Source organism: Salvia splendens, chromosome 3 (assembly GCF_004379255.2).
Source record: "Salvia splendens isolate huo1 chromosome 3, SspV2, whole genome shotgun sequence".
NCBI lineage: Eukaryota > Viridiplantae > Streptophyta > Magnoliopsida > Lamiales > Lamiaceae > Salvia > Salvia splendens.
In genome coordinates, this window is record NC_056034.1 from 22,434,912 (window position 1) to 22,507,000 (window position 72,089).

General features: G+C 38.7%; 3 protein-coding genes across 8 annotated transcripts; 1 reads left to right on the plus strand and 2 right to left on the minus strand.

Moving 5' to 3' along the window:
• Window positions 1–10,131: 10,131 nt before the first annotated feature.
• On the minus strand, window positions 10,132–11,847 carry LOC121793756. Its single transcript, XM_042191789.1, has 6 exons — window positions 11,514–11,847; window positions 10,917–11,014; window positions 10,760–10,831; window positions 10,555–10,679; window positions 10,418–10,490; window positions 10,132–10,344 (listed from the first exon to the last, which is right to left on the minus strand). Exons 1-6 carry the CDS (start codon window positions 11,788–11,790, stop codon window positions 10,240–10,242), a joined length of 750 nt encoding a protein of 249 aa, XP_042047723.1. The 5' UTR covers window positions 11,791–11,847; the 3' UTR covers window positions 10,132–10,239.
• A 3,487-nt stretch (window positions 11,848–15,334) lies between these two features.
• Window positions 15,335–21,278, minus strand: LOC121795485 (protein PTST homolog 3, chloroplastic-like). Of its 6 annotated transcripts, none has more exons than XM_042194024.1 (12): window positions 20,937–21,277; window positions 20,734–20,853; window positions 19,759–19,889; window positions 19,434–19,583; window positions 18,577–18,739; window positions 18,303–18,363; window positions 18,158–18,208; window positions 17,999–18,052; window positions 17,064–17,183; window positions 16,420–16,547; window positions 16,124–16,175; window positions 15,335–15,946 (listed from the first exon to the last, which is right to left on the minus strand). In XM_042194024.1, the coding sequence occupies exons 1-12, from the start codon at window positions 21,095–21,097 to the stop codon at window positions 15,827–15,829; spliced, it is 1,311 nt and encodes a 436-aa protein (XP_042049958.1). In that variant the 5' UTR covers window positions 21,098–21,277; the 3' UTR covers window positions 15,335–15,826. The 6 variants fall into 6 exon arrangements, with proteins under 6 accessions (XP_042049958.1, XP_042049957.1, XP_042049956.1 ...); XM_042194023.1 differs by having other exon boundaries at window positions 19,434–19,628; XM_042194022.1 differs by having other exon boundaries at window positions 18,158–18,202; window positions 19,434–19,611; window positions 19,724–19,889.
• A 4,476-nt stretch (window positions 21,279–25,754) lies between these two features.
• On the plus strand, window positions 25,755–27,168 carry LOC121796752 (zinc finger MYM-type protein 1-like). The gene is made up of 2 exons (XM_042195539.1): window positions 25,755–26,199; window positions 26,912–27,168. The coding sequence occupies exons 1-2, from the start codon at window positions 25,755–25,757 to the stop codon at window positions 27,166–27,168; spliced, it is 702 nt and encodes a 233-aa protein (XP_042051473.1).
• The last annotated feature ends 44,921 nt before the right edge of the window (window positions 27,169–72,089 follow it).

Consider the following 72,089-nt stretch of genomic DNA (forward strand, 5'->3'; position numbering starts at 1 on the left):
CTACTTTTCATATGAATTCAAATTGTGGAATTGGAGGATTTGGAATTGGAATTCAATTCCAAACACTAGATTTGGAATTGAAGCCTTCAATTTCAATTCCACACCTCCAATTCCATGTACTAAACATTTAACAATGTTTAAAATGGAATCAGATGAATTGGTTCGGCTGTAAACTAGTAAGCAGTCTTACCCAACCCATTTTTATCAAAACTACATGTTAAGACGTTTTGAATTGGAAATATCGGATGGTCCGACTAGGAACCATAAACCAGTTCAATTGATTTTTACATTATTATGTTTTTATAAAAATTAATTTATTATGTACTCTATTTAATTACTTTTGTTTTGTGACGGGAGCTACTGACTACTTCATCTACGCCTAATCCATCCTGCAATCTTCCCTTCTCCACTCACCACTGGACCTCTCCTATTTTATTTTAGTTTAATTAAGTTTGACGAGAATAATACTCTACGACTAGCAATTCATTTATTTTTAAACCGACCCATTTACTATCTATTATTTGATTAACCAGTCCTTTATATTGGACTGGGTGAAGAGTCAAATGGTTTGGCACTTCCGCCTGAGGGGAAGAGTTTAGAGAATTTTGAATCAGAGTTCTGGATTTTTCTTCATCCTTCGCCATAATAATATCACAAGAAATGATACCTTGGAAGAATCGGTTGGGTCTTCCAATATCAATAGGTTGATTGTTTCGCTCCTGTATCTTCCAAAAGGAAAAAAGATCTCTGAGAGTTGTTTCCTGAATCCGAAAGAGAGTACTTGGGTTCTCCCAATAACTAAAAAGTGTAGCATGCCTGAATCTAATTGGGGTTCGCAGTGGTGGAGGAACTGGATCGGAAAAAAAAGGGAAATCAGTTGTAAGATATCTAATCAAACCGTCGTTGGAATTGAGATCTTATTCAAGGAGAAAGATATCAAATATTTGGACTCTTCACAGCCTTCGATGCCCTTTGCTTTTGATGGAATTTTAGCGGATGACTAGCAAATTAAATAAATTCAGAGTAAAGAATCTATCTAGGTGATTATATGATTAATTCGTTTGTGCATAGGCTTATATATTATTTGTTGAGAAATGATAGAAAAAGTGTAAAAAAATGTCGAATTTAGGAAACGAACCCACTAGAGGAAGTTAACGGTCCACAGAGCCAAAGCCAGTGGTATTTGAGATGGTCAGCAAGACAAAGAAGCCTCAACAGTATGCTTCGGAACGTGCATGGCCAAAGACCTCTCGCCCAGTGGCCGAGTTTCGTGCCAAGAGATCAGCCTACAGCCAATGGTCTGCTGTCTTCGACTCAGTAGTCCACTAAGATTGGTGAGCGAGCCATCTTGATCAAATTCGAAGCGGAAATTGTTACCAAATCAGAGCAAGTTCCTCGAAGTCTATAAATACTCCTGAACATTTATCATGGAAATGAATTCACCTGCTGATACGCTCGGATTTTTCACTATTTTAAGGCCTTTATTTGGTCTGTTTTCAGTGTCAAAATCACAATTCATGTCCATATTTTGCATATTTTCTCTATTTTGGTATTTTGTGAGATTTGTGCATATTTGAGCCTAAAAAGTTAGGAAAAAGTCGAAGTTAGAAATCTGGAGCATTCGAGATGCCCAGCGGTCCGCTGCAACGTGCCCAGCGACCGCCAAACCAGTAGCGGTCCGCTCCGGAGAAAGTTGTGCTGAAAAAAAGAACACGTCCAGCGACCACTGGGGAGTGCGCAACGACCGCTCGAAGAGTTTTCGAAGCTATGGGATTATTCACACCGACCGCTGCAACAAAGTGTAGCGACCGCTATCAAAGAGGCAGAGGCTGCGGATCAATGTGCAGCGACCGCTGGCCAAAGTGCAGTGGCCCGCTGCGAAAACGCGGCCCACGAATTTGACCTACTTTCTTCCCAAGATTTACCAAACTTAGCCACCTTTTACCTTATTTCATGCTGCTCGATTCTTCCTCTATAAATACCCCCTCAAACCTCTTCATTAGTATCTTCTTTTTGACATATAATTCTAGAGCATAAAATTGAGAGAGTTCTTCATTTTGCAAGAGGTTGAAGAAGAAATCAAGAGAAGATCAAGGCTACAAGGATTCAACCTTTTGGTTTTATTACTTTAGTTCTTATGTTCACTTTATTTTCCCTTCATTCTATGTTTTTATCTTATTCAATTATGTGTAACTAAATTCATAGGATTTTAGGGATGTGTTAGTAATGACTTTGGTTATACAATTCCGTTTTGCTAATTAATATCCGTTTTGTTTTTACTTCGTTTCTTCCCTAAGTTGTTCCATAATACTTCACGTTTGAGTGACACATTCGGTGATGATTTAATACAACTTGCTACATAATCGTGAGAGGAGGTTGGCGAGTTAGATCCACTTAGTAGACACTACAATTAGTTTCCCTTAAAACAGCACTGTTAATTGAGAGTGAAGACTTTTTAAGGGTCTTAGGAACTTTTAGGAGTTACAAATCTAGGATTGACAACTCTAGTATTAGTAATCTACGCTTGTACCGCATGGGCAAAACTTATGTGACTCATTCTATCGAACTATATAAACTGTGCTATGGTATTGTAGTTGGAATTTGTATAACCATAACTGTGAACGCACATCCCTGGAATTCTCTTATCTCTCATACTTTTACCTCTTTAATTATTTGCATTAGTTGTTACTTGCTTTCAAACTGTTTTTAGTTTTCAAAATCTCCAAAACTTTCGGTTTTCCAAATAGTGAAAGAAGCTTAGTAGAGGATAGCCAATTTGTGTTTGTTTTCTCTGTGTTCGATATCCGGTACTGACCTTTAGCTATACTATATATACTCTGTATACTTGCAGGTTTATTTAGTGTTAATAAAAAGTGCATCACCTGCTCCACAATCTTAGTCCAATCCATAGTTCTAAAATTCCTTGGCATCCAGCGTCCATATAGAAGTTGCGATCCTAGCAAGAGAAGATTGGGGACTTCAAGATTTAACATTGAGTTTTATCTCATTCATTTATGTCCTGTACTTTAGTTTACTGTTTTTACTACTTGTCTATCAGTAGCTAACGGTAAGAATTCTAGGCTAACGGTAAGAATTCTAGGGATTTGAATGTAATACTTATAATTATTTAACAATGTTATCATCCAAACGGATAATTTACTTTGTTCAATTATATGGGATAATGCTTCTAGTTGCTTGACAAACAACAAATGTACTTCCTCTGTTCCAATCTAAGTGACACATTTTTCTTTTTGGAGTGTCCCACTCTAAATGACACATTTCTTAAAATAGATACATCACTCTTTCTACTTCTGCTCTCTCTTACTTTATTCACTCTCCACTTAACTCACAAAACAAAATTGTATAAAATTTTGTGCAGAATAAGAAATGTTCCACTTCAAAAGGAAAAGAGGGAGTATGATTTAATGGTATGTGGAGGAATCGAGAGAGAATCTATATGCCAGATTAAAATTAATAACACTATAGTCAATATCCCTAAAAGGATAAACTTGAGAGTGATGACTTTTTAACAATATAGTCATTTTTAAGTGAGTTAGGAATTATTCGGAGTCACATGCTTTTGATTGACGACCTTAAGGTATGTAATCTACTTTCCCCAAAATTGGGAATAATCGTGTGGCTCGCTCTAGTAACACTTTTTTTCGTGAGATTGGATGGCAGTTGTTAATCGATAACTAAGTTGTGAAATTAATATGCCTGGAATTTCATTCTTCGCATGTTTTTGTGCTAATATAATGTGCATCAATATAGTATAATTTCATTATACAATTGCTTTCGACTTTTAGTGCTAATAATAAGTACATCAGTTAACAAAGATCAAATATGATCCATCATAATAGAAATTGAACATTAAAAGATTAGATTATTTGAATGTCATTAGAGAGTTATGATCAATGTCGAACCCTTCTTAAAGACCGAACTAGAGACCAAATTTGAGCCATTCATTTTTCTTAATCTTGTGGTTAGGATTAATTTACAATTAATTTAATATTTTATTCAACAAATACTTTTTTTAATTTTAGTTTTTTTAATTTTTTTAAATTCTAATTTTTTAATTTGTTTTTAAAAAAATTTTAAAAAAATTTTAAGTTTTTTTTATTTAATACAAACTTTCCGGAGTAAATAATGAACTATATTCACTAAATAATGAACTAAATGAAGTATGTTATGAAGTAATTTTGACATGTTATTGAAATACATTAATGATACAACAAATTTTAGTGTTAAACGTTAAGCGGTAGTAATGAACTATATTCAATAAATAATGAACCAAATGAACGTTAGTAATGAAGTAAATATGACATTTTATTGAAATACAATGTTAACTGTGTTAAACGTCCAGTAGTAGTAATGAACTTATTACTTCATCCAGTCATGCTATTACTTCATTCCATTAGTTTATTACTTCATTCAATCATGCTATTACTTCATTCCATTAGTTTATTACTTCTTAATGTGTTATGACATAATTATCTTTCAGTTGAAGTAAATTCGGTATGTAATGAATGCGAAAAATTACTTCATAATATACGTTCATTTAGTTCATTATGTAGTTAATATAGTTCATTATTTACTCAAGCAAGTTTTTATTGAATAAAAAAATAAAAAATTTTGAAAATTTAAAATTAAAATAAAAAAGTTTTTATTGAATAAAATATTAAATTAATTGTAAATTAATCCTAACTAAAAGATTAAGAAAAATGAATGGCTCAAATTTGGTCTCTAGTTCGGTCTTTAAGACTGGATTTGTGGATAATGAGACTCTATCATTAGATAATATTTAGGGCAATGAGGGGTAGATTAGTCATTTACGTTTTGAACTTAGTGGTTATATACCACAAATCTAAAAATTAAGGATATTTATAGTATGGATAAGACTTTTTTCTCCAAAATTGCTCTTTCTTCAAAATAAATAATTTTGCAAATTTGAAATACACTTAATTTTAACATTGACTTACTTTACGGTAATATTCAATATACCTTATCACATTGCAAATATATTAATCTCTTGATGATTAAGGAGGTTGACATTTGTAGCATTACAAAATTTGAGAACAATGTTCTTCATAACAATGAATTATTTCATCATATATTAAATTTTTGTCATTATAATATTGAATTTAATTTTTTTCAGTAGATCAAAATACATACAAACATTTTTTTAATGCAAATCTCTTTATTTAAAAATATGTGATTGAACTTTTTTAATAAATTCCATAAAAATAAATTTAGTTAATATAATTTAAAACGTGATAGTTGTACTGAATTGAAAGTTTTTGAAACATTTTAGGTTTGACAATTATAACGGAAAAATAAGTGTCATATAAATTAAAAATTATAACATCATTATAAGTTATAACAATGAATTGCCATAATACTAGGACCTATAAATATTCGACTCTAATATAGTACTCCACAGTTAGCGATTTTTTATTTTGTTTTTTTGAAAATTATCTCCTATTACGCGGCAATTTGTTAACCTTTTGAGTTTTGATTAGAAGATTTTGTGAATTAAATTTTGTTCTAGTTATACAATTTAATTTGGTTCAATTTTGATAACTATACTATGTTTTGGGGAGTGATCAATTACTAACTTTCTTAAGTTGTTAACTCTGGTAACTCATTAACGCAGTGTATTAAAAATGTCAACACACAATTTTGTTGATATTTCAATATATTTGTTGGCATTCTGTGTTGACATTTTAATGTCATCGTAATGACATTTTTAATACACTGCGTTGATCAGTTAGCATCTTCAAAAGTTATCAATATAACGTACCCGCTATGTTTATATACATCTCTCGCTTTCTCTCTCAATTCTTCTGGAAACATGAAAATTACATGTTCGTGTGCATGCTCTATATTGAATTTCATTTAATATAAGTATCTAGATATAAGTCATGCATATAACATCATGTTTCTTAATTAAGCAACATTTTTATAGGCACAATAATATATACGAATAATAGTATGATTATGGCTGTTTTAGGCGTTGCACAAAATTACTTGTAAATAAGGCCACCTGCAATGCGTCACGCGGGTGGCCCGTAATCCGTCACTAAGAGACGAGACGTCGGCGTGACGCGTTGCAGCGCCCCGTCTCGTCCCCAGCCCGCCACACGTTCCATCCCGCCGTGACGGATGGCGAGACGTCTCGCCACGCGCCAGGGCGACGTGGCGCGCTCCGACGCCATGCGTGACGTCCACTCGCCGACCCGCGAGTGGGCATCGTCACGCTGGCGCAATAAATCATTTTTTTTTAAATCCGAATTATAAAAAAAATAATAAAAAACGGTAATATTACCGTTATATTACCATTTTTTCTTATTTATTTATTTATTTATTTACTCTATAAATACTCCTAATTCATCCTCATTTCACACACAAATACACATCTATTCTTCCCAAATCATCTCCTTTTCTTCTCCAATTTTCATCTAACCTCTCATCACAAAATTTCCCGCGACGGAAACTCTGGCGGTGGCGGCTCCGGCGGGTTCGACATCAACGCATTCGGCGACTGGAGGGCATGTACAATGTCCTGGGTGGTGGATCCGGTTCGTCGACGCCGGGGGGTACCAACCACCCCATTTTGATGTGGATGCATACGCCCGTCCCTCCACCCCGAGGTATTCGCAGGGATTATCCCAGATTCGGGAGGATTATTCCGTTGAACCCACTCCGGAAGAAGGCCGAGGAGGAAGCTGAGGCGGTGGAGGAGGCCGAGGCGGGGGAGGAGTCCGAGGCGGTGGAAGCTCCAGGGCGGAGGCGGAGGCGGACGAGGAGGAGGAGGAGGATCTAGGCCGGCATCCGTATAGCCCCAAAAAAACGATGGTGTGTACAACGCCTGGATCAGCGTCTCGTACGATCCCATCATCGGGAATCAACAACCCCGGAAGTGCTTCTGGAAAAAGGTCACCGAGGCCTACCACGAGATTAAGCCGAAGGGGTCCCGCCGCCGCACATATAAGATGCTCCGCGCTCACTTTGACCGAGTCGACAGAGAGGTCAAAAAATTCTGCGCCATCTACAAGAGTGAAGCGGCTCATTACCAAAGCAGAACCACGGGAGCCGACATTCTGAGGTCGGCTTTTCGAGTCTACTACGACGACACCGCCAAACAATTCAAATATGTCGATGTTTGGGAGGTCGTCAAAGACGAGGAAAGGTGGGTCGGCGGTGTCCGGTCCAGCTCGGGCTCGACCTCGAAGCGCACGAAGCACACGGTGGGTGGCCAATACTCGTCTAGTGAGGGCGGTTCGGGCAGCGCCGCACAAGAGTTTGCCTCGCAGGAGGTTGAGGGCACGGCAGACGTGAAGGGGTTGGCAGCGGAAGCGTGTGTTTCTAACGGATCACATAATACTGATCTATTTAGCAGATTATTTAGATAAATTCTATTCACGTAATTATCACATGTATCATGCTCATAACTTGAATTTTAAACATGCTTTAGCACAAACAATTCCTAAAACATGCTTACTACGGACTTAGCCAATTTATCTTTGTTGATTCACTTAAGAATCGAAGATGGCTTGCGTCTTCTCCACGTGAAGATCTTGAGAACTCGACCTCGGATCTTCTGACTGGTGTCATGGACTGTAGACTGATATTTGTATGGGCAAATCTCACCAGTGTACTAGGACTTAAATAATGAAGATAGAAATCTGCTCACGGAAGGAGAGCGATTTTCGGTCCTTTCTCTATTATGAGGGGGACGAAAATTATGATGTGGAAAAAGTGTATTTTCTGTCTCCTTTATTCTCCTATTTATATTAAGTCACATATTGGGCCCAGTCAGGGATCTAAGGAAGAATTTGGACATGACCTCACCCAATTAGCTTTTTACTAATTAAATTGAACCCACAATTTAATACAAGCTTATATTGGAATATTACAAGTAGCCACTACAGAAGTAATATTGCACTGTCTTTCCAAATCCGAAATTACAAGTATTCTGGGTTTCCTTTTGTGTGTGTAATTCATTTCCCGTGCTTAACATAGAAACATCCATTAATTAATCAATGTCTGCTATGGACTTAATTAATTAACATATTTTAATCTTCAAGAGTGGACTTAGCAAGAAACTCTTATTTATTATTCATAGAGTAATCAAACTCCAACTAGCTAGGTTCCGAATAATAAAACCTTGTTTCGAGCTCCTCTTGTGGATGTTATCAAACGAGAATCTCCTTGCACACGATTCAACATAATAGTAATCCTAGCACCGCCAGATAATGATCACCACTACCCAATATACCTGGATCGTTGGGTGACGAAAAACCCGCACCTTTGGTAAGTCAAAGTAGTAGATACTCAATATCGTATGCTCAATGCTAACGTACATTGACTAAAAAATTAATTATCAAGACCTCGTCTTTCAGTAGATAGCATAAAGACTCGTCTTGCTGTTAGATCCATTCCATGCTATACCACACCAACGTCATCTTATTTCAATAAGGCTTAGAAATAATTGGACTGACATTGCAACCTTTCACGATAGGTAGTCTAGGCCTATCTGGGTTGTGAAATTATTATTTTTCTTTGTTTAGGACTGACTGCGTATCTTAAATTTAGCGCAGCCCACAACCGGTCTACTAAAACAAAGACTTAGACTTTGTTATGTTCGCTTGTACATATAAATATGCAATAAACATCCATTAAATGTAAAACATAACAACATCATGACAAAATTAATCTGTTGCATTCATTGGAAAATAATAATTAGAGTATTACAGTATTCAATCACTCGAAAGGTGATTTCTAGTATACAAACCCTAACAAGACGATGCCAGGGGGTCCTCCTGTGGGCGCCGTCGACCGCAAGGGAGAATGCGGCGAAGGCGGCTAGAGGGAGGAGGGGCCGAGCCGAATCAAGCCAGGCGGGCTCGGGCTCGGGGGCACCCTCGAACTCCCTAATGTCCATGTACATGACCGCCACAATGGCAGACACTTCCCGCATGACGCTTCCCCAATACCAAACCTATCTTTCCGGAATAGAGTTTATGGCAAGACAACTTGGTATTCCGCCTCCAGGTGGCTTCAGTGCACCTCCACCGCCTTCGGGAGATGATTCGCCGGCGGAGTAGTTTTTTTATTTTCTATAAAATTTTATTTTAAATTATGTAATTTTTATTTTTTTAGGATTTTAATTATGTATTTTTTTTATTTTTTTTGAATTCTAAGTTGTATTTTTATTTTATGTTGTAATTTTATTTTATTTTTAATGAAGTGTGTTTTTATTAATTGAATTTGTTGGAAATAAAAATAAAAAATAAAATTGAATCAATAGTAATTTAAGGGACGGTTAATGGACGGATAAGAGATGGAGGGTTGCAGGTTCCGTCTCTTAGTTAAGAGATTGAGTAAAAAAGGACAGTGAGGCCCATGAATAGTAATTTAAAGGACGATTAATGGACGGATAAGTGACAGTATTGCGGATGGCCTAACTGTGAGCGGTCGACATGTCATGCATACGTGCACCCAATTAGTATGTAACCACATGAAGTATTACGTGTCATTTATTAAATTAGTAACTTCTATTATTGCCATAACAATTAAATAAAATTAAACGAATCGAAAGAGATAAAAAATATATATATATATTATAAAAAGGTTATCAGTATACGGTCTTGGAATCAAAATAAATGACGCATTTATAAAAAAATGATAGGTTGATGGTGGCCAGCACTTTCTTGAAATTTCGTTTTATTTAATATATCTGGCAATGCGTTTGATCAATTATTTTGAATTACGTCCAAAATATTGATATATTTCAAGCGAACTTCAATAAGGATTGGATTTAGAATTCTTTATGCAAGTCAGTTGTTTTGGGCCGAACCCAGTTTTATGCCAATAAGAGATATTACATGACATTTATGGCTTTCAATATTTTTTCGATTTCATATACTACTATTGTCCAAAACAAAAATAATCTTGATAGGTGACGGCATGAGTTTGAATAACTGGTAAAATGAAAGAGAAATAATGATTGTCGGTAGAAAATGAGATAAAAAGTAAGTATTATCAGTAGAGAATATAGTTCACTGAAAGTTTTGAAAGCAAGTTTTTTTTTAAAAAATGGAAACAGCATAAGCGCAAATAGAATGGGAATGAATTAAAGTGGTAAATTGCATAGAATTACCAAGTTTGATAAATGGCATTCATTTACTCACCACATATATCAAGTATCCCATTTCAAAGAATTGCTAGTAGAAGGAATTAGAAACTCAATCCTAGTTGAAGCCCTAGGGCCGCATGAACCACGAACAATGTCATAATCCCGCTGCCCAAGATTCCATGAATGTTTCGCAACCCGGGATTCCCCTACACCCAACAAATATTCCCAGCTTCGTGAAACAAAACAGGTGCACGCGCGTAGAGAAGACAAGAAGCTCACCTCAAACAGCGTTGGCAGCAGCGTTTGAAAGGTTAAAAGAGCAAGACCGATGAAGCCCGTTACAGCATGAGGACTGCAAGAGAAGAAAGAGAATCAAGGCGTGCAGGGCATCATCGTAAACAGAAATGCAGATATACCTCTCGAAGATGGGCCTATCAGAAGTGAGAAGAGATGTGATGCCACCAGTAGCACCAAGAGCAAAAAAGAAGAACATTCCACCAAGAAGCTTTGGGTGCAAATCTTTGGCCTTGGCCTTTTCCTCCTGCCAAGCCACATCAATCAACATTCAAGACAACTTTTTAGATGCAACCTAACTAAGATACTGCTTATATTTGTCCTTACAATATCATCCGAGAAATGAATACGGAAGCCCAAGTAGGTTCCATAACCACCCATAGCAAACAGCACAACAGCCTGCCGCGGAAGTGAGACACCTTTGTTACTAGATGCGATTGCTCATTCTAAAAGTGTGAGAAGATCAAGATATCTACACATATACCATGTTTCCAGGATGGCCCCAATGCACGAGCCAATCGGGGAGGCTCCATGACTTTACTAGCTCGACAAAAGGGCTCATTAGAGATGTCACAGTTGTAGCTGAATCAAGGGATCAAATCACAATTGTTACAATACAGAGGTCCAGAAATCAGAGATGATTATATATCAGTGCACCAGAACATGAGGATACCCTTGAATTTATAGTGTCATACTCCATCCGTCCCATAGAAATAGACTGAATTTCCTTTTTCGCATGTCCCATAGAAATAGTCCATATACATTTATGGAAACTTTTTCACCTTCACTTTTACTTTATCATTTATGGGTCTAACCTCTACTACATTATTTCAACTATTTTTTCTCGTTCTCTCTTACTTTATAGATTACACCTTAAAACCCGTGTCATCCCTTATTAAATTATTTCTATGATATGTTGAATATAGCTTCATCAAGTGACGTTGAATATATGCAATATTTGCTCATAGTTTTTACCTCGAAATGAGCATAGAATCCATAGAAAGATGGTAAATTAATTTCCATTGCAAACATTGTCTAAGCAGAGGACGAAAAAAAGAATGAAGATGAAGGCATTTAGTACCTCCAGGAAGAGCAGCCAAAAGCAGCAAAGGCAAAGGAGAGAAAGAATACAAGAGAGTTTCAGAGGAGTCTTCCAATAGGGAACCGTTTATCTCTTCATCCACATTAGTTTCACAAAGGTTGGTCTTATTGAGAGCAAATGTGGAGGGAGAGAGAGCCCTTTTCTTTGCTGCGGCGAACATTGGTTGAGAAGAAGGAATGGAGCAGGACCGAGAGGGCGAAATTGAAGGAGATGATTGGGCCCTAAAGCAGCAAGGGAAGCCAATCACAACTGCCATTTTCAAATCTCTAAACTTGGAGGTGGATAGAACTAGAAGAGATGGAGATGGGAGGGAAAGGCAAAGAGATGGACACGATTCGATGTTCCTCGCTTTTAAATTTGCCCTTTCTTTCTTTGGCACGTGTCTCAACACTCCCCCAATCACCAACCACCATTTTCCTTATTTTTTATAGGAGTAAATGCCAAAATTGGTCCTGAACATATAGTCATTTTACGATTTTGGTCTTAAACATTATCTTTTGGATTTTTTGGTCCTGCACATATGGCCATTTGATCATTTTGGTCCTAAACATATGGAAATTTGATCATTTTGGTCCTCCGTCAACATTTTCGTTAAAAACTAACGGTCAACATTATCTTTTGGATTTTTTGGTCCTGCACATATGGACATTTGATCATTTTGGTCCTGCACATATGGAATTTTGATCATTTTGGTCCTCCGTCAACATTTTCGTTAAAAACTAACGGTCAACGGCCGATTTTTGACTAAAACAATGGGTTGGGTCGGGTCGTGTTTGGGTCGGGTCGTGTTTGGGTCGGGTTTGGGTTACACTTTAAGAAAAAAAATAATTATTTTTTATTAATTAAAAAATTATAAAACTTTAATTTTTAGTTATTTTTGTTGATTAAAAATATTATAACGACTAAAACATGATGTTATTATACGATTTAAACATGATATTACACGATAAAATAAAAAATTATCAAATTAAAATAATCATTTTTTAGTCAAAATAATAAAATTAAAGTATACTAATATTAAATCTATATAATAAAATTAAATAATTAAAAAATTATTTTTAATAAAATCTAAGCATAATATTTTCTTCAAATTCATGAAAAAATTAATTAAAAAATACTATACTTTAATTTTATTAATTAAAAAATATTAATTAATTTTTTAAGAATATTATGCTTAGATTTTAACGAAAATATTATGCTTAGATTTTAAGAAAATATTATATTTTTCTTAACGTGTAACCCAAACCCGACCCGACCCAACCCATTGTTTTAGTCAAAAATCGGCCGTTGACCGTTAGTTTTTAACGAAAATGTTGACGGAGGACCAAAATGATCAAAATTTCATATGTGCAGGACCAAAATGATCAAATGTCCATATGTGCAGGACCAAAATGATCAAAAAGATAATGTTGACCGTTAGTTTTTAACGGAAATATTGACGGAGGACCAAAATGATCAAATGTCCATATGTGCAGGACCAAAAAATCCAAAAGATAATGTTTATGACCAAAATCGTAAAATGGCTATATGTTCAGGACCAATTTTGGCATTTACTCTTTTTTATAGTGAACTGAGTATTTAGGACCTATCCTTATCACGATGCACGTTTGCGGTCTCTATACATGCAAGATATTATTTGCGATCCCTATATTTATACTTATGCACGTTTTAAGGTTTTTTTTCACTTTTTGACATTTTTTAGGACGAAAATACCCCAAATGAATGAAGGGCAAATTTATATACTATTTTGTGTCCTTTTTCTTTCTTCTTCCTCTTTCCTCTTTGTGTAAATGACTTGTATAATTACAAGAAAATTTGAGATGGGACATATTTTTACAAGGAAATAAAACAAATCAATTGTAACTAAGAAGTTTATTTTACATTATTTTGTTAGAATTGCAAAGAGAAGTTTCTGATATGAGAACCCACATAAGTCGCCGAGCGCCAGGCTCCGCCCACTTGCTAAATACACACAACCAAAATTACCATAATTTCATCCATTTCATTTATCACTTATTATTCCTCACTTTACAATTGATTAGATTCAGATATTCACTTGTTGAAATTCGTCATTCAAATTTTTAATCTTTTATTTACGGAATCATTAATTATAATACTACAATATTCCAAGCATAATCACAAATTCTCTAGTGTGATCAAGGAAAAATACGTGAAAATATAAAATTTATCATCATATGATTAAATTGATAAAAAAATTTAACAGAATACATGGAAATAAGATTAAGAAATCCATAATTTCAGTTCTAATTTTGTTATAGACAATCCATAATTTCAGTTCTAATTTTGTTATAGACAGAGGAAAAAGGAAGGAGTAAAGAGAGAAAATAGCGTACAAATTTGCCCTTTACCCTTTGGGGTATTTTCGTCCAAAAAAGGTCAAAAGTGAAAAGAACCTTAAAACGTGCATAAATACAAGTATAGAGACTGCAAATGATATTTTGCAAGTATAGAGACCGCAAACGTGCGTCGTGATAAGTATAGGTCCTAAAATATGCAGTTCACTCTATTTTTTATTGAGTGAACTAAAAAATTGGTTCCTGGATTATGGGTTTATCTCGCCCATAGTCCCTGGACTTTAAAAATATCATCAGACATCCCTGGACTAAGGGTTTATCTCAAATTTGGTCCTTTTACACTTTTAACATTTTAAATCTGATATTATTTCAGTGATGTACTAAATCTGATATTATTTCAAAATTATCATTCTCCTTCCCTTTTGCCACCCTTCACTTTGTTTCTTTATTTCAATATAAGATTTAATTTTATAAAATTAAATTTAGATTTTTAAATATCAATAAATTTTTTTAATTAAAACTATTAATTCATAGACACTGTAAATATTGATTAAAATTATTAATTCAGCTGAATTGAAGAAGTACAGAAAAATAATATTAATCATGATGGAAAAATAAGATCTATTCTATCTAGCCTTCGTTCGGTTGTTATAATTACTTGTGATTAAATATTATGAAGTTGAGTAAAAATTTGATACTACTAAAAATTTTATATATAAGTATTTTTGTTGAAATTTTCTAGTTAGTTTTATTGTTTTCAAATAAATAAACAAAAATTATATTAGTCTTACATCATATTCATATTTATTTCAGAACAAATCATGTTATATATGATCTATTTATCATTAAAACTATTAAATATTGATTAAAACTAAGTTGGCGTCGGCATACCTTATTGATTAAATATTAGACACTAATCAAATATTGATTAAAAATATTAATTTTTGTTATTTAATAATTTTAATAATTAATAAAAATTTATTGATATTTAAAAATTAAAATTTAAAATTTAATTTTATAAAATTAAATCTAATATTGAAATAAAGAAACAAAGTGAAGGATGACAAAAGGAAAGAAGAATGATAAACTTGGACTAAACTTGGTCATTTAAATAGAACTAATCAATCAATAATTATTCCCTCCATCCGCCATTAGGGGTCTCATTTGAGTTCGGCACGGATTTTATGAAAATAAAAAAAAATAGGTGAGAAAAGATAATGAAATGTTGGACCTATTTTTATATATTAATTTTATAATAGAATGTGAGTGGAATGTGTTAGTAGAAAGTGAGGTGTACCTCCCATTTATAGTAAAAGTAAACCGGGACTCCTAATGGCGGACGGACTAAAACCCATATCGTTTCAAATGTTTCTATTTTTTGAGAGGGAGTACTAGTATTTATTTATTTTTTACCTTTATATATACTACTGTCATTCTGCACTCAATCCAATTAAATTCATTAAAAGGTGACATGTGGAGCTCGAGTTTTACAAAAAAATATAATTACAACTTTGTAACAAAAAATCTGAAGCTAATAAAAACCGTAGCATGGGCAAATTCTGGGAAGAGTACAAAAAAGCTACTACTGACTATGGCCTCAAAATGCAGTATCGGTAAAAAAAAACTGATAAAAAAGCTAGTAGTAATAAATACCCTAAACTTTAGTAAACTTCTAACACCTAAATCCAAATCTAAACTCATTCACGGAACAGATAGCAAAGCAAACACATCCACATTCGCAGAGTAGAAATCAAGAAGTGGAGAGTGTCAAGACTAGGCGCTTCTGTTGCTACTACACACCCCTCTCGTGTGCGAGGCGATATTCTTCCATGTGCAGAGTGCAGTTCAAGGGAATATGATTATACGTAGAGTGATGCTTGTATATGAAAAAAATCATTAACAGATATTCATGAAGGGAAGACATCTCTCCTACCTGCCTACTCATTTTTTTCTCAAGATATGAATATAGTCCCAACTTCACACAGTAGCAGGATCATCTACACTATCTACCCGAAGAATGTTGTTATGTACACCATTACGGCTTACTGTCTCCCTTTCAGGATCAATTTTCCAATCACCATCCACAACAAACTTTATCTGCACGAAAACAAGGTATAAGACCAAATAAGGATGAAGCTGTGGAGCCTATAATTTGACCTCTTAACACTTCGGCTAAATGTCCAAATTTTACCAAGACGAAAAGCTGACATTCATAAAACCAAGATCTGGGTACATTCATAAAACAGGATATGCAATTTATTGTGGTTATCGTACCTCATAAACTCCATGATACAGCCACAACAACACTCGCCAATCTTGAGATGTCCTGACAAATTTTGCAATCTAAGTTTTATTTCTTTTTACTTGCACCAAATATAAAGTATACCCCAAGATGATTTTCCAAGAGTTAATGGATAAGTTGAAGACATTATTAAATATCAGGCCACACAAACAAACCATGATCGTGGATAAAAGCCAAATTGTTACAGAATGCAGCCTCCGACTTGTATTTATTTTCATAATACAAGTAAAATATAAGCTCCAATAAGATATAAAGAGACGCAAAAAACCTGGATTCAGTAGGGTAAGTGACACTTGATGATGTTGATTGCGATTCCATTGGAATTTTTTGATGCCAGCCATTGAAGCTGCCTGCTAGCTCCACAGTCTTAGCTTCCCCTGAATACTGGATCTCAACCTAACAAGGAAAACAACTTCACCTTGTTCAGAAAATGCTAATATAGTCAACACAAAACATGTGTAGACACTGTCATGTTAATATCTTCATTGTCCCCAATGTAAATCATCTCAACCTAACAAGGAAAACAACTTCACTTTGTTCAGAAAATGCTAATATAGTCAACACAAAACATGTGTAGACACTGTCATGTTAATATCTTCATTGTCCCCAATCTAAATCATGGCACACAATTGGAAGCTTAAACTTTAACGAATATATATTGCCAAATAAATGAGATTTTGTTTCCAGCATGTCACATACTTCCCAGATCACTTTGTGTTTGTAATCTAATAATTCATGATTGAAATATTTGAGCTGAGTCTTACACAGTTAAGTATGTCACTTTTCAGCTACAGAAAACAGGGTGTGATAAGAGACTCAATTTCCTTGCGCTGTATCTATAGGCAAATGAGATAAACTGTTCCATTCCAAAGACAAACCTATCACTGAAGAGTAAAAGAATGCATGAAGTACCTCTGTTAGTCCAGAAAATATTTCTTCTGCTTCATGTAATTCATTCTCTTTCTCAGAAATAAGTTCGTGGGCGTTGCTTATTTCCTCTTCTGCTTTACTATGCAAAAGAGATAGAGCAAGCTGCAATGTAGAAATGAAATCAGGAATGTAACTTTATTTTCTAGCTGTATAAAACTCATATTCTCTAATAAGTGAAATGGATTAGGCAGAACTACCCCTATATGATGATCTAGAAATGAGCATGTAAGAGAAAAAACATCACAGAGAAAAATATAGCCAAAACTAAAGCTAATTGTTCAGTGCCCCACATCATCAAAAGCAATAACTTTTGATTGACGGCATAACACCACTAAGAAGCCGATGCCTAAAGACAATACTGCTGACATATATTCGCATTCATTTTGAAAAATGCTTTTCTCAGAACACCAAAGTAAAAAATCCCATGGCTTGAAGATTGTGTTCCTGAGCCTATAAGATTATCTAATATCTACCACTAACCCACTAACCTTTTCTTCACATAATTAAAGAACACAATATGATCTTTACATCATCAACAACTGAAGCAACAGTTCATGTATCTCAATCTCTAAGTTTCATACCTGCATTGTTATCCAAAGTTTCAGACTGTAAGCATATATGATTTTCTGAATGTGAACTTGCCATTAATGTTACATGAAATATTTGATGAGATGTCAGACATCTTGATGTTTAGCTCTCAGTTCATCTCCACAAGGAACTTGAGTAAGTTCCATTGTAAAGCTATTGTACAAGTTGATATTTAGAAAGACATATAGCTACAAACCCATGAGAACAAATGCAGACATGCACACGCACAGATCGCATTGCACCATCATCAGAGAGCAGACAAATGGTTCTTTAAAGTAGTTAGAGAAGATAGCATGTTTCTATCTTGATATAGTGGTTAACATAATTACCTTTTCCTTTTCAATCTGCTCCTTCAATTGGGCCAGTTCCCTTTCTTTTTCATACTAAGCACAGGAAACAACAGTACCATTAGCTATGACTTCAGAAGTACCTGAGGGGCAGAGTCAGACACTGCTCTCAAAGTAGCATGCCAATAAAGTTAGTATTACCAGCAAGAACCTAAGATGGTTGATATATGATTGATTCTCCGCTTTCTGTTTCTTCCATAGGCAGCCAAAAAATACATTTATCAGTCATTGTAAAGAACAGATGAGCCTTGGTAATCTTCAACAAAATATATTAATTTACACTTACCTCATCATCCATATCCTCACCACTAGTATTTGTTTGTTCTTCTGTTGAAATAGAACTATTTCTACATAGAAGAGACGAAAACAATATCAAAGAAAGAGAATTGCCACAACCTTTTGGAAGTTTGTTCGCATTTATATGTAATGCTAATCCCTGGAAGTCAGCAGTATGCTCATGCATAGCCTTTCAGGTTTTGCCCGATAATAAGTACAGTACTGGGAGCAAAAAACAATAATCGACTCACATACCTTCTGGTTAGAAAGGGAACTAAACTGACCTGGAGGTGATAGTTTCTAATGCTGGTTCTTCAACCTTCAATGCCGATGCAGTGGAAATTCCATTTAACATACTCAGTGCAAATTCAGGTTCATTAGAATTTTCAGATTCAATTGTTTTCCCTTCTTCGTCACCCTTTTCTTCACTGGTACTTCCTTCACCATCTGAGGATCAAGAACATATTTCATATCGATATCGTTTAAGTACCATATAAATGAGGATTAATTTCATGCGCTGATGAGCGAAATTGATGCAATATCAATGATAAGAAAATGTATATGGTACGTGAAAGAATACTACTCCCTCTGTCCTATAAAAATAAACAGTCTTTCCATTTTAGACCATCCTATAAAAGTAGTCCATTTCTATTTTTGGTAACTTTTTTTTCCCTCTAGTGAGGTGAGCCTCATTCCCCACTAACAATACTCCAATCATTTTTTTTTCTCTCTCTCTCTCTCTCTCTCTCCTACTTTACAAATTGCGCATTAAATACATGTCATCCCAAAAGTGTCTATTTATGGGACAGAGGGAGTATAATATATTGCACAATTGCCCTAATATTAAGTACTCCCTCCGTCCCACTCTAAGTGACACATTTTCCTTTTTGGATGTTGCACTCAAAATGACACATTTCTAAAAATGAAAACATTACTCTCTCTACTTTTTTCCTCTCTTTTACTTTATTTCTCAACTTAACTCACAAGTCACAAGAAACACTACATAAAATCCCGTGCCGAAAAAGAAACACTCCACTTATAGTGGGACGGAGGGAGTATGTAAACGGGTAAATAGGCTAGAAAACTGAAAAAAACAGTCTCGTTTATAAAATAATTGATTCCTTTGTGCAACTATACTTACCTTCACTAGCATCCAGTTCCCCGAGCTGAATAAACCTGGCCACCTTTTCCTGCAAGGATAAGGAATCAGCAGCAGGAGAGCTTTGATCGTTTATCTGGAGTCCTTCATCTTCCCCTATGAAACTATTAGTGTCTTCCTCTATAGTCAGATCTGACGGTACTCCCACAAACAACACATTCTGCTTGTCATTTTCACCTTTTCAGGTAAAACATAAAACACAAAACAAAAAACAAAAAACAAAAAACTTTCATGTAAAGCTTGAACAGTATATTTGCAAATGAGAAAAGTACACGTTTCCTCAATCCAGGGTTGATCATAGACACACCAAGTATCTCAGGATTCCCAATCTGACTTGTTTCTGTATCTGATCCAATGAAGTTTTCTGTAGATGAAGTCTCTAACAGCTGTCGAATATACTTATATCCTCTACGCCTGACTATGTTTGCAAGATCTTGCCTGCAAAATTCTGAACTTCAAATCACACTAAGTAAAGTAAATGTACAAGGTAGGTTCCTTGAAGGCTTGAAATATATGTACTTCTATGTTATTCTCGCTTCACATTTTGCAAGATGTTTCAATGATCATGAATCAACTTTATACCAAATTATAATATTCTACACATAGAATTAGGTCTTCAGTTAGACAGGCAATTCCCATGTCACATTTAAAATCTCAAATCCAGACACAATAGAGACTATATAACCATAAGTCTGTCCCAGTCTCCACGATTCATAACTAGTTCACTTTTTTAATGCATTTTGGGCAAACAAGAAAACTATGCGCTCTATTTTATTCTTGGATGTACCTAGCTCTGATATGGGAATCCAAAACAACAGTTTTCTATACACCAGGGGCATGTACACATCGAGCGAAGGTCTCAAAATAATCTTTGGCTTCTACATCTTCTCATGTTAGATAAGAGTCAACTCTTGCAGCATACAAATAGCTGCGCCTTGCCTCTTTCTATATTATTATATGCACCTTGGTTGCTAGTCATTAGTGAAGCAGGTAATCCTAGTTAGATTCGAGTCCAAAGACTTACATCCATTGCAATCAATAGCTCGATTGCAACAAATACTCCATGTTAATGATCACAAACTTCAATCCAAATTTCAATATCTAGTAATGTCAATTGGCAAACACTTGCTTATCTTACTACAAAAGATGTACAACTTGGCCAATACTTGCGTTGCATATAAAATTAAAATCACTTTAAACAGATTACACACATCATTAATATGTTCCGATCCGAGGCATTGGCACTTCACCACAACAACAAAAAAATCCATGAGAATCAGACCTTCCATAGAGCGACAGCTCCTTCATCGTAGGCACATGATTTTGAGGAAGTCCAACGCTGGATAAGAAACATTTGATATCATTGCAAAGCTCTTCATCGCTCTTTGGCTTCCTACTAGCTCTGGGAAAACGAAAAGAGAAATAAATTAGCTCCAGCTTTGACAGCACATCCGATATTGAAGAAACGTAAGAGGGGGCAATAACCTGGGGGATTTCTTAACGACGGAAGCGGAAATTGTAGAGTAATGAGAGTTGTGGCGGCGGTTGGGGGCGGAGTAGGATGGCGTAGGATGGAAAGAGGATGTTATTTTAGGAGGGGAAAGAGAGTGAAAAGAGGGTAATAAGTGATGATAAAGGGTGGCCATGGCCGTGAGATAAACCAATGAGAGATGGGCAACGAAGCATTGAAGTTACAGAGCTTCAATTCCCCCTTCTTCCTCTATAAATCTTGCTCTTATTCTGAAACACGGATGCCGATTACTACTTCCTCAATCCACAATCCATACCAATTTTTTCTGTCCATAACTAAATGGGGAATATTTTCCATTTTAATCTATATAAAAAACTAGAACTATTTATTCATTACTCAAGAGTTTTTTTTAATTATTCAGTAGAGTAAACTACTCACTCGTTGCAATTAATATAACAACCTTTTTCTTTTTAATTTATCATAACCAAGATAATAGTCTATTTCTATATTTGACAGCTTTCTATCTCCAATTATTACACTAGCAACTCTTTTTCTCTCTAATTTATATTCAATTCTCTTTCTTGCTCAATTTAATATTTATATTCAATCTTTCTCGCTCCAATTAACTACATTAACCAAATACTCTTAAAATCTCGTGCTGACTAAGAAATATGTCATCTTAACCGAGATGATGTATGGTGGTTTGAACGCTACATACATCTAAGTTTAAAAAATAATATCCTCACAAAAAAATCTATTTATTAATATAATCATACTTTTTCACTAATTGGAGTCTTTTATACCCTTTTGCGCTACTCCATAATGGTTAAAAGAGAAAAACAAAAAGCATAAAATACTCGAAATAGTTTAAAAGTATCTGAAATGTGATTATATGCTTAGTGTAACATCACAAAAAATTGGATTAGACAAATTTACTATGGTAAGAAGAAGAGAGTCATCAAATTGGAATTAATCCAAAAAAAATGGTTTGAAATTGATAATTGATTAATATTTCTATGGAATGCTAAAATTAGTATTAGTACATTTAAGAATAATTAGAGAATTAAATAGATAACTTTTACTAAATTCTGACAACTTTCATGTGCTATTAAGGATTTAAAAAGAGAATGATTTTAAAAACTATTATAGAAAATTCAAAAGAGTTCAATTTCATGTATTTCCTATTTTATAGTGCAATAACTATGTTGAATAAATATTTCTCCCTAATCTGCAGTTGCCGAGAAATATATTGAGTTTGGTGATGGAGATAATTTTATCTCCACAATCATGAAGGGATGGAATACTCTAGATTTAAATAAATAAATATAGAAATTTCTAATGGTGTCATATATTAAAGAAATGGATATTAAAATAAATAGATACAAGCAATACTTTGCTCTGTAAATGGTGGTGACGTGTGAAATTTGAAGTAAAGTAAATGGTAATAGAATAATCTAGAATATTTTAGAAAAGTAATTAACTAATAAAATCAAAACAATGCGGATGATTCTGGAGATTTATTCCTATTTATTCCTCATTTTGGACAACAATTGGGGGAAGATCTACCGTCTTCTTCCAAATTTCACCTTAACCAATTTTCTTCAAGATTTAACACCTTAAATGTCAGATAGTCGACCCAATTCCTAATTTCTGATAACTTGAGGTACTCCTTTATCCTAAACTATTGTGCTTTATTTGAAAATTTATAAATGCCTAGTTTGATAAATCCATGTTGGATCGTGAGAATGAATTAGCATACGATTAATTCTTAATTATTGACTAGTATGTGATTATAGAATAATAATAAGAATGTTTCATAAAGCTCCAAAAATAAAAATGCTATAGTTGAATGACAAAGAAATGATCGAACGTACATTGATGACTGAATCTAAGAAATTTGATGTTTATAGGAAAGGGTTATAGGAAATGGGTGTGTGAGATGGATTAATATGATTTACGTGATAATTGTTTGGAGAATGAAATATGTTGAAAGTTAATGTGATCCAAATATACATGTGGAAGTTTGATGCTATGAATTTTTTAATTGATTGATCGGAATACATGCGTAGTCTTGAAATGATAAAATGCATATTGTAACTGTGGGATGATAATACTATTATAGTGTGAGCTTAATTGTGTCTGTGATTATAGAATTGATTTTATTTGAATATATTTGGCCTACTAAATGATTGTAGTATTGTTTGGGAGTATGTGATGATTAAGCAGCCCTATGTGGGTTACTGGCATTGGCACCCTATATAGGTTATCGTTACCCCGATATGGGTTATTGGCACCCTATATGGGTTATCATCACCCTCTGTGGGTTATCGGCACCCTATATGGGTTATCGTCACCCCTTTGTGGGTTATCAACACCCTATGCGGGTTATCGTCCCCTATGTGGGTTAGTGGCACCGTCATATGGGTTTATCACTACTAGATTGTTTAAGTACTTATGATCTGAGACCGAGCAATATGGTTGTTTATGATAAACATGTGATGGTTCATGATAATGTTGATTATAATAAAATTATTGATGATAAATATTATTAAACTATTGATGTTAGAAACTACTACTGAGGTTACTATGAATATTTGTCAATATTACATGAAAATAATTGAGGCTCTGTGTTGTGTGATATTTCCTATTCGATTGATTGCTGATCTTGGTTGGGGTGTTACACGTAGATCCTTGTGAGGATATTTTAAAAACTTAGGTGCATGGCATTCGAACTACCGTACTAGATCCTTACTTTGTAGTTCAATCATAAATCTGTCCGAAAAAATAATCTTATTTTTAGCAATCCATCAAAATTAGTGTTTTTCTATTTATTATAAATATTTTGTCTATATCAATAAATTTTATTTCCACTAATAATATTTCAATCACTTTTTCTCTATATCTCTCAAACTTTACCAATTTTACATTAAAACTCGTCATTCACGATGAACCCTACTATCATTATTGTTCCTTTGTTTATTATCAGGGGCGTTACAATTAAACCTTAGCAGTATAAAATTTTAAACTTTAGTAATTAACAATGCAAGTAATTTAATTCTGTAAAATGTCAACATTTGCCTTACTTTGTCATAGTGAAGTAGTAATTAACTTAGTCGTAGGATTTGAAAACTATTGCTCCATCAGTTTCAAATTACTTGAGTCCAGTGACGGATCCATGGCGCGGGGGCTTACCCGACACCGGACCTCGAACCCCCTTATACCGCCGTGCTCCGACCGTCTCCGCCCCGGAGCGAGCTGACGAGCCCTAACTCTGTCTCCCCTGTACATGCTGTACTCCAATCGTCCGCCTCAATTTTAATTTCTGAAATTGAAAATTGAGGAAGAAGAAGAAGAAAAGTGAGCTTATTTGTTTGGGGCTATTTAATTCATTATTGGACTGCTTTTTTATTTTGAGCCTTTTAACTTAATAAACTAAGTACCCAACAAACAATGCCAACCCTAAGCCCTCCCAAACCTTCAAAGAAAGAGACTTCACGCCTGGAGTTGGAGGCTGGAGATTTTCGAATTGCTAGATTTTCGCCCGCCGCTGCCGGAGTTCCTCAGCGTGCCTTTCGCGATTTAGATAAGAATTGATGTAAATAGGTGATATATCATACTGGGTATGTAATTTAGGGCTTAGTGCAACACATCCCATTTATCAAATCTCAAGGCTCAATTTCAATTTCTCATGTTTAATGTTTTATTTGCCTCAATGATTTTTAAATTTAATTTGTACAGTATGCTTCAATGTTCAATCTTCATAACTAATTAATTGGCTTGGATTTGATAGTTCGGTAAAAATAGAATTAGTATAAAATCATTTACATTGTCCAAATAGTATGTTTGTAAAGTTGTTATTGTGTGAATGTGTATCATCTAGCACTAAGAAATTTTATTGTTATTGATTGTAGTTATGCATCAGCATTTTTCCAAAATACCAAGGAATGATTCAACTACTACAAGTGCTTCAAATGAAAGTAGCATTCCAATTCTGAATCCGATCATGAACCAAGAAAGAATTAATGTTGCAAGTGTTGAATCTATTGCGGAAAACATAGATTGTGACCCGGGAAAACGGAGACCTATTGTTGAGTATGAAGTCCAAGATAGGGATCGCATTCGAAGAGAATACATCTCGAGGGCACCTTTCCAACCTAAAGGTCATGTGTTTAAGAAAAGCTCATTTGTCAAGGAGAAAAGGAGTTTCCAATATAAATGGTTTGAAAGACATGCTTGGTTAGAGTATAGTGTGGATAAAGATGCAGCATTTTGTTTGTGGTGTTATCTTTTTAGGCCTATTAATGACAATCGGTTTGGTGATGATGTCTTTATGAGTACAGGGTGTAAAAATTGGAAAAGGCTCTTGCTATTTTTAGAGAACATGAGGGTTCAGCTAATAGCATAAATGATCAGGCAAGAATACTTTTTGAAGGATTTAAAAATCAAAGACAAAGTGTTGAATTCAATTTGATGAAATTTGATAAGGAAGACAAAGTCAACTATCGGATTCGTTTGACTGCTTCTTTAAATGTGACTCGATTATTGTTGAAACAAGGGTTGGCTTTTCGGGGAAGTGATGAATCATTGGAGTCTGAAAATAGGGGAAACTTTTTCTAGAGATACTTGATTGGTTGCGTGAGCAAAAACTTGAGGTAGCAGCGGTGACATTGGAGAATGCTCCTCGCAATAATCAGATGGTTAGTCCTTCAGTTCAAAAGGAATTGACAAATTATTGTGCTGTTGAAACTATAAACGTTATTTTGGAAGATATTAAAAATCACAATTTCTCTCTTTTAGTTGATGAAGCGCGCGATGCATCGATAAAAGAACTAATGGCATTGGTTCTGAGGTATGTTAACAATGGTGGAGAGATTGTAGAAATATTCTTGGCTTTGGTTCATGTCACTGATACCACGGCAAAATCTTTGAAAAAAGGGATTGGCTTTGTATTTGCTAAGCATGGTTTATCTTTGTCACGCTTAAGAGGTCAAGGTTATGATGGTGCATCAAATATGCAAGGTGAGTACAATGGTTTGAAATCACTTATATTGAATGAAAATCCATATGCCAAGTACGTTCATTGTTTTGCCCATCAGCTCCAATTAGTTGTGATAAATGTTACAAAAGCACATGGTGCTATAAGTGATTTTTTTACCATTGCCACTATGATTATCAACACATGTGGTTCATCTTGTAAAATAAAGGACAAACTACGGCAGATTGAGCATGAAAAGCTTGTCGAAGCTATAGAAAGTGGAGAAATTGAAAGTGGAAGAGGTTTAAATCAAGAGATGAGTTTAAAGCGACCGGGCGACACTCGATGGGGGTCACACTTTACTACTTTGATACGTTTAAAAAGAATGTGGTCATCGATAATTGAAGTGCTTGAACATGTATTTGAAGATGGTTGTAATCTTGATAATAGAGGTATATCAAAAATATTGGTCATGAGGATGGTGAGCTATGACTTTGTTTTTATTTTACACTTGATGATAGAGTTGCTTGGGACAACGAATGATTTGTCAACAATTCTATAACTTGGATATCAAAATATCGTTCAAGCTACATCTTTGATTGATACAACCAAAAGGACTTTGCGAGATTTGAGAGAGAATAGGTGGAATGAATTCTTGGGACAAGTCGAAGAGTTTTGTGTGGCTAATTCCATTGATGTCATTAGTATGAATGATACCATCAATCATCGTGTGCGTATGAAGCGGGATGGGCGTGTTACTAATTATCATCATTACAAAGTGGAGATTTATTGTCATGTAAGATTCACATTTTATTTCTCAGTTATGATTACAATTAATTATCTATTTAATACTTAACTCACATTTTTATATTGTTAGGTTCTTGATTTACTTACTCAAGAGATGGAGAATCGTTTCCCAGAAGTGAATACGAAATTGCTTACTTGCATGAATTGCTTTAGTACAAAAAAACTCACTTGCTAACTTCAATGTTGACAAGTTGGTTCGTCTTGCAGAACTTTATCCGGATGACTTAAAACTTAAAACTTATATCAATGATATGGTTGATAAAGTTGAGTTCTTCAACATTGAAGATTTGGGAAATTTAGTAAAGATTTTGGTTTCTACCGCAAGAGATAAAGCTTTCCCCTTGGTGTACCATTTGATTGAGTTGACATTGATCCTCCCGGTTGCAATAGCTTCTGTCGAGAGAGTATTTTCTTCCATGAAAATTATTAAGACAGATTTGCGCAATAGAATGAGAGACGAATGAATGAATGATATCTTAGTTGTATACATTGAGAGGGGAATTTTCAAAAAAATTGGAAATGAGACTATTCTTCGGCGATTTCAGGACATGGCGACTCGCCGGAAACAGTTATCATCTAATGTGTCGTAAAAGCTGAGCAGACATGAAAAGCTGCGTTTCCCTTCTCTTCCTTTTCCTCTTTTTGTCATTGTGGATTGCTCAAGTTGGATTGTCAAACTGATCCAGCTGGTCTATTTGTGCCCTTTTTTCTTGCGAATATTGGTGAGTGGGTCCAGTGGAGATTCAGACTGATCAACTCGACTTAATTCAACTTGAGTGAGGTGAAGGGATGGACTCAAGAGTGTTTTCAAAAACTTAACTCACAATACTATTAACTAGTATAGGGAAGTAAGGATCGATCCCACAGAGACGATGTGTTTTACATTTGTTGCGGACACGATTGAGAATGGTTGCGGCCACACTTTCCAGGGGTGGGTTAAGTTAACTACATAACTTGAGAAACTAAACTACTAAACTGATCCACATGCTAAAGCTTAACCAAAATCTACTTGATCAATTCATACTAAAACTTTCCTGAAATAGACAAACAGAATAAAGTGAACAACTGTCAGTCGCCTGCAAAGCGTATGATAAAGTAAAGCTTTTCTAACAACTTCATCTTCTTCACAAAATCAACATGAAAAACAGAGCAAAATCAGATCTGAACAATTACGAACAACGAAATTATCACGACAACTTGTAAATTTAAATCTACCCCTAAGAACTAAACTATACCTACGTGATTTAGAAACTAAACCATACTCATGCAGAAGTCGCAAATTGACCTAGATCTAAACATCCTAAAACAACTTATCTATGATTTTCTTCGCAACTAGACAAAAACATAAGTCGAAAACTCAGATCCAATCAAATCAAACCATAACAAAACAATTTGAGCTACGATATGCATCATAAAACTGAAATCGAAAGTAGATCAGAGAATTTATGCATGGTAAACAGAACATTTCAACTAGAATCGAAATCATGACACTAAATTTACTGAATCAAAACATCCATAGTCTGCAACATCAAGCGTAAATAGAAAATAGACAAAACAAAACAGAAATTGTTTCATCGCCCCTTCTCGAAGCGTAATAGCTAAACAAAATGATTAAAGTGATAAAAACCAACACCAAACTACTTCTAAACTAAACTAAAATAGGAACCAAGTGTTCATGCAATATAATGTAGTAGTTTGGAGTGTTGGGAGCTCTATTTCAGCTCTGGAAGAGAGCTGAAAACTACTGAGCGTCAAGGGTTGGAAGCTAAAGGCGCTACCTCCTTCCTCTTTCTTTATTTCCATTTATAGGAAGGCGTGAGGTCTTGATCCTTAGAGCATCTATTCTCAGAAAAGTCATCCTTACCCTTTGCCCTTGGGGATTTTTCTTGTGTGACGCTCAATCTTTTAATCGGGTACTCCTGGTGCATGCCATTTGACCTGACTTGAACCGTTTGCGCAGCGAGTTGACTCATTTTCCTTGATCCATTTGTCCGCCCAGTTGATCCACTTGTTTTCTGAATATGACGGATTTTTACACACACTTGGCTCAAAATTAGATGTTAGATCACAGATTTGAGTGTAGTTTTACCACAGAGCACATGCATGAAACGAGCCTCATCAAGACATTACATGTAGAATTATACTATTTTAATATTTATATATATATTTTTTAAATTTCAGCCCCAGTTTGCTCAATTTTCTGGATCCGTCACTGCTTGAGTCGTATTCCATTTTGGGTTGTCCTAAGTTACTTGAGTCATTTCTTTTTTTTTTTGGCTAAAAATAAAACATTTAATCTCACCTACTTTATTCTTTCTTTTACTTTTACTTTTACTCTCTTTTTCTTTCTCTTACTTTATTCTCTCCTCTACTTTATTTAACTCACAAAACACAACTTTCTTAAATCCCATGCAGAAAAGAACACCTCAAGTAACATGGGACGAAGGGAGTATGTACTATCTTCGTCTCTGAAAAATAGAAAGTTTTGAAACATCACGGATTTTAATGCACAATTGATAAAATAAGATAAAGGGAAAGAAAATGAGTAAAGTAAGTGAGATGAAAGGAAAATTAGTGAAAATAGAGTTAGTAAATTATGGGGTCCACTTCCTAAAATAGCAAGTTTAGAAAGTTTTCATTTTCAAAGAACGGCCTAAGAAACAAGAAACAGAGGTAGTATCAGCATAAGAACATCTGAATTCATTTTGCCTATAATTTTTTAGAAAATTCAAAATATATTCAAAATAATTTTTATAGTTTACACAATTTTAAAAAAAAAGTAAGGTCGTATTGTGGAATGAAATAAGGAAGAAATGAACGAAAATAAGAATAATGAGATTATTTTTTCTTGATTGATTTTATTTCACATGATTGGTAACTACAAATAATAAATAATATAGGAATGAAATAAAATATGAATAATTAAGTTTAATTAATTGTTAATTACTAGAATCAATTTTTCAGATATATGATATTGTTTGATATAGAATTAGAATTTTATGGAATTGAATTCCAAATTTGTTGTTTGGTAAATAACCGATACTCCATGAAATTGATTTTTAAAAAACTATACTTACACACAATAACTAAATACATACATTGCACACACACACATAACATACACTCACTAGATACACACACTGCGCACACAAACAAACACACACTTACATAACTCAGTTATACATATACATACACATGCACATTTAGTAGCGGACGGAGGATTTTAACGCTGGGGGGTCCAATATATTGGTAACACTTGTAAGGTATTTATTTTAAGTCGGTTTAGCTGAAAATTGCGACAAAAATGCGCATGAGATGAGTAATGAGATAGAAATACTTAGTAAATGATATGAAAACTCGAGTTATATATATAGGGTTATTTTTTTAAGCCAAACAAAACTAGATCTAGATAAAAAAACACAGAACAAAATCATACGAAGAGCATTTTTAGTCATTGTTAGTTCATTTTTAGGTTTAAAGACCTAAAATGATTTCAAAATGACATCAAACCCAGATTTTAAAAAATGACCTAAAACTAATTAATAAGGACCTTCCATGTTTTTGGTTGATTATTGATGCACTTTTTATTAGCACTAAATAAACCTGCAAGTATACAGAGTATATATAGTATAGCTAAATGTCAGTACCGGATATTGAATATGGGGAATAAAGTAACAGACTGGCTACGTTCTACTAAGATTTGTTCACTGTTTGGAAAACCAAGAATTTTGGGGATTTTGAAAACTAAAAACAGTTTGAAAGCAATAAACAACTAAACGCAAATAATTAAAGAGGTAAAACTATGAGAGATAATATAATTGCAGGGATGTGCGTTCACAGTTATGGTTATATAAATTCCAACCACAATACCCTAGCACAGTTTATACTTCGATAGAACGAGTCACATAAGTTTTGCCCATGCGGTACAAGCGTAGATTACTAACACTAGGGTTGTCAATCCTATATCCGTAACTCCTAAAAGCTCCTAAGACCCTTATAAAGTCCTCACTCTCAATTAACAGTGCCGTTTTAAGGGAAGCTAATTGTAGTGTCTACTAAGTGGATCTAACTCGCCAACCTCCTCTCATGATTATGTAGCAAGTTATATTAAATCATCACCGAATGTGTCACTCAAACGTGAAGTATTATAGAACGACTTAGGGAAGAAACGAAGTAAAAACAAAATGGATATTAAATAGCAAAACGGAGTTGTATAACCAAAGTCGTTACTAACACATCCCTAGAATCCTATGAATTTAGTTACACATAATTGAATAAGCTAAAAAACATAGAATGAAGGTAAAACAAAGTGAACATAAGAACTAAAGTAATAAAACCAAAGGTTGAATCCTTATAGCCTTGATCTTCTCTTGATTCCTTCTTCAACCTCTTGCACAATGAAGAACTCTCTCAATTATATGCTCTAGAATTATAAGGCAAAAAGAAGATACTAACGAAGAGGTTTGAGGGGCTATTTATAGAGGGAAAATCGAGCTCCGTCAAATAAGGCAAAAAGTGGCTAAGTTTGGTAAATATTGGGGAGAAAGTAGGTCAATTTCGTGCGCCGCATTTTCGCAGTGGGCCACTGCACCTTGGCCAGCGGTCGCTGCACAATGATCTGTAGCCTCTGCCTCTTGGATAGCGATCGCTACACTGTGTTGCAGCGGTCGCTATGAATATTCCAATAGCTTCGGAAACTCTTCGAGCGGTCGCTGCGCACTCCCCAGCGGTCGCTGGGTGTGTTCTTCGTTTCAGCACAACTTTCTCCGGAGAGAACCGCTACTGGTTCGGTGGTCGCTGTGCATGTTGCAGCGGACTGCTGGGCATCTTGAATGCTCCAGATATCCAACTTCGACCTTTTGCTCTCTTTTAGGCTCAAATATGCATAAATCTCAGAAAACACGTCAAAAATACCAAAATAGAGAAAATATGCAAAATATGGACATGAATTGTGGTTTTGACATTAAAAACGGATCAAATAAAGGCATTAAAACAGTGCAAAATCCGAGCGTATCAATTATTGACCATTTGATCACCAAATCCTAGGGCAATAATTTGGGCTGCATTTCTGAAGTATTATTAATTATGAATAAATTTTGAAATGAATTAATTAATGAATTACTACAAACATAAAATAATTTAATCAATAATAGCTGTAAACATAAAATGTTTTACGAATAATAGTTGCAAGACATCAAAAAAATTGTAGTTTAAAAAATAGAGGAGACTAACTGAGCTTGATGGGACTTAACCACATGCTATGAAGTTGTTAGGCCTACCTGCTTACCACTTGCATAACTGAGTGAATAAGTAATTGGAATTAATGTATAATACTCCCTCCGTCCCATTAAATATGCAACATTTGCTTTTCGGCACGAGATTTTATGTAGTGTTGTTTTGTGAGTTAATGAAGAGAGAGTAAAGTAAGAGAGAAGAAAAGTAGAGAGAGTATTGTTTCCATTTTTAGAAACGTTTCATTTTTAATGGGACAGAACAAAAAGGAAAACGTTTCATTTCTAATGGGACAGAGGGAGTATATAGTGTTATTCGAAAATTTTGGGGTTCCATGGGTCCCCTAAGACCGTTAGTAGGTCCGCCTAAGTTTAATTAATTATTAATTTCTAGAATTAATTTTTTTTTCAGACATATGATATTGTCTAATATTGAATTGGAATTCTATGGAATTGAATCCCAAATTTGTTGTTTGGTAAATAACCGTTACTCCATGAAATTATATACACATTGCGCACACACACATAACATACACTCACTAGATACACACACTGCGCACACAAACACACACATACATACATAACTCGTTATACATTACATACACATGCATATTACACCACGCATAATACACACACTACATGTAGAGAGAGAGAGAGAGAGAGAGAGAATATCTGTGTGTATTCTTGTAACGTGTGTATTGCGAGTGTGCTGTGTGGGAAGTATGTGTATATGTGAGAATCATTGTGTGCAATGTGTGACTGTGTGTGTATTGTATGGAATTTTGTTCAATTATTAAAAATTTTAAAATATTATTTTTTATTATAAAATTTAAAATTATAAAATTGAGATGATATTGAATTGAAATATAAGTATAATATAATATGTTGTGTAATTTTATTGAAAACTAAAATCAGAAGAAAAGAGAATGGAATGGAATGTTCATTCCTTATCTAAATGGATGGAATGGATATTCACATGGGGATGAAATAATGATTCATAATGGCAAAATATATCAAGTAAAGGAATAGAATGAAAGTAGGAATTGTTAGAGTTTGTATACTAGAAATCATCTTTCGAGTGATTGAATACTATAAAAACTCTTATTTTATTTTCCAAGGAATAAAACAAATTATTTTTGTCGTAACGTTGTTATGTTTTACATTTAATGGATGTTTATTGCATATTTAAATGTATAAGCAACTTAACAAAGTCTAAGTCTTTATTTTAGTAAACCGGTTATGGGCGGCGTCCACTTTAAGGTAACACGGTCAGTTCTGAACAAAGAAAAAGAAGAATTTCTCAACCCAGATAGGCCTAGACTGCCTATCGTGAAAGGTTGCAATGTCAGTCCGTATATTTCTAAGCCTTACTGAAATAAGATGACATTGGTGTGGTAGAGCACTGAATGGATCTAACAGCGAGACGAGTCTTTATGCTATCTAATGAAAGATGAGGTCTTGATAAATGTTTACTTCTAAATCAATGTACGTTAGCATTTAGCGTACGGTATTGATTATGCACTACTGTGACTTATCAAATGGCGTGTGTTTTTCGCAATCCAATAATCCTGATATATTGGGTAGTGGTAATTAATATCTAGCGGTGCGAAGATTGCTATTATGTTGAGTCGTGCACGAGGTGAGTCTTGTTTGATAATGTCCTCAAGAGGAGCGCGAAACAATGTTTTATTATTCAGAACGTAGCTAGTTGGAGTTTGATTACTATATGAATAATAAATAAGTGTTCCATGCTAAGTCCACTCTTGGAATTAATAAGATGTTAATTAATTAAGTTCATAGCAAACATTTATTAATTAATGGACATTTATATCTTAAACGTGGGAAATGAACAACAACACGGAAACCCGGATACTTGTAATTTTGGATTTGGATGTGCAGCGCAATATTATTTCTGTAGTGGCTGCTGATACGCTTGGATTTTGCACTGTTTTAAGGCTTTTATTTGGTCTGTTTTTAATGTCAAAACCACAATTCATGTCCATATATTTCATATCATCTCTATTTTGGTATTTTGACGTGTTTTGTGAGATTTGTGCATATTTGAGCCTAAAAGACAGTAAAAGGTCGAAGTTGGAAATCTGGAGCTTTCAAGACGCCCAGCGGCCCGCTGCAACACACAAAGCGACCGTGTAACATCTCAAATTTTGTGACATTTATTTAATATATGTCGATTGGAAATTTCATTTATGAAATTTAAATTGTTGCTACGTGATTGAGTTTGATTATGTGGAATAAATCGTCATGGGGAAATTGGAACGAAGTGCGAGTTATATTTAATATGGGGAATCAATTTAAATAAAGATCATGCATCTTGTTCTAGCCAAATAAAGTGGCTATTGTCGGCCTCTCCAATTATTGGAAATTTTATTCTTTCTTGGATTTAATTAATTGTTTTGGGATATTCATCCAAATTAAATCCAAATCAAATTATCCCTAAATTATGCTACATGAAACTCGAACTCTAACCTATTATTTTTGTGAGTTTCGGATATCCTCTACTTTAATTAAGAGGATGAATTAGTTTCTTTGATAAACTTTGTACCTTGTTGATTCCTTCATTTATTTTAAATCCAATTAAATCTTGCCACATTTTATTCTCTCGCCCCAATTAAATTAAGATTTGCATTATTTCCTTGTGGCTAATTAAGCCAATTTTCGGCCCCCTATTTGTAGAGGAGAATATATTTGTTTCCTATTTTGTGGAATTCCCTTTATTCAATACCAAATTAATACCTAAGCCAAATTAATTGGGGATGTGAATATTTTCCTTCTATTGTGTCTCCATCCCACACTTTTTTTTAGCTTAATTTCCTTGGGGGAAATCTATTTTATTGCTGCCTATTTTATGGGAGTCTTTTCCTATAAAGAAATTACCAAATATAAATCATATTCTATTTAATTGAGGATTTAAATAATTTCCTTGTGCACACCATCAAGATTTTCGTCCCTTCCCTCATTATTTCCTACTTGGAGATTTAATTTATTTTGTTCCCTTGTTTATGGAATATTCATTGACTTATTTCCTAAATTGTGAATCTATTTCTCTCCAAGTAAATACCAAATAAATTCCTTATTGAAATTATTAACCTAATTTTCAAAATTTTGCCTTCTTTTTAATTGTGGAATTATATTTATTGGCCTCTATTTTATTCCTCCACGATTAATTAATTAATTAATTAATTTATGGGATTAAACCTAGGACTATATAATCACCTAAACTAAACCCTAGCCTCCATTCTCCCTCATAATTTTCGTGCCTCACCTCTCCTCCCTCTCTTCAACCTCTCCAAAATTTCTTCCATCCTTGTTCTTGCATCCATTGAAGTTTTATTTTTAAGAGTTCCCGACGAATCGCATCAATCTTTGCTTCTACCGTTTGGTTTTCGATTCAAGAAGGTATAACTAAATATTTTCCCCATCTTCTCCATTGAAACCTTGTTCTTGATTCATTCATGCATATAGTGAGTGTAGGAATCACAGATCGCAAAATTAATCGGTGGGAATTTGTGTTTGTATGAGAAAAACTGTGAATTTGCGATTGTGAATGAATATGTGTAAAGTTTGAATGATTCATTGGTGAATGATGTGTGGTTATATGAGAACATGATTGTGAGAACCTTTTGAAGCATGTTTGTGTGTGGGAAGCATGAAAAATTGTGTTTGGTTGAATGAGGAAGGAACCCTAATTTCGAAATTTTGAGACCTGAAAACTGTGGTGTTCGGACAGTGGATTCCAACGTGTGTTTGACTGACCAAAGGATCTTATTTTGGTTCGAATTTTTAACTGAGTAAACTTCAAGGTGTTTTCTGTGTGGTTTGTAAATTTTAGCCTCTTTTGACGAAAGATGAAATTTTAATAAATTTTTGAAGTCGACTGCGCAATTCTGCCAGAAACTTGTATTCTCGCCCAGAAAGTTTCGTTTTCTATTTGACCGACCAAATTAAATCATTTTGATGTGAATTTTAAACTGGATGCAATTTGAAGTGTCTTCTGTATTTTGTGAAAATTTCAGCCTCATTGGACATCGGATGAAGTTTTGGTAAATTTTTCAATTGAACTGCGCAGTGCTGCCAGAATTTTTGTGTTCCGACCAGAGAGTTTCATTGTTGTTTTGACTGACCAAATGACATGATTTTGGTGTGAAATTTTACATGGATGAACTTGAATGTGTCTACTGTGTTGTGACCAAATTTTAGCTTCATATGAGGTCGGATGGAGTTTTGGTGATTTTTACAAACCAACTGCACAGTTTTGCCAGATTTGTTGATACGTTAAAATATCATATGTTGCCATGTTGGGTGAATTCTATGATGCACGTATGATTAAGGAATGTATCCTATGACGTGATTATGTGTGATACGTTGAGAAATATTATGGCATGTTTTCCTTATGTTGATGAATGTTGGGATGGGTAAATTGAGAGAACGATGAAAGGAACGATAGGACATGCATGGTAATGTAAATTTATGGAAGGCTGATTTGTGTTGTGATGATTGGCAAGGGTTATTGTGTGTACGTGAGCACAAGGAACGAGGGTTGCCTTAAGTGGATATTGAATTGATTAAGCCAACGAGGTGGGCTTTCTTTACAAATCTTTTTATTTTCCGAAAATATGATGTGGTGTTATAAGGGTGGTTTAACTTGTTATGTCATGCCATGGATTGTTTTGATTGAGATTGTGTGCCTGATGCCTAGTTCGTCTGAGTTCACTCCGTTAGGCTATATGGCTGTGTTGTGAAACGAATTCGGGTCTGAGTAGGGCCGCAAACCCTATCAGGCTGTGTACACTGGTGAGATCGGGAGCCGTCCTTGCTAGTCGGCCGGTCTCGTGGGCGAATAGTGTGGCCACACTTTCGTCGCACTGTGGATTGATGATTGTGATTGATGGATTGTTGAGAAAATGGGGAGATTATTTGACTGGCCAGTCTATGAAACGTTTTTGTGTTCTTGATGATATTTCTTTACTACGTATAAAACTCGAGTTCACTGGTATGGATGACATAACTGTATAAATGTTTTCGGCATGAGCCCATTGAGTACAACAAGTACTCAGTTCTGCATATGTTTTTCCCTATGTGCAGGTTGAACGGGATGTTCCGGTGGATGTTGAGTTGGCCTAGGAACTTTGGATGCGTTGTGTCTTCATACATAGACGTCATCCTTGACTCTCTTTAAACCTTATTTCCACTGCTATAGTTTTGAACTATGCCTCAAGACTTTATTTTGTTTCGTACTGTGTTTGAGTAGGTTTGGTTGTGATAGGTTTTAACCGAGTATTTACTTTTGTTATCTGAAAATGGTGTTTTCGTAAATTAAACTAAATGTTTTCTTCTTTAGAAGTTAATTGGGTTTTTTTTTTTTTTTTTAAAGTTTATTTTCTCCGCTATTTCTTTTAAAAGTATTTATCATAAGTCATTTCTAATTAATAGTAAAATTATAACCTTAAACTTCTTTAAACTAAAATGTTTTTCTTCCTTTGAGCTAATTGAGTTTTCGTAAACTGTTATCCTTGTAAGTTGTCATTTTTGTCGTCCCTTGGTCACGATCGCCGCGTTTGTAGTACCCCTAGTATGGGCGGTCGTGACAGACCGCTGGGGCCCAACGACCACTGAACCAGTAGCGGCCCGCTCTGGAGAAAGTTGTGCTGAAAAGAATAAGATGCCCAGCGACCGCTCGCAGAGTTTCCGAAGCTACGGGATTATTCACAACGACCGCTGCAACATAGTGTAGCCACCGCGATCCAAGAGGCAGAAGCTACGGATCAACATGTAGCGACCGCTGGCCAAGGCGCAGCGGCCCACTGGGAAAACGCGGCGCACAAATTTGACCTACTTTCTCTCCAAGATTTATCAAATTTAGCCACCTTTTACCTTATTTGTAGCTGCTCGAAATTTCCTCTATAAATATCCCCTTAAACCTCTTCATTAGGATCTTCTTTTTGCCTTATAATTCTAGAGCATAAAATTTTAGTGAGTTCTTCATTGTGCAAGAGGTTGAAGAAGGAATCAAAAGAAGATCAAGGCTACAAGGATTCAACCTTTGCGTTTTATTGCTTTAGTTCTTATGTTCTTTTTTTCCCCTTCATTGTATGTTTTTAGAGTATTCAATTATGTGTAACTAAATTCATAGGATTCTAGGGATGTGTTAGTAACGACTTTGGTTATACAATTCCGTTTTCTATTTAATATCCGTTTTGTTTTTACTTCGATTCTTCCCTAAGTTGTTCCATAGTACTTCACGTTTGAGTGACACATTCGGTGATGATTTAATATAACTTGCTACATAATCGTGAGAGGCGGTTGGCGAGTTAGATCCACTTAGTAGACATTGCAATTAGCTTCCCTTAAAACGGCATTGCAATTAGCTTCCCTTAAAACGGCACTGTTAATTGAGAGTGAGAACTTTTCAGGGGTCTTAGGGGCTTTTAGGAGTTACGAATCTAGGATTGACAACCCTAGTGTTAGTAATCTACGCTTGTACCGCATGGGCAAAACTTATGTGACTCGTTCTACGGAAGTATAAACTGTGCTAGGGTATTGTAGTTGAAATATGTATAACCATAACTGTGAACGCACATCCCTGGAATTCTCTTATCTCTCATATTTACCTCTTTAATTATATGCAATTAGTTGTTTTCTTGTTTTCAAATTGTTTTTAGTTTTCAAAATTCTCAAAACTTTCGGTTTTCCAAATAATGAATGAAGCTTAGTAGAAGGTAGACAGTCTGTGATTGTTTTCCCGTGATCGATATCCGGTACTGATGTTTAGCTATACTATTCCTACTCTGTGTACATGCATGTATTTATAGGGCTAATAAAAAGTGCATCAAGTTTTTGGCGCCGTTGCCGGGGAAGACATTCACTTTGTGATTGATATCTTCAAACGCACGAATTTGCTAATTTAGATTTTAATTGCTTTATGTTTTTAATTTTAATTTTATTTTTGTCTTTTTCAGGTAGTGTATGCGAACGCGTTTTGGGAAGGACATCTTAGAGTCGCTCGATCTCGAACTTGAAAGGACACGTAGGAGAATAAGAAGTGATCGAAACACAGTGGAGGACGAGACTAGAGTTGAATTCGAAAGGCTACAGAGCCAAGTAAAGCAGTTGATTGATGAAAAGATTGCCTGAGAGGCCCAAGAAAAGAAAAACAGGGAGATAGTTCCTGTTATGCATATATTTAATCACGGGAACATGGTCATATTTCCTGAAGGCCCTCGTGTAGATGCTAATAATTTTGAGCTACCCCTTATACAAAGGGTTGAGCAGCATCCTTTTGCAAGTAGGGCTACAAAAGATGCAAACCGTCACCTCTCAAAGTTCGTGGAGATTGCAAACACTCTGAAACTTAATGGTGCCGACGACGACCCATGACTCTTTCCCTTCTCATTAATTGATTCTTCTAAAGAGTGGTTTTAGTGTCTACCTACAGAGCAAGTCTCCACGTGGAAGGATATAGTGGCAGCATTCTTCGGTAAGTATTATCCGCCGGGCACCATTCTGAAATTGAAGAGCGAGATCTTCCAGTTCATTCAAGGCCCCGACGAGCCTCTTTACGAGGCCGTCGCTCGTTTTAAAGGCCTCCTCCGCAAGTGCCCGAACCACGGTTTCATCGTGGACCATCAGGTATGCATACTTTACAATGGTTTCACTGAACAAATCTGTGCTATGTTGGATTCAGGGGCCAACGGAGGATTTCTGCGGAAGAGTGGACCAGAAGCCATGGCGGTGATCGAGGAGTTTGCCACCAACAGCAGAGGGTGGTCAAAGGAGAGACATAGCTCGTGAAGAGTGGCAGCCATCAACGAAACCGAGGATATCCCTTTAGCTAAGGAATTGGCCAAGCTTAGAGTGAGGGTTGATCAAATAGACACATCGAGGAGAGAGGATTCAGCCCAACCGACTTCCGTCATCGCAGTCACCAAACCCGACGCTCCCCCCGCTCCTTCCGAGGATGTCAACTATGTGCAACAAGGAGGCGGTCCCAATAGGCCCTATAATAACAACAATTAACGCACTGGCCAGGGGGGCGGTAATTTCAATAATTATAATGGGAACCGTCCTCATCCCAACCTTTCCTATTCTAACAACAATTTCTTGCAACCTCCTGCAGATTTAATGTGAGCAAAGGTGGGGTAGTTGGGCCCGTGAAGAAGAAGGAGATGTATGACCAAGGGATCATGAAGATCTTGGAGGTGCTAGTGCAATATAGAAAGACCAATGACACCAAGATCGGGGTCGTTGAAGCAAGGTTGAACAACCTCGAGGCTAGAATTAAGACCATTGTCACCGCCGTCACCAACATCAAGAATCAAGTGGACCAAGTCCAACAAAAGATAGAGGAGGACAAGGCGAAGGCAGCAGCACGAGTGGCCGACATCAACAAAAAGTGTTTGCAAAGCAGAAAACGGGCGAAGTCAGCAACCCCGGGACAAATTCTGGGGTCTACCCGACGCCCAGCGGACCGCTGCACTGGCCGCAGCGGGCAGCTACCGAACAGGCAGAAGCACCTGCGAATGATGGACTAGTGCGACACAATGGGATCATACTCCCTTATCAGCCAAAAAGGAAGTTTAAGCTTGAAGAACAGTTCAAACACTTTTTAAACATGTTTTGTAAGGTCATACTAATATTCCTCTTGTTGAATCGTTGTAGGAAATACCTAGGTATGAATAGCTACTAAGGGAGGCCGTGTTAAAGAAGAAGAAGCCTACAAAAGCTGACCTCATCACTGCAGCAAAATCATTCAAAGGGAGAAGGCCGTAAAGCAAAGGGATCCCGATCAGTTCATCATTAGGTGCTCGATTGGGCAAGGAAAGGTGGACAAGGCTCTTTGCGATCTTGGAGCGAGCATAAACATCATGTCATTGAAGTACTATGAAAAGCTCAACATCGGACCACTCAGAACATCGGATGTGATCATAAGGTTTGCCGATAACTCTGCAATCAATGCGGTGGGCATGATCGAGGATGTGTTGGTAAAGGTAGATGATTTTATTTTCCCTGCCGATTTCATTGTTCTTGATATGAAAGTAGATAAGAATGTACATCTAATCTTAGGTAGAGATTTTCTAGCCGCAAGCAAAGCTCTTATTGAAGTAGCTAGGGGGAGATCACAATTAGTGACAATGTTAGCAAGTCCACCTACAAGATAGAGAGCGTGATGCTTAAGTATGAAGAGGCGCAACGAGCTAAGATAGAGTATGAATGCAGGGTGGTCATGATGACCGACACAACCAAGCTTCGTGGACCACTAGAAGGGGAAGATCTTTCTAACCCTTTTATTTTTGTTGTTAATGCTTTGCCTCAAGCTCCTAAAAAGGGCAAGCCTAAGCTTCCTAAGGTTCCGTCGCAGGAAAAACCAAAGAGGAAGAAGAAGAAAACTCAACCGCAAGTCGACCCCGAAATCTATGTGATCAAGACCGCTAAAGGGAAATACAAATGGTGGAAAAAGTTGGGCACTAAATTGGTCCAATTCGTGGTTTTAAGCACAAGGGTCGTTAATCCGCCCACCTAGTTAGGTCACTTCAAGTCGAGCCAACGACTTAAAAATAAAAGCGCTTTTTGGGAGGTAACCCAATTTGTTCTTTTCTCTAATTTTTGGTTATTTTTGTTTTTTCTGCAATTTTCGTGCATTCTGCACATAAAAAAATGTATATATATTTAACTTGTAGCGGCCGCTGCACAATCCACAGCGGTCGCTACCCTTTTACACGTGTGTAGGTACTGGTCGGGCCCTAGGGCGGCCCGCAGCTGTTGCTATGTGGGCCGCAGCGGCCCGAAAAAGCGCACCATTTTTAGAAGACCTGCAGCGGTCGCTGCGCGAGAGTCAGTGACGCGAAAACTGCCTATAAAGCTATGTTTTCTCATTCCATTCTTCATCTTTTCTCTCCATTCTCTCTTGCACACGACCTTAACCACAAAACATCATAAAATTACACACACCCACACTCTCATTCTTCCATTCCATTCTGAATTTAAAGTTTTCATCGTCCAATTCACTCCAACACAAGGTATGAATCCTACCTTTACTTTCTGAGTTTAGTTTCAATTCTTTCATGGATTTTTCTCTCTATTGTTGAATTGTTCGGATGAAAAGCATGTTTTAGTATGGGAGATGAGTGTGATGATGTTTTTACTTGTTTTTTATGGTTAGATTTTTACGTAGGGTGGTGAATTGTTGGTTTTTGTTGGTGAATTCCCTCTTGTTCTTTATTGTTTATAAATTGCAATCATGTTCATAGCATTGTGAGGCTATTATTACTTCCATGAATTGCAATACATGTGCAGATTATAGAGATTGTTGTTTAGTGATATCTATGTTGATGCGTCTCTGCATGGGGGATTAATTCACGTTGGTGATGGATTGTTATAGTTCTTTTGTGTTGGTAGTGATTTACATGTTCACATGCTAAACTTTAGAACACTTACTTCTACAAACTTGCACTTCTTTGTTGATTTTTGATTTATGTTTGGTTGAATGCAAGTTTGGGGAAACCCTTGTTGTCTATTTGTTTGGTGCTCTTCTAAGAGCTTGATTTTCTTTGTGGATTATTGAAGATACCAACAAGAGGCAAGCCCAAAAACGCGAAGAGCTATGGGATTAGCCTTCCGTTGGATGACCACAAGGTAATGTGGAAGAAGGTCTCGACTAGAGATACGATGCCTTCTCGGTACCCTCACGAGCTTCCCCTCGCCACCTTGGGGATTATTGAAGATTTTTGGGCGTTGTGCAACGTCGAGGACGGGAATGGCTTGAGCCACATGTTCCAAGGGTGGTGGCCGTCCTATAGGAGGCTCACCCTCGAGTTTCTTAGCACCCTCAAGGTGCACAAAAACTGCCGTTCCCGCATCATCGAGATGATAGACTTTCGCCTCGGCAACCGCAACCATTCCTTCTCCATGGAGGCTCTTTGCGAGGTGTTTCAATGCTACAACCTCAACCTTGGCGAAGAAGTGGAGTACGACTACTCCGATGTTTGGGGTGCCATGACTATCGAGGGGGAGGACTTTATCCCGGCTTATTCCAAGTCTTCCTCCATCCGCAACCCCGTCCTTAGGCACCGAGCTACGACTCAATTGATGTTTGCTCGGTCCGACGGTTGAGGCGTCTCCCAAACCGAGTTGGATGTGATGTGGAGTCTCCTTAACAAGAAGGAGATCAACTTTGGAATCCTCTTCACCATTTACGTCGACCGCATCTCGAAGAAGGACGGGAACACTATTTCTTACGGGGGCTTGATCACGGTGATTTCCGAACACCTCGGCATCCCAACCACGGACTTCACTCCGGACATGGGTGAGATGAACATCACCTATGAAGTGCTCTTTGCGGTTGGACTTTTGAAGACCGACATGAGTGGGCAAGCTTTATTTCTTCAAGTGGAGCAAGATCACTTTCCCGTTCCAATCCCATATTTGACTAAGGTCGACACGTGGGACAACAAGGCTAATTGGAAGCTCGACACCACCGCCCACCGGAGAGCCATTGAGGCTAACCCCATTGAAGGGGAGTTTAAGAAGAGAAACATGCCGTTACGCAACCCGTCTTCGACCCCGAATAGGATTCCGCCTTTAACGCCATTAATCAATACCGCTCTCGTAGAATCCAGCATGACCCAAAAATCCCCTTATTTCCTTCTGATTCGTAGGGTACGAAAGTTTTGAGATCACATCCACCTTTGCCTTATCCACTTGAATCCCCTTTTCCGAGACCACGTGTCTCAGAACAATTCCTTCCTGTACTATGAAATGGCACTTTTCGAAATTCAGCACCAGATTTTTCTCTCTGCATCTCTGTAATACTAGGTCCAAATTGGCTAGGCAAGCTTCGAAAGAATTCCCGTAGACCGTGAAGTCATCCATAAAAATCTCGATACACTCCTCCAACAGGTCTGAGAAAATACTCATCATGCACCTCTGAAAAGTGTCTGGCGCATTGCATAATCCAAAGGGCATCCTTCTGTATGCGTATGTCCCACGGCATGTGAAGGTTGTTTTTTCCTAGTCTTCTGGATCAACGTAAATTTGGAAGTATCCACTGTATCCGTCCAGAAAGCAGAAAAACTTCTTGCCTGCCAATCTTTCCAGCATTTGATCTATGAATGGTAACGGAAAATGGTCCTTCCGCGTAGCCTCATTTAGTTTCCGGTAGTCTATGCACATCCGCCACCCGGTCACTAATCTTATGGGTACCAACTCGTTCTTCTCATTTGTAATCACTTGGATGCCTGACTTCTTAGGTACCATATGGACCGGGCTTACCCACTTGCTCTCTGGAATGGAATATATGATACCCAATGAAAGTAGCTTGAGTACTTCCTTTAAAACTTCCTCTCTCATATTCGGGTTCAACTTCCTCTGTGGGTCTCTGTGAGGTTTGGCTCCATCCTCCAGGCGAATATGGTGCATGCAGAGATCGGGACTGATCCCCACCAGGTCTGATAGAGTCCATCCTATGGCTGTCTTATTCCTTCTAAGCACTTCCTGTAACTCTTCGTCCTACTTCTGAGTCAGATTGTTGTTGGCGATTACCGGAAACATCTCGTTCTCTTCCAAATAAGCATATCTGAGGCCTGGGGTAATGTCTTCAGTTCCTTCTTTGTCGCACTTGTCTCCTGGGGTAATGGATTCTTCTTTGGCTCCATGGTAATTAATCCTTCAGGTGCTTGTAAATGTTTCCCATTAGCGACACAGGCTAGTTCCTTAGACCTGGTAACTTCAGGACTTTTGCAAAACCCCAGAATTGCTTCTGCTAACTCTTCATCCGTCATTCCCAGTGTGTTGACTGCCTCACACCAGCTAGCCACTTCCTTGTCAATGGAGTGACTCAATTCTGAATTTTCCACCTGTTCCTGCATCAATTCTGTCTCAAGAAATTATTGGACCAGAGGGTTAATCACATCCACAACATGCATATTCTCTATATCCAATGGTTTTTCATAGCCTCATCAATGTTAAAGGTAAACTTCTCCCCATGGTAATCTAGACAAATGGTTTCATCAAACACATCAATGATTGTCTTGGCGGTGAGTAGAAATGGTCTTCCTAAAAGCACTCTGCTAGACTTAGCAGACTGGTACTCACTCATCTTAATAACATGGAAATCAGCAGGATACAGAAAATCATGCACCTTAACTATCACGTTTTCTAAAACACCTTCAGTACTGATGCATGACCTATCATCTAATTGATTACCACCTTCGTATCAACCATTCTGACTCTCTCCAGTTTCTTATAAAGTGAAAGCGGTAAAACATTTATTGAAGCACCTAGGTCACACATGGCATGCTCAACATTAATGTTCCCAATTGAGATGGGGAGAGTGAACATACCTAGGTCAGTACGCTTAGAAGGCATTCTCCTCTTCTGAATCACTGCAGACATAGTTTCTCCAATCACAATCTTACCGGTGGGTTTGGTCTTCCCAGCGATGAACTCCTTGATAAACTTACTGAAGATGGGCAACTTTAGACCTTGTTGAAACGGTAGGTTAATTTCCAGCTTCCTGAAAATTTCCATGAAGTCCGCTGGATCTTCCCTTTTCTTCCTGGGTTCACCTCTGTGGGGAAAGGGTTTCACTTGCCTCTCACTGTTGCTAACGTTTCCCTTGGAAGATTTTCCCATGTCTCTCCTGATTTCTTCCACTTCCGTCTCTACTCTTAGACCTGGGAGATGTTGATCAGCTGCTCGAGGTATTGCTTTCTCACTGTTCGTACTCTGGTCATCGTCCTCTGTTCTGACCTCCCCTGTTTCAGCTCCCCCTGTTCCGGTCTCATCTGTTCAGGTTTCCTTTTCCAATGGAGTTAGAGTGGACTTCCCATCTTTCTTCATATTTGGACCATCATACTCTCGCCCCGACCTCAGGGTTATCTGGCTGATGTTCGCCCTTTCTGGTGGTTTAACTGAGGCAGGAATTCTTCCTTCGTTCCCACGCATCTCGCTCAAAGATGTCGCGATCTGAGAGAGTTGTTTCGCTAACAAGTCCATGGCTGCTTTCTGCTCAGTCTGTGAATCTTGAAGCTTATGCACCACGTCATTGTTGGACTGCATATTGTTCTGAATGTGTTGTTGTGAGTTCACCAAATCGCTCACCATCTCGTCAATGCTTTTCGGACTGCCTGGAATTCTGCTGGCTGGTGTTTGTCCCTTGAGGGTGGTTTGAGCCTTGTCCCTGATGCGGCTGGAAGTTCCATGGACCTCCCATGTTGTGATATTGATTCTGCCCCTGTTGACCTTGATGGTTGGGCTTAGAGCTCTGAGTGTTACCTTGGTAATTCCTCTGGTGTGGTGGCACATATGAACTTGCTGGATTGTTCTGATTCCTGTTTGCCCAGTTGGGATGGTCATTTTGTTGCCGATTGCTCCAATTGTTTCCCTCCTGATTTCTGTTTACTCAATTCGGTTGTCGCTCTGTTGCTGGGGTGGCAGATTCGGATCATTGTCAGACCATCTGAAGTTTGGGTGATCCCTCCAGGGAGCATCCCTTTGTCTTCCTGGGTTCCAACTTCCGTTAGGATTCCAACTTCCCATGGTGTTTGCTTGAGCTTGGCCATCACCCTCGTTCTGCTGACCATGGCATTGGTACACTTTCTCTGGACCTGGCAGTTGTTTAACCTTCTCTCCTGGTTCTGGGGAATTGTTCTTCCCTAAGGCAATCGGAATTGCTTTCTCCAGCTTATCTATCCTTGCATCTATTCGGTCTTCACCTTCCACGTTCACCGCCTCTTTACTCCTCCTCGTTAGGATGGTGCGAGAAGAGTCGTAAGCCTTCTTAGCATCGATTAGCTAGCCCAAAATCTCTCGGGCCTCACTTACTCATTTCTTGGTAAAATTTCCCCCGCTTGAAGAGTTTAGTAAATCCTTGGACTCCGGATTTGCCCGTTCATAGAAGATGTTGTATACCTCTGCTTCGCACATTCGGTTGTTAGGGCATGAATCGAGCAATACCTTGAAACGCGACCAATACTGACTCAACGCCTCATCATAATCTTGTCGGCATGCCAGAATCTCCTTCTTGATTGCATTCGTCTTGTTCGATGGAAAGAAGTAATCTAAGAACATTAGCCTGAAATCCGCCCACGAGCTTATAGAATTTGCCGTCAACCGCAGTAACCATGTGTTCGCCTCTCCCTTCAGTGTGAAAGGTAGAGCACGTAACCTATAATCCTCCTCAGTCAACTTAGGTGGCCTCTTCTGAATGATACAGAGCTTGCAAAACAAATGTAGAAACTCGTAGGGACATTCTATCTTACGGCCATAGAAGTGTGGCATGACCGCCAGTACGTTGGTCTTGATGTCTATCAATCTCTGAGCTTGGGTGATCACTATTGCCTGTGCCGGCTCGCCGTTCAAATGAGCATTAAGCGAGCCGATCTCTGGATCGTTGTCCGGTTCAGCTGCCATTCTGACGGTTCCTTCGTCTGAGTCTGCAGTTGACTCAGCTTCCTCCTTAACGGGTGAGACTAGATCGTCGTCACTTTCCGAACTCAGCTAGACTGGATCTCCTATTGTCAACCCAGACCGGGTAGTAAAAGGGGAGACTGTCTTCTTAATCTGCCAACTAGGTTGAGCTTCCCTCCAACCAAATGAGTTACTCCAGTGTCCTGACCTTGAGCTCTTGCTCATAAACTGAAAAGAAAATGAAAAAACAACGAATGAAAACTATGTACGCCAAAAATCTCTAGATGCAAACATAAATAACGCCATCCATCCCCAGCAACGGCGCCATTTGAGGAATGCGAAATGATGTTATTCTTTTGTGTTTGTGCTTAATTCTTAGGTCCAAAGGATTCGCTAGAGCACAGGGTTTAGGAGATCGTGAACTTTCCGAATGCAGTCGTTGTTGCAACAATCTCGCCTCAAAACCTCAACCCTCTACACTATTGGTTAGTGTAGTTGTAATAGCCGAGACTTAGATTCTCGAGAGTTATGAAATAAATGCTAGAATTTTATTTAAGAATGAATGAGTATTTTATTTCATGAAAGGGGTACAAATACAATTTCCAGAATTTCAAGCTAAGCTTTAAATTACAAATGTGGACAAAAGAAAAATATTAGAAATAAACTTTCCCTACACTGTTACAGCCGAGAACTACAAATTTCGGGCCTCTCTAACAAGGGGTTTCGGCCCAGATTCTTGATAGTCGTTGTGCCGAATTAGAAGACGTACAACCAGCGGAAATAGGCCTCTCGCGTGCCTGCCGAACACACATAAATGAGACTTAGATTCATGGGATAAAAGATGAACTAATACCAGGTTCTAGAAAAAAAGGGGAAGGGGAAACCTTACCTTTCGAAAAGGGGAGGCTGAGCTAGGCCGAAAGAGGCAAACTCCAGCCAGCACCATTCCACCCCAGAAACTACACTCTGCAAGGCTGAGATTTTTAGATTTGTACCCATTACCCATCCGTTGCTGCCAAGGATATCAACAGCAAGATCCTATTGTAGTGCACCTGCCATAAACTAACAAAAGCAATGAATAAACCCCATATTCCACCAAAATCAGTTAGAAAAGGGCCAAGAGAGCAGTCAACTGCTCAGCCTGAGATTTCCCCCTTTTTCAGCCAAGTACATCAGCCATTGTGCAGCTTTCAGTTACAAGCTGTGCATAAATAGGCCAACCTCCCCCTCGGTTCCACCCTCTATCGCATAACATATTCACTAAACGGAGCAGCAAGTGGAGGAGCAAGGGAGATCAAGACCGAGGAGGGGAGCAGCTTAGCAAGTTCAGTGGAGGTGCAAGGGAAAGGTAACACCCATCAGCTCAAACCTCAAGTCTAATAGCATCATTCGAGCATGATAGAAACAAAGCATGGAAACGATTTATGATAACATGAGAATCTGAGAAAAATCAGTAAGCCTCCCTTTCACATACCTCAGCCTCATTAGAGTGCATGTTTAGAGCAATAGTTTAGCACATTGTTGAGACTGGAGGAAAGAAACCATGGAATGGTGTCTTCCACACAGAATCAGTCACATAGAAGCACAACCACAATGTTGTTAAACATGAACTAAGACTAGACAATGACAAGAGAAAGAAGATAACTAGTAGGAACTTAGCTTCGGCAAGGTGACTGCCTGATTAAACGGCGAACTGCTACGGGGTCTCTGCAGCGGCAGAACCGCCGTCTGCGTGTCACTCCTAAGCCGAGAGATCCAGCGTCGTCGAAGGGAGAAAGATGGAGGCGACGGTAGCGGTGGACCGAGGGACGCCGCTGAAAGACGTAGGATACGACGTCTTCCCTCCGTGGGTGACTCCTCCGCGAACGAAACGTCGTCGAAATTGCACGTACAAGGTTAAGCCTCAAAGGGAGAAAAGACGGTGAGTGGTGGATCGCCGGTTAGACAGCGACGAGTCCTCCACCTCCCCAGGGTTCAAAATTTAGATCCCTATTTGTCGAGCAGAAGACAGAGGGTGGGAGTGGTCGTGCGATGCGGAGGTGAAGGAGATGAACGGAGGAAAAAGGAGCTGACCCCGATTCCTCACACGCCGGCGAGGAGCGCCGAAGATGGTGGGGTGCGCAATCGCCGAGAGGAAGGAGAGAAAGGGGGCTAGGGTTCCTCATTCTCAATTTTTGGGAATTTGGGGGAGAAAGAGAGATCGGTCGATGCAGAAGGGGGAGAAATTGGGCCATGCCTAAATTTATTTTCCATTGCGCCTGATTTAATTAAGAAAGGAGTAAGGAGAAAAGAGCTGGGCCGAAAATCTAATAGTCTGGGCCTAAGAATTTATTTCTTGGATTTATATTCTTTGGTGAGAACTTTTTTTCATTAAATTAGTTCCACAGTATAATGGGATTTATTTTTCTAGCCACGGGAGAAAAGAATTGATTAAGCCGTATTGAAATAGTTTTCGATAAAATAACTAAAGCGGACTTTAATAGTCACAGTTTTAATTAAAGAATTTAGATCTCTAATTTTTGAAAGAAAGAGATAAAATAAAAGAGCACACGCTTAGGCATGCATTCATGCAAGATAAGCATTTTTTTTAAAAGCCTAATTTAAGTATATTAAATTTTGTAAAGGAACGTCGTCGCACGACGTGTAATCTCAAGACAGGAAAGCACCCGTTTGCAAGAGTTTAAACAATTGAGGTGGGCTTTCTCTTCTTTCTTTTAAAGCTTGTTTTATGTGAAAACGTGATTATTTGAATGAGTTGTCATGCCATATTTTGTTTTATGATTGCTTATCTGTTAAATCGAATTCGGGTCCCAGTAGGTCAGTAAATCCTACTCGGACTAGTGTACACATAGGGACCGTGATCTAGCGCCAGGTTGGCCGGTTCGTGGGTCGTGAGCTAGCGCCAGGTTGGCCGGCCCAGTGGTCGTGGAATGTGGCCACATTCCCGATTCACGCAGCTGATATGGCATATCATCAAAAGTTTAAATGACTGCAGTCTATTTCAGAAAGAAGTAACAGATTTTAGTGGCCGGGACTTGTTTTCAGAAAAACCCCGCGTTCACTCAGCTTGGCTGACAACTAAAAGAAAATAGTTTTCGGCATGAGCCCACTGAGTGCATTAAGTACTCAGCCCTGCATATTGTTTTCCTTAATGTGCAGGTTGATCGTTGTCGAAGCCGAGGAGGTGTTGGGACAGAAGACAAAATAAGTAGAAGGATAGCTGGTGTAGTATGTCTTCATACATATTGCATCTGTCTTGGTACTCTTCCGTTGCGCAAATTTAGAACTTTCATTTAGCAAAGACAGTTTCCCATAACTACTCTGATTCAGCATGATTTGTACCCTCAACACATTTCAGACAATGTTTCTTTTGATTTAAGCATCTTATGACGAGTCGAGACAGTTTCAGTATGTTTTAGTCGCGGTAAAGCTACACTTTCTTTGACTAGGGAGATGTGGTCGTGACAATAGTGATAAGGCTCATTTCATGCATCGGTTTAAGGGTAAAATGTACGCTGCTTGATCGGTTTATTGAGCAAAACAAGTGTTAAATGTGCAGGAATGCCGCTTGACCAAGGCAGCAAGGCATAACTAATCAAGCAAGTACAAAAGGCGATAAAAGGCCAAGAATCGGGGGAGTTGATCAAGGGGGAGTGATCAAGCAGTTAGGCGGGGACCGCTGGCTTCTAGAAGAAGAACACGTAAGGAAATGAGCTGGATGTGGCTCACCATTCTGTTATCAAGGACGACGTTCTAGAAGGGGACACGTGCTAGCTCATTGGAGAGTCCAGGAAGCCGGCGTTGTCACCACTCGTTACAGAGCAGCATTAGAAGCCGCAGCAACCGCTGAACAGAACACACAACCACCACCAGAACGAACAGAAGCAGAGATGACCCTTGTCGCTGACGACTCCGGGATGGGCTCTCTGCACGCTCATGATGAGAAAGAGCCCACACATGCCATTGCCGCTACTCCTGGGATGCGGACCATCGCGATCAAATCGGGAGTACTGGCCGTTTTATCCCACTTCTACAGTCTTTCGAAGGAGTGTCCGTACGCCTTCCTAGAGTAGTTCTACCGGTACTGTGATATTCAGCCCGTGCCGGCTGGATCCACATCCGAAGATTACAGGCTCAAAGTTATTCCCTTCGTTTTGAAGGGCGATGCAGGTGTCTGGCTGTCGAGGCTGCCGGAAGGATCCATCAGAACCTGGGCTGAATTCCGCATGAAATTCCTAGATCGCTTTTTCCCAGCATCGAAGACTAGTGCCCTGAAAATGGAGATTACAGAGGCTAGGCAGGAGTACGATGAACCCCTTGGCCAGTACTGGGATAGATTCCAAGGTTTGCTTCAAGCATGCCCCAACCACAAGATGGAGGAGAAGGAAATCTACTCTGTTTTCTACAGTGGACTTACTGTGGATAGCAAGAACGACCTCAACCTCGCAGCTCAAGGGGACTTCTCGAAGACTGCATTTAGTCAAGCCAAAAATATCCTGGAGAGGCTTATTGAGGCCAAGCGGTCATACGAGACATCTCGAGGGCAGTATAGGAGAGGAGCAGTGTTAGGGTTTGTATATTAGAAATCACCTTTCGAGTGATTGAATATTGTAAAACTCTAATAATTATCTTCCAATGAATGCAACAGATTATTTTTGTCATAATGTTGTTATGTTTTACATTTAATGGATGTTTATTACATATTTAAATGTATAAGCGAACATAACATAAGTCTTTGTTCTAGTAGACCGGTTGTGGGCTGCGCTCAATTTAAGGTACGCGGTCAGTTCTGAACAAAGAAAAATAAGAATTTCACAACCCAGATAGACCTAGACTACCTATCGTGAAAGGTTGCAATGTCAGTCCGATTATTTCTAAGCCTTATTGAAATATGATGACGTTGGTGTGGTATAGCACTGAATGGATCTAACAACAAGACGAGTCTTTATGCTATCTATTGAAAGACGAGGTCTTGATAATTAATTTCTTAATCAATGTAAATTAGCATTGAGCATACGATATTGAGTATCTACTACTTTGACTTACCAAAGGTGCGGGTTTTTCGTCACCCAACGATCCAGGTATATTGGGTAGTGGTGATCGTTGTCTAGCAGTGCTAGGATTGCTATTATGTTGAATCGTGCGCGAGGAGAGTCTCGTTTTATAACATCCACAAGAGGAGCTCGAAACGAGGTTTTATTTTTCGGAACCTAGCTAGTTGGAGTTTAATTACTCTATGAATAATAAATAAGAGTTTCTTGCTATGTCCACTCTTGGAGAATAAAATATGTTAATTAATTAAGTCCATAGCAGACATTAATTAATTAATGGATGTTTCTATCTTAAGCGCGAGAAATGAATTAAACAAATAAAAGGAAACCCAGAATACTTGTAATTTCGGATTTGGAAAGGCAGTGCAATATTACTTCTGTAGTGGCTGCTTGTAATATTCCAATATAAGCTTATATTAAATTGTGGGTTCAATTTAATTAGTAAAAAGCTAATTGGGTGAGGCCATGTCCAAATTCTTCATTAGATCCCTGACTGGACCCAATATGTGACTTTATAAATAGGAGAATAAAGGAGACAGAAAAGATAATTATTATTTGCTAGAATTTTCGTCCCCCTCTAGAAAGAGAGAGAATTCAAAAATTGCTCCCTCTGTGAGCTGAGTTCTGTCTTCGTTATTCGAGTCCTAGTATTCTGGTGAGATTTGCCCACACAAATATCAGCATACAGTCCGGGACACCAGTCAGAAGATCAGAGGTCGAGTACTGAAGATCTTCACGTGGAGACGGAGCAAGCCATCATCGATTCTTGATTGAATCAACGAGGTAAATTGGCTAATTCCGTAGTGAGCATATTTTAGGGATTTTATATGCTAAAGCATGTTTTAATTCAAGTTATGAGCATGATACATGTGATAATTACGCGAATAGAATTTGTCTAAATAATCTGCTAAATAGATCAAATTTATGTGATCGGATCGCGTGCACGCTTCCGCTGCCAACCCCTTCAATTGGTATCAGAGCCAGTCTTTGGCTCTGATTATTTGGATTTAAATTTTGTGAAATTCATGTATGCATGTATTATTTGATTCTGAAGCATGTTCTTGGTGTTTTGTTTAATTTATTATGCATGATGAACTCAAAAACTATCGAATCAAAAAACTTGAATTACTCGATCGTACGAGACGTGCGATCCGTCGGCACTCGCACCGAGACGGATTGCACCGCGCGCGATTGTGAAACAGGGTTGTCGATTGAGTGGGAGTCGAGGGATGGCGATCACGGGGCGACGCGCAGTCGAGCGTGGGCTGGAGCACGACGCTTGCCGAGACCACAAACCCCAGGCTGCCCCCGCACCAAGGCCGACGTAAAGGCTGGCACGGAGTGGTTGTTCGTCCGAGAACCACCGAGACACCAGGCGCCGAGAGCTGGAACCCTAGGCGGAAGGAAGAGTGGTCGGAGCTGGCCGAGAGCGGGTGCGCCACCGTGCGCGCCTCTGGCCGTGAGCTCGCGCCATCCCGACGGCTCGAATGGCCGAGACGGGCGTCGAGACGCTGGCCGAATGGCGCGCCGCCGCGTGCGCGCCTGGCCGAGAAGCGTCGACACCCGACGGATCGACACGCCGAGACGGGCGGGGCGCACCTGGCCGAGTGGAGCGACACCGACGTGCGCGCTCCTAGCCGAGAGGATGCGACACCCGATGAGCCAGGCGGCCGAGACACTGGCACGCCACCTGCGCTCCACGGCCGAGACGCTTCATGCGTCGTGATCTGACGACAAACTCTTCGGATTTTGGTCGTTCATCGTTCGTGCGAATCTCGTGCGATGAGATAACGATGAAGGATTATTTTAACTATTATTTAATTATTTTATTAAAAGATATCATTAAAATATTATTATTTAATGGAAATAAAATCTTTTTTTGAAGATTTACCTAGATTTTAGGAATATTTTTATTATTATCTATATCTATGGAAATAAATAATTTTATTTTATTCCAAGATGATATGGATGAGAATAATTTAATAGTTTCCTAATATTTATCTAGATTTTAGGAATATTTTTATTATTATCTATATCTATGGAAATAAATAATATTATTTTATTCCTAGATGATATGGATGAGAATAATTTAATAGTTTTCTAATACTTATATATCTAGAATCCTAATTAGGATAGATATGTATGAATACATTAAATAATAAATCTTCTCTTCCTAATCTTAAACACGGAAATAATTTGAATTTAATTTTTCATGTCTTATTAAGAATTAAATAATTTAATTATTTTAGATATATCTTATAGTAGACATGAATAAGAATTAAATACTTGAACATTATTTTCTTAATGGAAGACGTCAACTATAAATGAAGGATTCAATTATCCATCATATTAAATACCAACAGAATTTAATTAAGCCTTAATCTGCCTCAAGGCTAAGGATAATTGAATAAAAACCATAACCCAAAATATCTAAGCTGTAATTACGAACTCAACGTTTGTATATGGTCTCCACCAATTGGTCTGCAATTTATGAAGCTGTTTCCAATATTATCTCCATCTGCACTGTGAGGACAATAATCCTAGGAAATAGCGAGTTCATAAGGCGGACTTCTCAAATATAAATAGTATGAACTAGAATGTGGTTTCCAATATTATCGCCACCTGCTCTGTGGGGACAATAATCCTAAGAAACTGCGAGATTCAGAAGTTCACACAGGATTTATGGGATAGCTTGATCTTGTTAGCAGCACATAAGCATTGTTATGGGAGTGTGTTGTAGAAATGAGACTCTGTAATGCTAAATAGGTGGTCTTGCTTAGGCATTGTGACCAGTAAAAATTGTGACCAGTAAAAATTGTAAGATTTTAATGCGTATTAACTTCCTCTGGAGGATACAAAATTTTAATTTCACTGTTGTAAGATTTTGAAAAGTTTTATGGTTAATCTAATCAAACTTCTTACATAAGTTTATGACAAATGGTAAATATTCTGTGTTGGAGTGCAAATCAAATCGTCAATATGTTGTTCAATCCTCTTTCTGCAATACTTAAAGAAAACAAACTCGAGGGCCAAAATTACATAGAATGGAAATAAAATTTGGACATCGTTCTCACAGTAGATGAGTACATCTTTGTACTCACAACCCCGCGACCTCCAGTGCCACCAGCTAACTCTGCGGCAGGAGTTGGAGATGCACACAGACGGTGGCATAAGGCAAATGAGATGGCTAAGTGCTATATGTTGGCATCTATGTCATCAGTACTCAAGCATCAGCATTCAGCCATGGAAACTGCCGCCGAGATCATGCAGAATCTCAAGAATCTTTTTGGTACTCAGAATCGAACGGCTAAGTCTCAAGCCTTTCGGAGTATCATGTCGAAGACTATGAAGGAAGGCTCGTCTGTGAGGGACCATGTCCTCGAGATGATGGGCCACCTCAACCAAATTGAGGTCTTGGAAGGGACGATCGATCCCGAGTCCTAGGTGACTATTATCCTTCAAAGTCTTCCCCCTAGCTTCCAGCAGTTCAAGCTCAACTTCGAGATGAACAAAAGGAACTACACCTTGGCAGAGCTGTTGACTGAACTTCAGTCGGCAGAGAACCTTATGGTCCAGGCTAAGGCGGCCATGATGACTTCGGCGCCTCGTTCCTCTGGCTTCAAGCCTAGCGCAAGAAAAAGGTAGGCACCGAACTCAGAACCGGCCAAGATAGCTAAGGGAAAGAAGAAGAAGAGGGCAAACAAGAAGCCCACGGGGAAGTGTTTCAAGTGCGGAGAGAAGGGGCATTGGAAGCCAGATTGTCCTAAAAAGGGCAAGGCTACAGGTATGCACCAAGCTTTAGTAGTCGAGTCATGTTTGGCTTCGAAGTCTACTTGCACTTGGGTTATTGACACTGGAGCCACTGATCATATTTGTTTTGATCCTGACTTAATGCAGGTGACAAGACGGCTACGTGATCGTGAGATCGAGGTCCAGCTGGGCGACGCTACAAAAGTGGCGGCCGTAGCAGTGGGAGACATTTATTTGGGTTTCAGTAGTGATAGATTTTTGATTTTGAAGAATGTTTTGTTGATACCTTCTTTTAGAAGAAATTTAATTTCAGTTTCCAAATTAGTTTTTGATGGATATTCGATTTCTTTTAATGGCAATTGCGTTATTAAGAAAGATGGTTCTTATATCTCTCGTGGTATCATGGAAAAACAATCTGTACACAATCACATCTACATAGTTTAATAATCGCAAATCAGAACTCAATACAACATCGAAAATTTCAAAGAAACGAAAGGAACCTTCAACTTCAATGAACGAAACGTACTTATGGCACCTTAGACTTGGTCATGCCAATGAAAGGAGGATCCATTCTCTTGTTAAACAAGACCTTATTAAAGGTCTAGAGGAGGAAGCTTTTCATAAGTGTGAGTCATGCTTAGAAGGCAAGATGACCAAGAGGCCTTTTCAGGCTAAGGGCAATAGGGCCAAGGAAGTACTTGAGCTCATTCATTCTGATGTATGTGGACCAATGTCTACTGAGGCAAGCGGTGGTTTTCGATACTTCATCACATTTATTGATGACTTCTTGAAAATTGGATACGTTTATTTGATGCGCCACAAGTCAGAGTCTTTTGGTAAGTTCAAGGATTTTAAGACTCTTGTGGAGAAGTATCATGGCAAGAGAATTAAAAGCCTACGATCTGATCGTGGAGGCGAGTACCTTAGTGCTGAGTTTTTGGACTACTTGTCGGAGTCGGGAATTGAATCCCAACTGACTGCGCCGGGCACGCCCCAGCAGAACGGCGTGGCTGAAAGAAGGAACAGGACCTTATTGAACATGGTCCGATCGATGATGAGTTATGCACGGCTACCTACTTCGTTTTGGGGACATGCCTTGCTTTCTGCAAGCCATATTTTAGACAATTTACCATCAAAATCCGTACCTACTACTCCTTATGAGTTGTGGACTGGGCGCAAGCCCAATCTAGCACATCTCAAGATTTGGGGTTGCCCGGCTCATGTATTGGAAAAGGATCCAACTAAGCTAGGATCAAGGACGGAGGTATGTTTGTTTATAGGGTACGCCAGAGGAACGAAAGCTTATAAATTCTTTAGTCTCCGAGATAAGAAAGTTATTGTGAGCACTCACGCCACATTCTTAGAGGAAGACTATGTAATGAATCATAAACCCAGCAGTGAGGTGACTCTTGATGAGCTAACTTCTGTCACAAATTCCATTAACCAAGAACGAGTACCAAGTGTACAAAGAATTCCAGAAACTTCAACTTCTATTCCAAGTATTGTAGTGCCGCGCCGCAGTGGGAGGGTCTCACATGAGCCCGAAAGATACATTGGTTTGGGGGAATCTATGGATCACTCCTCAGACAGCAATGTATTAGATCCCTGGAACTTTGCGAAAGCGCAGGCAGATGTCGATCATTGCGAATGGGTGAAAGCAATGGATTCGGAACTACAATCTATGATAGACAAAGAAGTCTACGATTTGTCCGTCCTACCCGAAGGCTGTACTGCCATTGGGAGCAAGTGGATATATAAACGTAAACGTGGACCCGATGGACGAGTTAAAGTCTTCAAGGCAAGACTAGTGACTAAGGGGTATACCCAAAAGGAAGGTGTCTATTACGACGAGACTTTCTCCCCAGTGGCCATGCTCAAATCGATCCGGATACTATTGTCTATAGCAGCTTATATGGATTGCGATGTATGGCAGATGGACATTAAGACTGCGTTTCTAAATTGTGGTCTTGAGGAGATCATCTACATGGAACAACCCGAAGGTTATGCCATAAAGGGCAAGGAACACATGGTTTGGAAGCTTAAGAAGGTCATTTGTGGCCTTAAGCAAGCATCTAGATCATGGAACCAGTGTTTCAATCAAACTGTTTACAAGTTTGGATTCGAAAAAGCCCAAGTGAAAGTTGTGTGTACAAGAAGGTTGAAAAGGGGAATGTAGTATTCTTAGTTTTATATGTAGATGACATTCTTCTAATTGGAAACAATAAAAAGTTGTTGTCATCAGTACGAACATGGTTGTCAAACCAGTTCGAGATGAAGGATATGGGAGACGCGGGACACATCCTCGGGATCAAGGTTCTTAGGAATCAAGAAAAGAAGATGTTGTGCTTATCTCAAGAACCTTACATCGAAACAGTGCTTAGTCGCTTTAGCATGCAGGACGCCAAGAAAGGTTTCTTACCTTTTAGACAAGACATCCATCTATCTCAAGCGATGTGCCCCAAAACGCCGTCTGAGATACAAGCAATGAGAAGGATTTCATATGCTTTGGCAGTTGGAAGTCTCATGTATGCTATGCTTTGTACGAGGCCTGATATTTGCTTTGCTGTTGGCATGGTTGCAAGATATCAGTCGAATCCGGGCCAAGGACATTGGACTGCCGTAAAGAACATAATCAAGTACCTTAAACGGACTAAGGACTATGCTCTAGTTTACAATGCAGTCGAGCTCTGTCCTTTGGGATATTCTGACTCAGACTTTCAAGCTGATCAGGACTCGAGAAAATCTACTTCAGGATATGTGTTCACCTTCGGAGGTGGAGCCGTAATTTGGAAGAGTGTGAAGCAGAAATGCATCGCGGACTCGACCATAGAAGCCGAGTATGTGGCCGCTTCGGAGGCTGCAAAAGAGGCAGTATGGTTCAAGAACTTCCTTATGTATTTAGGTATGGTTGCGAATCTGCCCAAGAGCATCACGGTTTATTGTGACAATTCTGGTGCTGTGGCAAATTCGAAAGAACCAAGAGCTCCCAAAGCGAGCAAACACATAGAGCGGAAGTATCATATCATAAGGGAAATAGTGCAGAGAGGAGACATACAAGTGGTCAAGATTGCATCAGAGAACAACCTGGCAGATCCTTTTACAAAGGCATTGGCGGTAAAACCGTTCGAGGGCCACATTGAAGGGATGGGAGTTCGACTCATTCAAGACCTCAACTCGCTTTCAGTATAAGTGGGAGAAATTTGACATGTGCAAACTATTTTGTATACTCGAAAGCTGTTTTGAGTATAAGTGGGAGATTGTTAGGGTTTGTATACTAGAAATCACCTTTCGAGTGATTGAATACTGTAAAACTCTAATAATTATCTTCCAATGAATGCAACAGATTATTTTTGTCATAATGTTGTTATGTTTTACATTTAATGGATGTTTACTACATATTTAAATGTATAAGCGAACATAACATAAGTCTAAGTCTTTGTTCTAGTAGACCGTTTGTGGGCTGCGCTCAATTTAAGGTACGCGGTCAGTTCTGAACAAAGAAAAATAAGAATTTCACAACCCAGATAGAAATATGATGACGTTGGTATGGTATAGCACTGAATGGGTCTAACAGCAAGACGAGTCTTTATGCTATCTACTAAAAGACGAGGTCTTGATAATTAATTTCTTAATCAATGTACATTAGCATTGAGCATACGATATTGAGTATCTACTACTTTGACTTACCAAAGGTGCGGGTTTTTCATCGCCCAACGATCCAGGTATATTGGGTAGTGGTGATCATTGTCTAGCGGTGCTAGGATTGCTATTATGTTGAATCGTGCGCGAGGAGAGTCTCGTTTGATAACATTCACAAGAGGAGCTCGAAACGAGGTTTTATTTTTCGGAACCTAGCTAGTTGGAGTTTAATTACTCTATGAATAATAAATAAGAGTTTCTTGCTATGTCCACTCTTGGAGAATAAAATATGTTAATTAATTAAGTCCATAGCAGACATTAATTAATTAATGGATGTTTCTATCTTAAGAGCGTGAAATGAATTAAACAAATAAAAGGAAACCCAGAATACTTGTAATTTTGGATTTAGAAAGACAGTGCAATATTACTTCTGTAGTGGCTGCTTGTAATATTCCAATATAAGCTTATATTAAATTGTGGGTTCAATTTAATTAGTAAAAAGCTAATTGGGTGAGGCCATGTCCAAATTTTTCCTTAGATCCCTGACTGGGCCCAATATGTGACTTTATAAATAGGATAATAAAGGAGACAAAAAAGATAATTATTATTTGCTAGAATTTTCGTCCCCCTCTAGAAAGAGAGAGAATTCTAAAATTGTTCCCTCTGTGAGCTGAGTTCTGTCTTCGTTATTCGAGTCCTAGTATTCTGGTGAGATTTGCCCATACAAATATCAGCATACAGTCCGGGACACCAGTCACAAGATCAGAGGTCGAGTACTGAAGATCTTCATGTGGAGACGGAGCAAGCCATCATCGATTCTTGATTGAATCAACGAGGTAAATTGGCTAATTCCGTAGTAAGCATGTTTTAGGGATTTTATATGCTAAAGCATGTTTTAATTCAAGTTATGAGCATGATAGATGTGATAATTACGCGAATAGAATTTGTCTAAATAATCTGCTAAATAGATCAAATTTATGTGATCGGATCGCGTGCACGCTTCCGCTGCCAACCCCTTCAATTGGTATCAGAGTCAGTCTTTGGCTCTGATTATTTGGATTTAAATTTTGCAAAATTCATGTATGCATGTATTATTTGATTCTGAAGCATGTTCTTGGTGTTTTGTTTAATTTATTATGCATGATTATTTGGATTTAAATTTCGCAAAATTCACGGATTGCACCGTGCGCGATCGTGAAACAGGGTTGTTGATTGAGTGGGAACCGAGGGATCGCGATCACGGGGCGACGCACAGTCGAGCTTGGGCTCGAGCGCGACGCCGGCCGAGACCGCAAACCTCAGGCGACCCCCGCACCAAGGCCGACGTGAAGGCTGGCACGGAGTGGTGGAGAACCACCGAGACACCAGGCGCCGAGAGCTGGATCCCTAGGCGGAAGGAAGGGTGGTCGGAGCTGGCCGAGAGCGGGCGCGCCACCGTGCGCGCCGCTGGCCGAGAGCTCGCGCCACCCCGACATCTCGGATGGCCGAAACGGGCGTCGAGAAGCTGGCCAAGAGGCGCGCGCCGCCGCGTGCGCTCCTGGCCAAGAAGCGTCGACACCCGACGGATCGACGCGCCGAGACGGACGGGGCGTACCTGGCCGAGAGGAGCGGCACCGACGTGCACACTCCTGGCTGAGAGGATGCGACACCCGACGAGCCAGGCGGCCGAGACACTGGCGCGCCCCCTGCGCGCCACGGCCGAGACGCTTCATGCGTCGTGATCCGACGACGAACTCATCGGATTTTCATCGTTCATCGTTCGTGCGAATCTCGTGCGATGAGATAACGATGAAGGATTATTTTAATGATTATTTAATTATTTTATTAAAAGATATCATTAAAATATTATTATTTAATGGAAATAAAATCTGTTTTTTTGAAGATTTACCTAGATTTTAGGAATATTTTTATTATTATCTATATCTATGGAAATAAATAGTTTTATTTTATTCCTAGATGACATGGATGAGAATAATTTAATAGTTTCCTACTCCCTCCGTCCCGCTTTAGGAGTCCCGGTTGAGTCGGGCACATGTTTTAAGAAAATGTTTGAGTGTAATAAATAAATGTTGTAGTGGATTGTGGCCCACTTTTAATTGAGTGTCTAATAAATAAATGTTATAGTGGATGTTGGGACCCACTTTTAACACTTTTTTACTTACTTTGTAGGTTTTTTTTATTAGTTTATCCCAACCGGGACTCCTAAAGTGGGACGCACAAAATTAATCAACCGGGACTCCTAAAGTGGGACGGAGGGAGTAATATTTATCTATGGAAATAAATAATATTATTTTATTTCTAGATGATATGGATGAGAATAATTTAATAGTTTCCTAATACTTATATATCTAGAATCCTAATTAGGATAAATATGTATGAATACATTAAATAATAAATCTTCTCTTCCTAATCTTAAACATGGAAATAATTTGAATTAAATTTTTCGTGTCTTATTAAGAATTAAATAATTTAATTATTTTAGATATATCTTATAGTAGACATGAATAAGAATTAAATACTGGAACATTATTTTCTTAATGGAAGACGCCAACTATAAATAAAGGAAATTATCCAGCATATTAAATACCAACAGAATTTAATTAAGCTTTAATCTGCCTCAAGGCTAAGGATAATTGAATAAAAACCATAACCCAAAATATATAAGCTGTAATTACGAATTCAACGTTTGTATATGGTCTCCACCAATTGGTCTGCAATTTATGAAGTTGTTTCCAATATTATCGCCACCTGCACTGTGGGGACAATAATCCTAGGAAATAGCGAGTTCATAAGGCGGACTTCTCAAATATAAATAGTATGAACTAGAATGTGGACCAATATTATCGCCACCTGCTCTGTGGGGATAATAATCCTAAGAAACTGCGAGATTCAGAAGTTCACACATGATTTATGGGATAGCTTGATCTTGTTAGTAGCACATAAGCATTGTTATGGGAGTGTGTTGTAGAAATGAGACTCTGTAATGCTAAAGAGGTGGTCTTGCTTAGGCAACATTAGGCGGCCATGCCACTCTGTGGTCTCTGGACTATTCGTCGGTGTTGTGACCAGTAAAAATTGTAAGATTTTAATGCGTATTAACTTCCTCTAGAGAAAGCCAGGCCACCTCCACCACCTGCACCAAAAGAAACGCAGTATGTGCCGCAACCGTCCCCATCAGAAGAGCATCACTACTACTATTGTGAGTTCCCCCCCTGAGGCCGAACCTTAGGCCCAAGTAAATGCCGTGGGCCACTGGAACGCAAATGGCAACTGGATCCAGGAGAAGTAGAGAGATGCTCTATGGAGGGATCACCCAAATTTCAGGTGGACTGATCAGAATCAGAGCCAACCATCGCAACCTTCTGGAGGGCAACCCAACTGGCCTGCACGAATCTAGGAAAGGCCAAACACTGGAGGGAACAGAATGCAGGGAGGTCAGGCAGGATGGTCAAATGGACCTCAAGGGAACTGGTCAAGTGGAGGACAGTCTAACTGGTCAAGTCGACAACAGGAAGGAAAATGGGGGGTACCAACACCAAGGCAACCAAGGAAGGCAGTCAAATAATCAAATTGTGAACTATGTCCCGCAGTACCAAAGAGGGAACTAACAGAATCATTTTCCCCAGAACCAGCCAGAGCAGTATGGACCTTCAGGTTACTACCAGCAAGGCTATGGAGGAGGTCGATTTAATCAGAGATATAACAAACAGCAATTTGGAGGTCCAGGAGATGTGATGATCTCGCATCAACCCCAAGATGCAATGCGAGAAATACAAGAGACTCAGAAAGAGCAGAGGGCTGCACTCTAGATGCTTACAAAGCAATTATCTCAGGTAGCCATGTCTTTGGGCGAGCTGAGAGGGAATGAAGGAAAGCTTCCGGCCACAGTGCAGCAACCTACAGGACGAGAGATTGTCAATACAGTCTCTCTGAAATTGGAAACAGTTTGTCAAAGTTCATCTGCGAGTTTTCCAGCACCTAGACTCAATCATAACGGAAACTTAGCCCATCGCCTTTAATCAAGTCGTAAAAGAAGAAGAGTCTAGCACCCGTGAACAGGTTGTTGGGAAGGGGAGGATGGTCGAAGCAGAAAATGAGACCGGTGTAATACAACCTAGAGATCTTCCACCCAAGAAAGCTGACCTAGGGGTGTTTACGCTTCCAATCTCCATCAGAGACGTTCTAATGGAGCAAGCAATGTGCGACCTAGGGGCTTCCATCAATATTATACCGTATTCTATATACGAGAAGCTGGAAGATGCTAAGCTTATCAAAACCGATATGGAGATACAGCTAGCAGGCGGGTCTTGCATCTACCCTGAAGGAGTTCTGGAAGATGAACTTGTCAAAGTGAACAAATTCATGTACCCCCCCGACTTCTTCGTCATAAAGACGACAGAGCCGGGAGCGGAGGAGTCATTTAGCATCCTTTTGGGAAGGCCATTCTTATCCACAGTCAGCACAGTTATCGACGTCCGCCAAGGGATGATGAAGCTGAGTTTTAATGGAGAACAACTTACATTTGAAATTGATAAAGCTGTGAGAAAGCCACAGGACAGCGAGAGCATTCAAACAGTAGACGCTATCATCCCTTGGAAACAAAAGTCTCCAGAAAAGAAATCCTTCAATGAACCACCCTCTGGTTCCACTGAAGGTGAACAGCTCAAGAGAGAGGCAGCGGAATGGTTTGATACGGCAATAACTGGAGGAATGGACGATCAAGCCATTAGAAGGTCAATTATGGAATTTTGCCAGCCGTCACAACCAGCCGAGTCAAGAGAGATTACCCAACTAAGAAGGGTCGAGAAACCACCTGACCAAGCCGCCCCATTGAAAGGAATGCTGAAGGAAGATCCCTCGCCTACAAGGCAACTATTTTCCGTACCAGCATCGCCGATGACTCTCAAGAACCTTACCAACCAGGCCAGTCAAAAACCAGTCAAATCAAACCTGCAAGAACAAGGAGGACAGATGATAGAAGAACTGAGGCTGAGTCAAGGGGTAGTTAAGTGGAAAACGCATGCCTTGATAGAAATTTACTCGGAGCTGTACATGCATCCCATGATAAAAAAGGGAGGGACGCCCCACTTTGATCGACAATGCAGATTTAGCCCCGCCCTGAGATTGGAAGAGTTCATGGCGGGGGAGGAAGAGTTACTCTTCCAGTGTCAACCGAAACTGACACCCAAAAGGCGGAATTCGAACTGGGCAGACCCTCGAATAATCAAGGCAATGCACACGCAGGCAGTAAAACTCCCATGCTCTACCGACCAGGAGGAGGTCAGAACCTTTTTGGGACGCGCCGGGATCTATAGGAGATTCATCAAGAATTTCGCAAAAATAGCCCACCCTCTGACGAAGCTTTTCCAGAACGACATGAAGATTGAATTTCTGATGCCTGCAAGGACGCGTTCATATTACTGAAGTACCGATTTGTAAGTTCTCCGATTATACGCGTCCCCGACTGGAATCACCCCTTTAAGTTGATGTGCAATGCTAGCGACTATGCTGTGAGGGCAGTGTTTTGTCAGAAAATCAAAGGAAAGAGTTACGTCGTCTTCTACGCGTCAAAAACATTGAACCAAGCACAAAGGAGCTATGATGTGACCGAAAGGGAAATGCTATCGGTAGTCCTCACCTTTGAGAAGTTCAGACCATACCTGCTTGGGTCCAAGGTGATAGTTTATACAGACCATGCAGCCGTCAAACACATCTTAGCAAAAAAGGAATCAAAGCCGCGGAAGATCAGATGGGCACTCCTTCTACAGAAGTTTGATTGGGAAGCAGTGGCTAAGAAAGGATGTAAGGACAGAGTGGCTGATCACCTTAGCCGGGTTTTGCGAGAAGATAACGGTGAAGACATTGCAGACATTTTTCCTGAAAAGTACCTGCACCTGATCAAGTCAACATCCGAAAAACAGTGGATCTACCAGGCAGGGAGAATTGCTCAACCCGAACAAGAAATTAAGGGACAACATAAGCGGGAAGCGCCATGGTTCGCGGACAGGGCCGACTCATGCCTAACTCGCACAAGTGAACATGTAAAAGGAGTGATCGGGAGTTCATGGGTAGTCTGCTTGATCAAACAACAAATTCTGAATCTCTTAAACTGATCAAGTGACATCCAAGGGGGACCGGGTCAAGTCCTAGTTAGTGTCAATAGTTTTTCGTATGTTGATTTTTTTTAGAAAATTAAAAGTCGGAAGTAGAGGAAGGAACTGATCACGTAGAATTATGAGAATTTTATCTGGATTTAAGTGCCCACTTGGTCAGTACGATTTAAATTTAATTGGTGGTACAGTGATTGAGTTGATAAGAGCAGGTGATGATAAGACGTGTGCAGTAATTAGAGAGGTGTCATGCGGCGCCAACTGTCAAAATGAAGGGACGTCTTGGAGAGAAGGAGGAAGCGTATCGGAGAAGCTTTGCCACCTGGCACTCTGAAAAGGCGCGCATGTGCGCAGAGAGTCGCAAAGATCTCAACAGACGGGGATCTCAACAGTTGGAACTTCAGTATAAAAGGGATCTCTCTGATCCCCCTTTTCATCGACCGCTGCCAGAACATTTGTGCTATCTTCATCTAATTCTCTCCAAATTCAAATCACCTCCAAGGAATCACCGGAAGGAGATGCAGAACATTCAACTCAATACTTCCCTTTCTTCCTCAGGAGCCGGTATCAACAGTGATAATCGGAGATCCTTGTCACCACTCGGCCCAGGAAGCTCTAACCTTTCCCCACCAACCACCAGAACCCCATTATCGCCTCCTAGATTCATCGGTCCACTCCAATGTGTAGACCCAGCTTACATAAGGCGTGTGGACTCCGTACTCTGAAATTATCCCACCAGCACTGACCCCGCGAGGGTACGCCCACTCAAGACACCTAGTCACCACCTAATGGCGGGAACCTTACACACCTTCCCAAAGGGCTGCCTCTTCCCAGTGATCTCCTACTACGACGAAGGGAGGCAGAATGGAACCTTTCTTCGACAATAGAGGATGACTCCATCCCGAGAAGGACGCGCCGCCGGACGATGGACCAACTGCTTATTGAAGCTGAGGGTTCAAGGCAGCAAGTGGATGATAAGAGACAGGCGAACCAAGGGACCGGAGCAGTCATAGAAGCAAGCAAGACTGTGTAGGGCAACCAGGTGAGAACAGAGGAAGAGAGCAAGAGGAAGGGGGAAGAAAGTATCCTTCCTCCCCCTAATATGGGCCACCGTACCAGTCGAAGTATGGGGCTTACCAACGCTGCCCAAGCATACCCCTCCCCGCGAAGGAGACAGAGGAAAAGATACCAAGGAGGAGAAGCTCCGATAAATGTGAACGCCTTAGAGGCAATAAGGAAGGCCTGTGTAATGTAGGCAATAAGGAAGGCGTACAACATCCCCTGATTCAACCATCTAGAAGGCAGTAGTATCACCCTTAACTCTGTTTCTTTGTGTAAATTGTGTTTTTGACTCCGTTTTCACACTTAGTCCTGTGTATGGACTAAGTGTGAGAAGTTTATGGAAGTTGTTGTCTGTTTTGCCTATGTGTTATGTTTTTCTATATTTGTTAACATGCGTTGATCGCTGGCACTGTCTCACACTTAGCCCAGTGTCTGGTCTAAGTGTGAGAAGTTTCCCTTGTTTGTTGTTGTGCCGTTGCCTGTGCTTAACCCTTTTTTCCACTGCATCTAGTCCCTTGAGGACGAGTTCATATGCAGTGGGGAGGGGTGACGGGTTAGTTACAGTAGAATCATACATGCTAAAAATTTTTACAAAAATAACAAATTCCAGTTAGTAATAAAATAGGCAATATGCATGAAATTGGATAAATGGAAGACTTGATTACTTTTTGGAAGAGTTAGAAAAAGGATTCAGTATGCTCACATGTAAAAACTTGATTGCAAAAACTTGACCAATTTGAACGACGCAAGTATGATGGAAATGCTCAATTTCTAAACCAACTTTGAAGCCTCTCTATATGTGAGTTATAAGCCAAAAGTAGAACACTTTTTACTATTTTTACAAAAGAAAATTTTACGAGAGGCTGACTTTTAATATTGAGATGAAAATTGCACAAGTAGTAAGGACTAAAGGCACTAGAACTTAGCCTTTTGAGCTGTTTTTCTTCCTTTGTTCTGCAAACCCGCCTCATTAATCAAGGCTTCTCTTAGTTAACCACTTTTGAGCCCATACACTCTTACCCATCCTTTGAAGCCTTAAAACTAAATTCAAAGTTTCATATCACATGAGGAAAAAGGGTCAAAGAGATGAAGTTTGTCAAGGGAAACAAAAGGGGATAGCAATAGAATGGTCGAAATAAAGAATAGACGGGTTGATCAAGTTAGACAATCGGGTTGATCATATTAATATATATATATATATAATGAATGAATGAAGAAAAGGTTTGAGAAAAAGAAAGGGCAGGAAATAGTTGTAACCTTGACCCAGGAAATCAAAAGTCAGAAAATAAGCCGAAAAGTTATAAGGCTAAAGGCCGAAATTTGACCGAGAAGGAGCATCAAGCAGAGGAAGAAATAAGTATCTCAAATATGATCCAGCGAGTTTAGTCAAATCTTTGGCTTTTTTACTCTTGTGATTTTTCTTTTTATAATTTAAAGTTTTATTTTGAACTTAGAACCCCTAGGACCCTTCCCTAATATGTTACTACCCTTGAGCCCCGTTACAACCAAAAACAAAGACCATAAGGAACTATCTTGTGCAGTCCGATTCAAGATATTAAATTTGTGGCAATACCGAGTGAACAGTCCTAACATCTCTTGTGAGAAATGAGTGACTGAGTGAATCCAACAGTGGTTTTTAAATTGAGCAATCCTGACAAGCTGACACCTTGATCAAGCAAAAGCGAAAGAGAATGAACACAAGCTACTGGAAAATGGATTGACCTCGACCTCGGGTATGATTATTGGAAAATTATTCGGTCTAATGCATACATGTGAATATGTGTTTTTGTTTCGAGTCCTGTTTTTCCTTTTCGTCATCTTTTAATTATGAAATAAGTAAACCATGCCTGAAATTTGCCTTATCTTTTTCTTTTCTGTTTTCTTATACTTGAGGACAAGTATGTTCTAAGTGTGAGCAGTTTGATAAGGCTTATTTCATGCATCGGTTTAAGGGTAAAATGTACGCTGCTTGATCGGTTTATCGTTCAAAACAAGTGTTAAATGTGCAGGAATGCCGCTTGACCAAGGAAGCAAGGCCGAACTGATCAAGTAAGTACAAAAGGCGATAAAAGGCCAAGAATCGGGGGAGTTGATCAAGGGGGAGTGATCAAGCAGTTAGGCGGGGACCGCTGGCTTCTAGAAGAAGAACACGTGAGGAAATGAGCTAGATGTGGCGCACCATTCTGTTATCAAGGACGACGTTCTAGAAGGGGACACGTGCTAGCTTATGAGACGCAAGGACGGAGCTGAGTCACGAATCTGTTACTCAAAAGCGTCGTCATTCTAGAAGAAGGGCACGTAGCAATCAATGAGTCGCTCATTCTCAGCATGAGTGAATATTCCCGGTCAAGATCGTTATCCAGCTGGAGGCCGAATCGAGCTTATAAATAGAGGGTGTGCCATCATAAGAAAACAGGGGATCTTTTACTTTCCATCTAGTTTAGCTCAGTTTAGTTCTCTAGCTTAGTCCAGTTCTCTAGAATAGCTTAGCTTAGGTAAAGTAATGCATAGTTAGAAAGGGGAATTAAAGAAGCGCTGCAGAATACTTGTTATCTGTCGGCGTATTCCTAAATTACCCGCCGAGATTCTTCTCGGTTTTACTTGCTTTCTTATTTTCTGAAGTATTAGCTTAGTTTCAATTTCACGTTGTACTGCTCTCAGTTTAGTTTAATCAAAGTTGTTACGTTTTCATCCTCGCATTTACTGTTACGTTTTCACCTGCAATTCACTTGACCCAGTAGTTAAATTTATCTTGATCAAGTTAGCAAGTTTAATTCTGCCTAGAGTAAAAACAGTAGTTAAAGACTCCCAAGTTAAAGCGTGGCAGCAGTCAACCCCCTGTTCACTACACACACTCTCGACACACCAACTTGTCTGTGGGATCGACCCCGAACATGCCGCTTTACTGTTAAAGTAGTGCAAAATTGGGAGTTTACAAATTACATTGGTAGGAAACGAGCGAGAGCTAGTTTGAATCGATCAAGTGGCAAAGACATTTGCTTACTGATCCAATCGGTTCAGTTATTTTCAATATAACTTGGTCCGAATTCGCGCGCCCATCTCGAGGCCTTCCATATAGAGAAGTCGGGATCGAATCCACGAGGATGGAAGGGTCGGAATGCATCGAGAGAACTTTTGGAGGGGTTTTGCTGCTGCCATGCAACATGAGGGTCGAGTTTTAAGTACTAGGCTTGGGAAATGAAATCTAGTCTATTCTAACTACCAGATCTGGAGAATTGAAAGTACGTAAACATAATTGAATGCATGATTCGTATCCGAAAGTAACTTGAGAGCATTCACAAACTTCCTGGGTCAAGTAAAAGAGTTTCCTAAATTAACCAAACACAAGGTAAACAAAAGTAAACAGCAAAACAGATTACTTTAATTAGCTACTGACAAAAGCTGCATCTAACAAACTAAAGTAAAGCGACTACAACTACCGAATGATTTCATCTTCTCCAACAAACAACCACGAAATGAACAAAACAGAGCACACTTCAGATCGAACGATGAACACTTCAATTAAACTAACAGCTATCAGATCTAAACTACTGAGCTAAGTAAACAAGCAGTAACAAGGTTTTCCATGCAGATCCGAACACACGTATTCTAGATTCAAACGATTAACAGAAATCTAAGCTAGATCTACCAGAATCATCACCAAACAAACTAGATCCACCATTTCCAACATCATTTCAACTCCGATTCAATATCAATTCAGAAAACTAACTCCGATCAACACCGATCTCAACTCCAATCGACAAATCAATTGCGAAAAGCATCCAACTCAATAAACAGAGCAGTAAACATTAAGATCAAATGAAAACAGAAATCAGAAGTAGATCAAGCATAAGCTGAAACGAGTCACAAAGCAATCGGCGAGATAAAAGTATGTGCGAGAAATTAAAATTGTTTCTTCACTCATTCTCGGAGTGGTGTTACACCTTCAACTGAACAAAACGAACCATCAACTAACTACCCCAGATCTCCAATGAACCAAGTGCGTGAGTGAGTGAGTGAGTAAGTGAAAAGTGAGCCAAAAATACCAAGGAAATTCTCTAACTAAAAAATTCTCCCTTTTCTTCGTAAGCTTCCTGGTATTTATAGGCGTGGCTCTAATCCCTAGGGCAACGGTATTCCTGATTTGACGATTGTGCCCTTGCGAATTTCATTCTTTTTCTTCACTTTTCTCCTTTATTCCTTCTGCCCTGGTAATTGTCTTTCATTCCTGGGTCTGGCAAATTTTTTTACGCACCTGGACTTATAAAAGCATGTTAGCACCGTAGAAATCACAGAATTTATATATAAAATAGATGCATGAAACGAGCCTTATCATCTTTGTAAGGTGCATTCAAGCACTACGGTATCTGGTCTTTTGTAAAGGATAGGCCAAGTTCCAAGGAGGGATAACGCTCGCGTGCCCTGTGTTAAAGAGTATGAAGAACACTGCTAGTGGCGACTACGCGAGTAGCGACGGCGAACCACCTTCAATGGACCTCAATGAGACTTTATACGAAGATGAGAGTTCTAGTATACCAATGTCCACTGCTAGGCACCCCATTGGCAATAAATCTGCCAAGAACAAGGGGAAGGGGAAGGCGACGAAGTCACAAGACCTGGTCCGGTCCCGACCCCGGCCTCGGCTTTGGCGCAGGCCATGGGGACTTGGTCATGGTCGCCCAGCAGAGGACGTTTTGGACACGCGCAAGACCCCTATGGAATGCCAGCACCCAAATATAGCCTGGTACCTCGAGAAGATGATCCATCATCTCTAGCACCAGTTTGGAATGGACTAGAATATGTCTCCCGCCTTATCCGTAGTGCACTTGTTTTTATTTGCTCTCTTCCTATGTTTGTAACATTTTTTTAATTAAGTAAATGTAGGTTTTACCTTTAATTTGTGATTTTTGATATTTTATTTTGTTAATTTAGATATTTGCAAACATAAAATATTAAAAATGAATATAAAATAGTTGTTAAAAAGGTAAGACGGGCAATAAGGCGCCCCACTGCGGTGAATGAGTAGGACTATAAAATGCTGACGTGCTATAAATTGTTATAGTCTACCCCATTGTGGATGCAATTAGTGTTCATACCGCTTTTGTTCTCATCTTCCGAG

Bases quoted from the DNA above. Each gene is read 5' to 3' on its own strand.
- LOC121793756 (XM_042191789.1), bottom strand. From the start codon at position 11,790: ATGGCAGTTGTGATTGGCTTCCCTTGCTGCTTTAGGGCCCAATCATCT. The intron at 11,015-11,513 runs GTACTAAATGCC...CCCTTGATTCAG, and splicing joins TTTGGCTGCTCTTCCTGGAG to CTACAACTGTGACATCTCTA. The intron at 10,491-10,554 runs GTATATCTGCAT...CTTCTCTTGCAG, and splicing joins GATAGGCCCATCTTCGAGAG to TCCTCATGCTGTAACGGGCT.
- LOC121795485 (XM_042194021.1), bottom strand. From the start codon at position 21,097: ATGGCCACCCTTTATCATCACTTATTACCCTCTTTTCACTCTCTTTCC. The intron at 20,854-20,936 runs GTTATTGCCCCC...TCGTTTTCCCAG, and splicing joins GTCGTTAAGAAATCCCCCAG to AGCTAGTAGGAAGCCAAAGA. The intron at 16,176-16,419 runs GTTTTTTGCGTC...AAAATTTGTCAG, and splicing joins ACTTACCCTACTGAATCCAG to GACATCTCAAGATTGGCGAG.
- LOC121796752 (XM_042195539.1), top strand. From the start codon at position 25,755: ATGGCATTGGTTCTGAGGTATGTTAACAATGGTGGAGAGATTGTAGAA. The intron at 26,200-26,911 runs GTTTAAATCAAG...TTCGTCTTGCAG, and splicing joins AGAAATTGAAAGTGGAAGAG to AACTTTATCCGGATGACTTA.